The sequence below is a fragment of the Sinohyriopsis cumingii genome, chromosome 8, assembly GCF_028554795.1.
Source record: "Sinohyriopsis cumingii isolate HCF-2022 chromosome 8, ASM2855479v2, whole genome shotgun sequence".
NCBI lineage: Eukaryota > Metazoa > Mollusca > Bivalvia > Unionida > Unionidae > Sinohyriopsis > Sinohyriopsis cumingii.
The window spans coordinates 58,286,330-58,358,418 of NC_142968.1; the positions used below are offsets into that span (position 1 = coordinate 58,286,330).

Here is a 72,089-nt window from a genome sequence, read left to right on the forward strand (position 1 = left end):
TTGATGTCAGGTAAAAAAGAAAATGAGCTTGATTTTGGACAAGATCATGTCCAAAATACAATTAATATATAATATAATGATATTTAAAAGCATAAAAACATAAAGACAGTTCAAATTAATTATACATAACAGCAGATACATATTTTGCACATTTGTAGCAAGGTGGAGACAATGTATGGTTGGCCTAAGGATTTGGAGATCATAACATTAATATGTCTGCACGTAAAGAACAAAAGAAGTGTATTGAGCACGACAAATTATGACTTTGTAAAGAACTCAATCTTTGAAAATGCATGCGGTAATATCAGAAGAATATATGCACACGTTCCGACATAGTAGAAAACAGGATGGCCAGCCATAGGTAGGATTTGCAAGCGAAACGTACTACGTTTTGATGGGTGATGTTTTTCAGTAGGTGAAAAATGGTGAATTTGCCAAACTTGCTTGAGAGTTTAAGGGTTGTGTAACTGACAGCATCAATGTCTACTTTGAGGTGTGAAAGGGCACTGATCTGAAGCAAGCAAACAATTTGTCTAATGCTTGTTTATTCACTCATAAGAGTTCATGTAGTAAGGGACTGGCCAAACACAATCTATTTTGTTGATACGAAAATGGTATGTGCCATGACCAATATCAATACGCAGAATAATAAAAGGATTATTATTGAAACGAAACTAGAACGGATAATGTGTCTACTTCATCGTCAAAGCCAGCATGTTTTCTATTTTAAAAGGACCGGGCGTGAATTTCAGGGTATTGGAGAAGTTAAAAAGATAAAGAACAAAGGCACTACATTGTCAAATAGTCTAGAATCTATTTCATGTGATGATGATATTGTAATCAGGGTACATTGTGCTTCAAGTTCAAGTTTAAAGGCAGATCCTATTTAGGAGAGTTATGAGCTTTTTCCTACGAATGACTTTGTATAACTGACTGAAGACGATCTAAGTCCATGACCTGTGAACATTCTGAGAGGTAATACAGAATCATGGCTTTGTCAGAGTGAATTTTGTTTGGAGCCATTGTCTAAAAGGAGTACAACTGGATAAAAGGAAAACATATAATGTTCCAGGAACTCAAAAGAATTACTGTCCTTGTAAAAATACAACTTTCTGCCCCACAAAGTACAAGTCAAACATTTGAACCGGAATAAATAATCTGAGTCAAACTTCCTGATTTTATAAACGGCTGCATCAATTTTGAGATCTGTAAGTAGCGCACAGGAATAAGGTTTATGTATTCCAACAATGCGGCTGTACAAGCTCATGATTCCATGTAAACATTAAGATTATCGAAGACGCAATCCCAGAAGAAGAAATGTGCTTTGTAGAAAATCCACCTATACATAAGGGATTATTTGGTCAAAAAGACGTAGAAATAAGAAATAGAAAATATGACAAAAGATACAATGGAGCAATACACTTCCAACCTATATGGAAAATGGCTTAGAGTAGTTGATGCGAGAGAACAAGGGGCCTCTGAATACTATCATTCAAACGCTGGATTATTATTTCTCTGCAATATAGATGATGCCATAATTTTCAGGCTATGCTTGCAACAAATTTAAATGACAATGATATTTTACGTTAATGATGGAGGAATGGGTATGCATTAAATATAATGACTAAGGTTATCGTTTCTGGAAAGTAATGTGGACAGTGAAGAGGTTAATATATTCTTTCATCCTTTTGACATGTAACTGAGTGCCTGTCTGCAGATCATGATATCTACATAACGGAAAACCCTTTCGTGTGTCATTACTATTGCTGAATTAATGAACTGTTGCAGTTAAACCACAATTCGTTTGCTTTACTCAACATTTCTTTACTGTGCATTGTTTGAATATTGGTACCCATGACAGCTACGTGACAAAAATACTGTTCGCATCTTCAAAACAACTTCATTTACATATTGTCAAATTGTCAGGAAATGTTCAAATGTGGACATTTTGGTGTTGGTATTAAAATATGCCCCCATCCCCCGAAAACTTTATTGGCAGTCCTTCAGTATAATGCGAAAATGAGAACAATATCTAAACCAAATTGAACCTGCAAATTTATTTAATTTTTTTTTTTACTGTTACTTCAGCGAGAGCCTATAGAGCCAAACCTAATTCTTATAAAATATATTTTGTTTACCTATTAATAATTCTCTTTGTTTTTAGGAAAGGAATAAAAAATATTTCTGTTTATAATAGCATGTTGTTATGTTGGTGGTCATACTGTAGACGGTCTGTGTTTAGAGCGTTTTTGTCGTGCTGATTTTGTTTTGTTTAATCTTAGACTGTGAATGACGTTTAATAGTGACATCAATCTTGTAGTTAACATTCCAGTCCAGATGATATATTATTATTAACTTTATCCTTCTGTGTATGTAGATTCATCAGTCTTACATATGATAAAACTCCTCTAAAGCTTCACTTGTTAATATTAAACTTGCACTGTGTGTGAATCTTGGATGAGTATGATTGTGTACCATATATAAACAGATAGAGGGCTCGTCCTTCATTTATTTTATTTGACAAGAGAGAGAGAGGGGATGGTGGAGAGAGAGAGAGAGAGAGATTACTACATATACTTTCAATCCGTAACCATTTGAGATGACCCTCAGATCCCAGTACACAACAAGCTACTTGCTTTATCCACTGTTCTAAAATTATATATTAAAACTGCTATTCTTAATGTAGAACACGCTATTATGTATCAATACTATTTCATCCCATACGCCTGTAAGTACTCTTTTTTATCGGATAAATTAATGTGAAAGTATCTACAATCACTCTCAAGCCAAAAATTACTATTATTGATTTGTCACTTGATCGTATTAGTAAAGTTCTATTTTTAGATAAGGAAACCCCTATGTGCATCGAAGTTTTGCCGTTTTTAGATGCGACTTTTCAGGGTTATTATCTTCTACATTAGCTTCATTTCGATATTTCGAATCAAACAGACGATAAAAGCTAAGGTTTTTTTTACTATTTTTTTAAAAATTTATTCAGGAGAGCCTCTTTAATGTTGTGTGTATGGATTGCTTTATTGAATCTGTCACTATAGGCCTGTTCGATAAGTGTTGTTACCGCCCCTGAAAATAGGCCCCCTTGCTCTTTGATACATGGAAATTTACAATCCCTATTTCCGGTGAGTGTATTGCATCCCGTTATGGATGCATCAACTTAGCTAGTCGTTAACCTTGAGCGATACTGAGTAAATATACCAACTTTTTATTGCATGTTTACACACTTCTATTGGCATAGGTCGATCTAGAGTGATGAGGGACATATAAATCGATATCATATTTGTCATAATCGGTGGTTGTATACGATTGGCATGACTTATTTGCCTATACGGAAAACGTTTGTACATGAAGGCATTAGGCGTACGGACGGACACATGAAGACGTATTTAATAATTAATAATTATATACTGTTGAATAGCTTGGATTGTATGCTTGAAATCTATAGTATATGCATCGAAATAGGTGTCGCCATCGCAAAACGGCATATGTAGAGGCACGTGGCACGGATATGTATATAGATCGGAAAAGTCGTTAACCCTAAGCGATATTGTGTAAAAAAAATAATTACCAACTGTTTTAGTATTCATTTTCACACATTTGTATTGGCATATATTGATTTAGGCTGATGAGTTAAATATAAATTGACATTAAATTTGTCAATGCCGGTGGCTGTTTACAATTGGTATGGCCCATTTGCCTGTATGGAAAACGATTGCATGGGAAGGCATTAGGCGCACGAACAGACAAATGAATAAGTATTTAATAAGGTACATAAACATATTATATACTGGTGGATAGCTTGCATTCTGTGCTTGAAATCTATACTATTGGCATCGAAATATGTAGTACCATGGCAACAAGGCAAGGGTGGAGGCACATAGCATGGATATGTAGATCGGAAAAGTTACTTACAATAAGCGATAGTAAGCAAAAAAAGTACCAACTGGCATTTTTGCACATTAATATTGGCATAGATCGATTTAGAGTGATGAGAACCATATAAACTGATATCAAATTTGACATAATCGGTGGTTGTATACGATTGGGATGACTTATTTTCCTATACGGAAAATGTTTGTATAGTAAAGACGTCAGTCACAGGACGGACAAATGAAGACGTACTTAATAAGATGCATACACATTATCATATACTGTTGGATAGCTTTATTGATATGCTTAAAATCTAAAATATTAGCATCGAAATATGTGGCACCATGGCAACAAGGCAAGGGTAGAAGCACATAGCATGGATATGTAGATCGGTAAATTCACTAACCCTAATCGATCCTGAGTAGAAAAAATACCAACTTTTGTATTTGCATGTTTACACATTTATATTGTCACAGACCAATTTAGAGTCAAGAGAACCATATAAATTGATATCAAATTTCTTAAAAACGGTGGTTGTATACGATTGGTATGATGTATTTGCCTATACGGAAAACTTTTGAATAGGTAGGCATTAGGCGCACGGACAGATAAATGAAGACGTACTTAATAAGATACATACATATATTATACACTGTTGTATAGCTTGAATTTTATGCTTCACATCCATAGTTTTAGCGTTGAGATATGTGGCACCATACCAAAACGGCATGGGTAAATCAATGTATCAAGGATCGGTAGCGTTCGTATAGGCTTCACATCTATTTTATTAACCTGAGATACTTGCATACCATCTAAACAATTTCTCATTAGATTATTTATAAGGTATAATTTAAAGGTTCTCGTTCAAAATAATTTTGCTCAAATTACACGTCTTAAACTAGCTGTTATGGTTGTACTATTGCACTCTAGCGCATAAATAGTCCCTTTATTGATTAGGTGACACAGTACTATGTATTGAGCATTATCGTACTTCGAGATGAAAAAATTTCGCTCGAGACCACGGTGCAATCAAATCAAACGGTCGATAGTGTAAGCTTAATTTTAGAAAGAAGGAAGTGTAAGCAAATAGTGTGCAATATTGATTTTCTGTCGTACCTTAATGACAAATCATCCCTACTGCATAACGTTATCTAGTTGTCAAGGTAAGGTTTACCCTTGTGATGAAAATCGATTCCAAATTTTGAGACCCTCAAGGGAATGTATTTGCTAGGTGAGTTAATATCAGGTGATATATACAAACAAGAACGTGTTTGAAAGGGAACTTCCCTAAAAAATTCGCATTATATAGACGATTCTTTCGATTCAACCGTATATGTATCTATGGAGTTTTGATATAAATTTTATTTCCGATTCCTGATACCATATACGATTTAGTAAGAGGCTCAAAAGCAACAATAATTATGCCATTATTCACCTGTATAGTTCTTGTTTCACTTCTTGAATCGCGTCTTTCGTTTGGACAAACGGACGAATATAGTGATACCTGGATATCAGAAATAGTAGGAGACTCGAATAGTGCGGCAAGGATAGCAAGAAAATATGGATTTTATCTTCATGAACAAGTGAGTATATTTTAATATTTTCTTTCTGAACATTATCATATATTTATGTGTGGTGTTTATCTTAATTTTGTGTATAATTTAAGAGTGTACATAAGTTTATGTTTAGTGTATCCCATGGCGTTTGTGAAATCAAAAATGATATGTTGATTATATCAAGATGGGAGACAATACCAGGTGTGAGACAAAAAGTTCGTTTCCTTAGCGTTTTTTGTATTGTTAGACCATATGATTTCCTCGTATAAAATAAGGGCCATGCGTGCACAACCAGGTCAATTTTATATAGACAAACAACTTGACCGAATAGATAAAAGCCCAGATCAGTAGATACATGCACACATGCACATGTAGCTAGGTCGGAAGATAGGTAGAAATATTAGCAAACAAGTGCGAAAATAAGTCAAACGTTGGTAGGTTAACTTGTAAATAGATAGGTGGATGAAAAGATGAAACGACGTTAGTAAATCAAGAAACAAGCCAAACATCGATTTTGGCTACACAGAGCAGAGTCTCCCCAAAGGTCTTAATGAAATACCTGATACAATGTTAAAGGTGGGATCCAGTAACCGATACGATCTTTCCGAACGTCAAAATCAGCGTTGTCTTGCGCGCTCTGCGCGTGAATGGGAGATGCGAAGGTACGGACACGTGGTGCACAGTACAATTCTGGACACTTTTAACAGCCAAATCCATTTCATCAGGATTTTGTTTGCACCTCAACTCATTCAACAAGAGATATCAACCAAACGTACACAGAGATACATACTGGATTAAAGCATTTCACGACGAGCTTGGATTGATAAATTAGTGTATGAAGAATTAAGACCGAAAAATGCAAAATTATGGTGTTCACACAGGAAGATGAAATAAGTTTAAACTAAACAATATATGTTTGATTTGTAAACGACACAAGGAGGACTACATATCTGTGTATAACGTGAAATATTCATTGATTCTATTTGCCATCTTTTCAGTGATATAGGAATGTATGTATAAGAACTACAAACCTGACCCAGAACATTATTAGAATTTACTCGATTTAGCTTTTGATGCAGATCTAAAGACATCGGATGCAGAACTTGAGCTTTTGAGAGACTATATCATGTTATTGTTTTCTTAAAATGTAAGAATAAGTGGCATTAGCAGGATAACACACAAATATGTATAAGCAAATTATCAATTCCACGAAGACAATTACGGTATGATAAATATTACGGTGACTAAGAAAATGTCAAAGATATTCGATATGTACATATATCCTAACATATTTTAGGGATGATCCATTGTCCAATGTAAAACAAACATAATTTTATAACAAGTTAATGCTGATAGTTAACTTTCTTTAAACTGATTGATAATGGTCATCAAGATGTTGCTAATAACAACATTGTGGTGTGATTCGGAACTAAATTTAAAAATAAAAAGACGATTTCATTTTGAAGTAGACATGATACAGTCAAAACCGATACAAACAACATAAAGATAGTCAATGCTAAAAGAAAAACTGAAATTTGACCATTGAATTAAAAAAATAGATAAAGGCAAAAAGGCGTATCCGGATGGCATTAAAATAACTGCCGACTTAGATACAATCGAACTTTACAAAGAATTAAATGCATCTAGACATGAAACTCTTAATGAATAGCAAAATAAGATAAAGCTGTTCGATGTATTGAAATCCTAAATTACATATAAAGCATTGGATGAAACGTATCGATTCGACTATGTTCCATCCACATGTACTAAATACGTACATTTCTTGTTGTAGCGCAGTATGTAGTTCAAATAAAAAGAAATGTTTAGTTTACAATTTATATTAGTTTGTATATATAACCTAAATTTACTATCCTTGATTTTTATTTGTATTCTGGATCAGAGATAATGAATAAACGTGTTCTGTTTGTATATACTCAATTAAATAAAAGTAAAATAATATTTTGTCTGTGAATTACAAAATAGCTATAAAGAGTCACCTGATGACATAGCGTAAACACTGGACTACTTGAATAAAAAACTGAGAAAACAATATTTGGTGACGCCGTATTTAAACAAAGTTTAATAATGCTTTTAATCTATTCATTTCAATTCTTCAGGAAAATAATATCAAACTTGAAAACAATGACAACCTAATCTTAATGATTTTTGCATCCTTCTGTTCATTGCTCATGTGTTGGGAAAAAAATATACATGTTTCTTGCAAGTATTTGTTAAACAGTTGTTTCGCATTATCCGAAAAAAAACAACAGAAAGCAATGTCTACATCTCTTGCGCAAAGCAGAGCGAGCAGACTGTGCTTGAAGTGAAGTACACCGAAGGCGCGTAACAAAAGGTGCATAAGTATACATAATGTACATAATTCCCCACAAGCAGGTATGGATATCTTGTCTCATATAACCTGTTGCAGAATGAAACCTGAGAAAACATTACGGATAACAAATCCAAATATTTCTTCGGCAATTTCATGTTTAATCCCTTTTGACATTGTCTTCTTTGTAGTCGCCCGATCACATTTTGATACGCACCTTCTTATAATTTATTGGTAATGCATTGCATTTACATTCATTTTCCCGAAAATGTTTCGTATTTTCTAAATTCGGTCTTTTTTAACCTACTTTGAATATCATCATTCTAACTGAATACATTGTCAAGTAAACTAATATACCAAAACATATGTTTGATGTTTTATTTTAATGTCTACGTTAACCAGCGCCGTGTCTGTTGATCTATGATGAGTGGTATTGTGTCACTCACGTGTCGTCAGTGATAAGTCAACCTATTTTCTGGTACAATTTTTAGCAGAAGCCATGCACATTCGACATTTTCAACATTTAAGGTAATGTTATAATTTATGGAAAAAATGTAAAGTATTCGATTCCTTTATGGCAAATCCTTAATTTTCATATTGTAAAACTATTTTCGAACTGTATCTTTTCAGGTTCGAACTACTCAGGAATTTCTTTAACAACATCGTGTATGTCATCGTCCATTTTTGTGTTTACTTCTTAGCCCCAGAATATATTCAAAAGATGTCTATTACTGTCAAAATGGTTTTTTTATATTTAACATATGATTGCATGTTAATAGTTTCTGTCGCCCGTGACTACCATAAGTTCTTGCTGTTGAAATATTTTTCTTTCTGTAGGTAAATTGTAAATTGTTCGTTCAATCATGCCTTAAATTCAGCTCCTTTTTTATTTTTGATTGATTCCAGCAATTGAATGGTATCTGTTTATTCCCAATACATTCTTAATCTGTTTCAATTGGCTTAGATTGGCTTTGCAAAAGTTTACAAACTGAATTGTAAATTCAGCCGGATATAAATTCTTGTATATGAAACATCAAATGCGAAATGTATTCATTCCTCATTCAGTACTTTTTTTTAACTATCTTGACATCATGGCTTTTGATCCTTTTGGGGATATTATTTTCATTAAATGAAATCTGTAAACCTGTAGTGTTTCTATTTTTTTTAATTCCACCAATCAACACGTTGATTTTCAAATGTGCTCTTTTGTAACACAACTAGCTATTTGCCACACATTTATCCCATCCAAACTTGTCCAACTAATAAGCATTATCTTTTTCTTCTGATGTTGTTGCTTTCATGTTAAATTAATAAAACATACATATGTTACTGTCTCTGAAAAATACTTAACAAATATAAATTTTGGTATAATTTTTATGTTTGTGTTAGAAAAAGCCAAATTATCGTTCTGCATGCCAACATCCATGACCAAACCAATGTATACCATGGTACAGGGAAATATGGCATTTTTGCTTTTAAATAATATTAGTGTGTCTGGCGTGTCTGCATATCAATATTAAAGACAGCACTAGAATATTCTTTGGTCCAGGGACTTCGGGGACGGGGGTTCTTTTCTTTCAAAACAATTGTCAGGTCCAGAAATGTCCTTGAAGATGGTTACGAGATTGTAATGTACAAGAATGACTATTTGTCTTAATGTGGATTACATACATACATACATACATACATACGTACGTATATACATACATACATCTGCAGGACGTCAATGAACAGATTGGCCAAGAATATGGACTTTCAGGTATTATTACGGTTTTCGATTTTTATACCTGACGAAAGTTAATTGTGTCCTTTAAGAAAGTATTTGATTTTTAACAGCTTTTGTATGGTTCATATTTCTCAGTAATAGTTTTCTTTATCATCTTCTTTCCAGAGAAAGATTTATAAAACGTGCATACTTTCATAACAGGAATTAGCCGAGTCTGTGAATTATTGAGTACTTGATATAACATTGATAGGAAAAATAAAGAAAACTAATAAGTTGGGCTGAAGTGCTCCTAACTTATAAAAATGTGATACATTATCAAAGAGTTTAATGTCTAAATCATTAAAATCCGCAATATTTAATGTCTATAAATGTAAAGGTTTTCACTCTTATTACATCTTGACGCTGCTACTGAAATTGAGTAATAAAACATTACATTGATGTCAAGCGAGTAAATTTTCTTCACCAAACAAAAAAGCGAAAAAATAAAAAATCAATCTGGTTGATGAGAGTTTTTGGGCATTTATATTTATGTTACTAAAACTATTATATCCTAACCCTAGGTATTTGTTTCGCAACAATAATTTGAAAAATGTGATCTTACAGCAGCACCACCACGGTTTCCTTTCTTGGAAATAATAAACAGCGAGATGCAATACTATACAGTATTTATCAAGCTAAGGATATAAAGCTATAGATACAAAACGATAAAATGATAGAGAGAAACTGGATTGAATAATAAATGGACAAAGTGATACAAAGGTAATGCAACCTATGAATTAAGCTGTGTTGTGTATATACTTAAAATAATCAAATATACGGATTTGCCAGTCATAATGCAAGTGTTTTGTGTTTTTTATAGTCCATTTATACGAACAATATTCATTCATTGCGTGTTAGTTCACTTTACGAAGCCGTAGGGCACATATCATCATATTTTTTCGTTTTTTATATCACAAGGTTCTGCCAGGGGTTTTCGTTCTCAAAAGACATGGTACACGGAAGATATCCAAGTATCCGTCATTCACTAAATTATCAAAGAAAATGAGTATGGAGAGTGAGGTAAGGATTAAGAATTCTTATCAACGCAATCATAGATAGATAGATAGATAGATAGATAGATAGATAGATAGATAGATAGATAGATACATGGTCTTATAAACTTGAAAGATTTTTGTGTACCTCGTCTGCAAAATGTCGATATATTTAAACGTAACAATAGGATAAATTCATTACTCAATTTTATTTTATGTAAGTGGATTTTTAATTAGGATTTTCCAGTCAATATTTTTAAAATATTATAACTATTCTTCAAAACATAACTTCGAAAAATATCGCTCTACTTTTCTGATTGCGATAAGGTATTCACGGTTTATTAAATCATGCAAGGAAAATTGGAAGCATAGAATAAAAATGAAAACAAACAAATTTTATATGGCACAATAGTGGCCATACACCTTTGGACATAGCACCGAACTAGAAGAACACGTATAATCCTAAAATATAGCCATGCATAATATATCACTACCATAAAGAGATAATTGTTTCGCGGTTTATTTTCCTTTCTTTGTTTTGGACGATGGTAGGTGAGATCACTCCGTCAGGAAAAATGGCTGAAACGATATCCTAGGACGTTTATGGTTATGGACGCACATTGGAGTAATATGTGGTATCTGGTAAAATACTTTCCGAATTTGCTGCATTTAAATGTAGACATTAATTTACTCACCCTTTCTGTTACTACATCAGCTTTATAAACCTAGCATTACTTACATTATCTAAACGAGTAATAGCTATATACAAAATGTAACTACATAAAACTATGTTTATTTGTGATTTTATTTTATAACTATTAGCAAAAACAAAAACCTCGATCGTCTTTGTAAATTTTTAATAACCGGATATAGATTAGAGCTTAACGACATACGTGAAATGCAAAAGTTCTCATATTGATTAGCATTTTTTGTCCTGGATAACTTACTTTTGTACGTGTCTAAATATTAATGGTCGGAAGGGTGTTTAATATTTATCTAATTCTGTATGCATGCGTTTAAGACAATTTTATCTTTAGCTGGTTTCCTTTTATAAGGACAGCTCACAATCTCCGAAAATGAATGTCATCCAGGCATGGAACCTCAACTACTCGGGACAAAACGTTGTCATAGCGATTGTAGATGATGGGGTAGACACAACACATCCCGATTTAACAAATTATGTAAGTATTATCACATTGATGTTTTGCCAAGATTGGTCAAAGAAAATGGTTCGGGATCGATCACTGATGCCATCACAGCTACTTACGAACCTCTCTATCTAAGATATGACCCTGTATCGCTATATTTTTTAAACAAATATGTGAGCTCAAAGTTGATTGTTGATTCTAAGTTAAATTTTTTGTTTTATGAGTTTCATATATGCATAAACTGTTTGTGTTAGCTAAGGACAATGCTTGCACAGAAATAAACTTATTCCATAATTTTACCCATCTAGTTTTCCATCCTTTTGTGAAATACCGCCTTGTCTTGTTTAGTAATGAATTTAAAATAAACTTTAGTGTACTCTTTACATGCACATAATAACCATAACGGTATAGTGATGAATATATTTGTTTGCTTACTTTGTTTAATCGCATGGTGATACAAACATAATTAAAATCAACAACCCATAGAGAAACTGGTTATGTAGGTGAATTAATGGTTATCTGTATCAATACAATGATAAACATCTTCCAGGTTGATAGTCTAAGCTTCAACGTTGATGCCAATACTCCTGATCCGAGCCCATCAGGGACTTCAAGGTAAAAAATTTAATACTTGTATGTAGTCAGCCTATAAGATGTGAATCGCAAGTGTTAATTATAAAATCGTTTCTATTTAACAGAATCTTCTTCGGAGTTTCAGCAAGAGACATATTAATACTGTGCGTGTTTGGGAAGTAGGAACTGCGACAATCCGAATTAACAGTAGTGCTATATAGAGCAGTATAAATAGTTATTGTATCTTCGCAATAACAACTGAAATGAATTATTAGCATATATACGTGGTCGGATATAGCATACTTGCTACTATGGTCCTTATGGTGCTACTAAAGCACTGAAGAAACAAATTCAATGGGTGGGCTTGTTTGGGTTCATTCACCAACACAATGGGGAACATACTAAATGCTTTGGAAAATGGGTTTATTAACCTTAAGAAGGTTAGACATTTGTATTGCCTGTGTATTAACAGAATACCAAAGTGAATGAGTGTTTACGAACTTGCTTTCTGACCCACATGACGAATGAATTTCGTGCTTATTCCATACAAATATGTTATCTTCTATGTCTGACACACCTACTAGCCAATGAGTAAAAACAATCCTCTTGAGTAGTCTGAAACAGATTTTATGATGACAACACAAACTAATGTCACTGGAATATATATATATATATATATATATATATATATATATATATATATATATATATATATATATATATATATATATATATATATATATATATATATATATGGAGAGAGTGACAGAGAGAAAGAGAGAGAGAGAGAGTTATGTATATTTGATTTAATTTAATTGTTTGTTTGTAAGTTTTAATTTTTTTATTCCATTACATGCTACTGTAACTTTTCTTAATGGAATAATGTTCAGTTCTTACTTTTTTTAATTTGTAAAGTAAACATCTAATAATATAAACTTTGTTTCTAATGCTGACCTAGCTCCTAACATTGATTCAGAACCAGTGACGGCTTATAGTAAACAGCTTGTTTAATTTTGTTTATTCTTACTCAGAGTAAGATTCATAAAGTGGATTCTAGGTCATATCTGGACTACGTGCCAAATAACATGTATCAATTAGGTTTGTCCAGAAGATTGCCCCACATACGGGCATCTGTTTTGCGTTGTAGCTAGAATTATTATTAATATTTTGAGAAAGAATTGCCATTCTTACCATATTACTGGAGACGTTTAAATGTTTTATGTTGTGACCAGTTTCTGGGCTAATTATTTTATTGTTCTTCAAATTATTTGGATTCCAAGAGATTGTTTTTCCCTGCAAATAGTTGTGCTCTAAATTATTTCCTGGGCAAAAACAGTTATCGAAATTTATACATAATTCAAACTGGAATATTATTTTCTGTGATTCAACAACGAACTGTTGACATATCAGTACGACGATGACTAGAACATACATCATCACCTTTCATTTTGGATTTCATCGGGATTCGAACTCAGATTCATTAGGACTATTTATTACTAGGATTTTTATTTTATAATTCATGGAATATTCTTGGATTATTTTGGGATTTGATTCGTAGAACCGTAAGTTACCTTTACCTTGGTGTTCGTAGGGAAATAAGCTATTAAATTTTACAAAGCTGGTTTTCACAATTTTCATGTTACTGTTTGAAAGAACCTAAACACGTAACAATGTATATATATATATATATATATATATATATATATATATATATATATATATATATATATATATATATATATATATATATATATATATATATATATATATATATATTAAAATGCAAATATATTTATCCATAATATTTCATAAGAGTTTTATTTGCAAATATAGACACGGAAGCAACCGCAGACTGTATATGTCATTGTTAGGAACAGATCTTGTAAGACATTTAAATACTAATTGGTTCCATCCATCTATATCTTAGAAATAAAACCGAAGTCGTAGTTCCACAGTGATTTCAATATACGAGTCTTACTATTATATACTCTTGTTATCCTTCAAAATACTTACTTCTCATTAATTATCCACAACTAAGTACATTATTAGTTGCAAACATGGTTGTTTGCAAACATTGGTTGGGGTAATCTGCCATCTTGAAAGCCTAATAATAAACGAAGACTATTGTTATATCCAATAACTAATTTACCCGTTATATATTTACTAAATGTTGTTCACAGAGATTCGCATCACATTGTGTAGCATCAAAATATGAATCTAATTTTGATATTCAAATAACAATTTATAAATTTACATAAAATGACGTTTCTGTAATGTCTCAAAATATCTTCATTTCTGACAGGTTGGATTGAAAAATGTGACGCAAATATGTACCCCTGTTGATATATGAAAAATATTACAGAGGAAGGAGATGTAAATTTGAAAGCTTTTGACTGGAAAACCTTCCATACGCAATGAATTTGCCTTAAATTAACTCGAGTATTTAATTTACGCAAGTGGTGATTTTTCAAAAGTGTTCGAATATATGACTTGCAGAATATCTGGCTATGCTATATAAAGTATTTCACAAAGAATATTTTCTTTGTGTGAGAATATTTTAATGATTGTGGCTATATTTATATGTTAATATTTTGCAGTGATTATGTGTGATGATATAACCATTATAATATACAAACTAGAGTTCGGTAAAGGATATTACAAACCGATCTACAAAACCGCAGAAATGAGCAGAGAAAACAATGTTAAAACTCTATTTTAAAGTTAACTAAAACTAAAACCACAGTTGAGATATGCAAGCACTCAGGAAGGTTTGATGTTGGACATAAGCTTGCAAAGTTTGTCCGTATCCGAGTTGGCTTGATACTCAGTGATGGGTCATTTGAACTCATTTGGACTGAAACTGGTTTGATACTAATTTTGTTCCGGTTTACAATGGAAATGTACGATGATTAAAAACACCCAGCCTGTTTGTTAGCTAAAGCCTGATTTACAAAATTACGAATTACTATAACACAAATATATAATTATTCTCCTGCTGGAATCGATGACATTTTTATTGATCATCTGGATTATGGCCTCATTATTGAGATACCGCCGTATGTAGAGAAGGAGATGAAAACGGCGTTAGCTGGCTATATTAACGAATCAGATAATGCTGTGTATACTGTTATTGTGGGTCATAAAAAAATTAGCGATCTATTTGGTTGTCTGTGCTCTATAAAAGCATATATTTAATTTCCAGTTTAAATCAGATGATTGTGGGAAACGATCAAGGTTATACATGGGGCGTTACTCTGATATCAAATTTACGTCCTGGAATTGATCAACTTTACAGCACTTGGGTGAGACGGTGCTGCCGTCCGGATTCGAAGTTGATATTGTTCTGTGTGGAATTTGAAATGCCAGGCCATGTAACATAAGACGTCTATAGCATTACAGCCAGAATCGTCTTGGTGTAATATTGAGCTATAAAAACACTGAGACAATGAATAATGAAATTGATACATATTTATGCTAAGATTCTCTAGAAGGTGAAATATATACTTCTTAGGAGGTTCTGAATGTATGCTTTCTAGAAGCTTAGAAGCTCAGCCTGATTTTGCACCGTACACACCTTTATTTAGTTCGCGTTATATAGCATCACCAAATTATGTTCACCATGATCAGTACTAAACGTGTTTAACGACAACCAGTGTCGTGTTGTGAATGGGCAGTGATATTAGCGTCGCATTCCGCGAGTAATCAACAGACCATCTTCAAAATGATACACCTGGGCGAACTTAACAACGTTGACTTTCCTATATAGGATTCTTACACCATACTCAAAAAGTTTTAACATCTCCACTCCGATATCGATGTTGATATATTCACTAGGAATAAATACTTTAATACGAAACGAGTAGCCACTACGAGAAGCGCGTGGTGCAATATTGATATGTTGTTGCTAAGCGAGATGGATAGCCTAGAGCTAATTTAGCATTGTTTATGCATAGAGATATTGTCGCGTTTTCTTAACCGACACAACAACCAGCAGGGTACAACATTTATGTGTCGACGTCGCCGGTTTTTGTTTTAGCTCATGCAAGCCATAACTTTTACTGCAGTGGAATTGAAATAGTAAGAAGAAGTGGAAAATAATGATGTCAGAGACTGGTAAGAGCATTTTAAAATTATCTGCAGTGCAACGATAATTGAAAGTACCGTAAACTATTTACGCGGGATTTTAATACCTAATCATTCCCGTGAATGCACCTTATGTTTCGTCAAAACTCTGTAAGCTGAAGAACAAACCCTATGCTATTTTGATTATACAGCAGAAAAATGTGACGGATAAACTGATCCTCAGTCGTTGTACCGTTTTAAGGACTCGGTAGAAGTGTTTTAAACATAGCCCAGTATCAGAGTAAAATGCTGCTGTCATCCGGATGATTTTACCGTTCAATGATGAAACAGCTCGCGATCACTTTCATATCACTGGCGCGCATAGCTGGCCAGTTAATAATGTAAGCAGTGGTTGCGAAATCATTTTGTAGGTAACCCTGACAGTCTTCTGCCTAATAGCCTAAACAGGTATTAACACAATCGTATATTTGGTTTCCTTATTTAATGCTTGCCTGAATGACTGATACATGTAAACATTTCTAACATGAACCCGAACCTTATGTTTCGCTAACAGTACAACAAAAGCAAAGTCTTTGCCCGGGTCCAGCCGCAACAGCCATGGTTACGTCAGCAGACTGCATGTGTAAGTACGTTTAATTGCACCTGTTGAACGTTTAGAACTAAATGGCTCCGCTTCCTTATATCTACTGGCAATAACTACAAAGGTTAACGAGTACTTGGATGTATGTCCCGTACACGATCATGCGGAAACAAAAGATAGGCATGATGAACTTCGTTGAGCGTTTTCACATCAAAACATTCACTGGAAACATTTCATGGTATGGGTAGGTAAATTTGTTATAGCGTTTGTTTAGCAAGATATTATCAAGCGGATGCATGGGTGACTTCTGCTGCGCGATGTATTTTCAACAGCAGTGTCACCTTTCCAATAACCGCGCTGACTGTAGTTAATCTTATCCGTGTTGTTTATATCAATGTGCTTTACAGCCACTAAGTGGGAATCTAGCGACCAGCAAGATCAACTTTAGTCTTCCTGACTCCTTTTATAATCAAGCTGGCAAGCCTTTCTCCAATGTAGGATTAAACATGTTAAAGTCATGGATGAGATCCGTATCATCACGTTGACACGAACGGATGCTGGGGCACAAAGACAACCCAACGAGAATATTTTCCTGAGGTCGTTATAAGAATGTAGACCTGATCTCTGTTCCACAACAGTTCACACAGTTGCCTTAAAAACATTTGATTTGTATTTGCTAGCTTATGATGAAAATAAAAATCATTGTCTACCTGAGCTGTAATTATTATTTTGGCAAAAAATAAACAATGCATAACCAATATTTTCTATATTAGTGTGGATTAATATTAGGATCAATATCAGTAGAGGTAAACATATTTATTTGAGTATGGGTCTATGTCCCATGGAATAACCTTTTGTACCTGATATTTACTACATTTTCTAGTATAATTTTAGTCACAGATTTTTTCTCTTTGCAACTGTTCTAGAAATGAACATTGGACTAAGGTTACGGGTACATTCGTATATTCAAGTCTACAAACAAATCAACGCCTTCAGCGCTAGATCTTATCAATAATGATATTGATCTCAAACACGAACATCCTGGATTATATTATTGTGATTTATCAAAAGACTGTTGGCACATCTCCTCATCACAATGCACTTTAGACACATCAACACATTCAGAGTTGAAACTTTTGTGAACACCAATGGAATTTAATTAGAACGTTGATTCTGACAATACATATAACGTCGTAGACTATTTGTGATTTAATTCGCAATAATGTTTCTTTTTAAATTTACACTTTGAGAAATAAATTATTTGTTGAATTTTCCAAAAATTGTTGGTTTTTGGTTATATATTTTACCTAGTTTAAGGCCATAGAGTTATACTACTTGTAATTGTCGCGCATGATCTGTCAAATATTCATCGTAGCTCTTGTCTGAACACTCGTTGGATGAAGTTCGGAATATGATGGTATAATTGCATCACTATTGACTTGATCAGAACTTTTGGAAAGTATAGTCCGGGTGTAGACATGGCAATGTAAACGATTATAATAAGTATAATGTAAGGAAAATATGTTAAAGAAGAATATGACGATTCGTACGCCACATAGCTGCTTGCGAACATGTGGAACGTTTTCATAATTATATACACGTCCCCACAAAACGTATAAAGATATACTGAAAATACCACAGCAACCAGATCGACAGTGAACCTTTGAAAGTCATATAAATACCACTATTACCATATTTTCAGAATGGTAACAGTAATCGTTCGAAAAAAAAATAAAACAATCGAAGATGAAAGATGTACATACCAAGTGGGTATTCCGGGAATTACTCTATTTACATAAACCACTGACCCATTGTTTGATCATTATATAGAATACTAGAAGTAGGTAAAAGTAAAATGTTTGTAGAATTTATATAAGAAGTTTATAAGGAAACACTCTGGAAACGAACTCGCGTAGGTTTAACATTACGAGAACCTGAACCTGAACCCTCATGCGAATTATCATACCTGTCGAATAGGAACCACGGGCAGAATACGAAGAACAACGTGCATGGCCCTCATGCGAAGATTTACCTGTACCACCATGAGCAACACCATATGCATGCACATGGGAAGAAATGGAACAATTAGCGTCCTCACCGGCCAAACCATTTACACTCACATTGGACGAATATGTACAAGTTACAATACGTAAGGAAGAACTACCTGCACCGTCACGGGCAAAACTTACCGAAGACAAACCACATGCACCCACACGAAGAGAGCTACTAGAATGGCTACGGTATCAAGAAGAAATGGAAAACTAACGCTTGTCACCCTCAAAACCCCATCCCGTCCAAGCATCCACGCTCACACAGGAAGAATAAGCTGAAATTATAAGATACGAAGAAGAAGCGATCAGGCTGCTAGCGGATCCAAATCGTGCATATGAGCAATAACAGTAAGTCTTTCTGCACCCGCTCCGGAACAACAACCACGTGTAGCACCAAAGCATAAGAAAATAAAAGTATATTACCCACACTGGCCGATCCATCTGTGCTAACACGGGAAATGATGTGATGAAGTATAAGAAGAGTTCGACAAAACTATAAAGTTGCAACATACGTCAATGTTTAGGGCGATACAAACATATGAAGGATAAGGCCTTGGTGGACTGTGTGCCTCTCACGACCTTGCAGATCGGCCGGAAAGACGTGTTGGTTTCCGCTGGGTACAAAGCATCAGCAGTCATTAAGGAGGCAGCATCGATTAGTCAGCATTTATCACGAAAGCATTATGGACTCGGGGGCGTATCGTGCGTTGTTGCGTGAACTCAAAGAAGACATCGATGATACATATTACGACACCGATGATGAATGCTGAGACGATGTTTCGTGAAATTAATGTTGCGATTCAGAGTGTAGTTGCAAACATAGTCCCCAGCATTCAGATCTTATAAATGAAAGGTGAAATTTATGCGACGTTTCGTATACTTGCATCATTGAGTATTTATCACAGTTGGCCCAATAGTCTATCTCAGCCATTTGAGGCTTCCCCACCAATAACTCGTTTGAGTTTTCGTTGGATAAATTTATATCAGTTGGGGAGACCGGTTTATGCTTACATTTTTCTGTGAACAAAGGTGAGTATATTTACTTATGTAAGTTCACATTTAAACCACGCTTGTATATATGGTGGATTTCATGCTACATATATACTGTTCCTCCACCCCCACCCCCACTATTAACTGAGCAATACCCGTAGTTTTACTTGTAGTTATTGCTATTGTCTAGGGTTTTTTATCCATTTTTCATGTTATGACATGTTATACGTGACATAACAAACTTCTGTAGAGGCAAATTGGCCTTATTGAAACAAACAAGACCATTTTCCCCCAATCCAATACAAAATGGCAGCTAAAAATATTCATTTGAAACAAAATATTCCAGAATGTGGTGTTAAAAATGTTTTCCAAAGATCACAGCAATTCAGTAAAGCAGATACTGCACTATAAATTCATGGCCTTATTTGGACCAATTAAAATCACATAAAGTGATATTTTAACGTGTAGTAATATAACATTTATGAAACTGCACATGCTATAGGAAAACTGTACCGACTATGTGATGAATGATATTATCCACAGTGTTCATGTTTAGGCGATTCTGCTAAACTTCAGTATTATACTGTAATCTGTATCTTTTCGTACAGTCAACATTTAGCAGAATTTTTGTGTAATTTTCAAAATAGTTTAATCACTTGTATGGCACCAATGCATTTCCATCGTAATAACTGCATATCGCGTTCAATTCATAAGTTGAGTTAACCAGTTTACAGGACAAGGGTTAGGTGCCATACTTATTAGTCTTTTCAATCAAGATTCTGTAACGGCTCTAGGTCTTAACGTATATAATAGGAATGAAATGAAACAAACAATTTAATTAAAATTTAGCAAACAATTTATTTCTCTAAGCTAAAGAGTGTATATTTAAGAAACATCTACAGTACTGTAATTAAATTCCCAACAATCGTAAACGCCGTAGTCCAGGTGTAAAAGTATATGTTCTGAATGAACTACAATAGTCGTAAATTTCATGATGTGCCAAAATGATCTGATCAAGAATGTCTTTGAATGACTTGTTAATAACTCTAGAGGAGTGTTATAGTCCACAAAGTCAGTGAGCACTTTGAAATTGAAGTGAAATTATGAAACAATATTCTTCGAGAATTATATAAAAAATAAACTATAAGCTCTGATCATAGATATCAGAGACTTATATGAATCGTGGATACACAATTGTTTACCTAACCTTTAAAAATAAAAATTTCACTTGAACTGCGACGGAATAGATTTCCAATGGATATACCTAATTTTACTTTAAGTAATATTAGCCTTGAAATCCGACTGTAATAAATGTCTTGCTTTCCCCTTATAATCACGACAACAGTCCTTATACAGAAATGTTATAGTAAATCATGACAAAACCAGGTACACAACATAAATTAAACGTACATAGCAATCATCTTGATCTATACTAAGTGTTAGCTATGTCTAACATTCTTGAAAATGGTATGAAATATGGTTTATGTAAGCATGTACAGTGATCATCCTTTTACTTGCTTTCCACATTCGATTCCCTTTTAATATTTCACTCTAACCAGTCCATTTCCCCCGCTGTAATTCCATTTTAATCTCGTTTCTTTTTCATAAGGTTTGCATCTCTGCTATTGGATGTTTCAGTTTCCTTTATGAGCTGTTCTGTGTTACATTTTCCACTTTTGGGAACAATTTGTACATGCTCTAGTTATGTCGATAAATTTCAATTACTATCAAAAGAAAATTATGTGGAAGCCAGATATTCAAAATCTGCTTGCCTACATGCTATGGCAAGTGAGCGTTTTTGTATCATCTAGATGATGTAACAATTCTTCCAAATCATCTAATTACTGCTAATTGTTAGGTAATTCATTGTGATTGTAGGCTTATGCATTTGCTTAATTGAACATGGTCAATAAAGTGTCCAGGAAAGATCATATTAATCGAGTAAATTTGTTAGTCGCTTCTTTACCTTCTTTTAGTAAAAATTGAAGGAAGTTTTAATGTTCTAATGATTGCACCTACCTATATCTGCTTTCATTGCCAAAGTATGCTCTTGAATGCATTGAAGGCCTGATTATAGTCAATACCACAGTTTTCTCAAATTTTTGAGATGTGGTTGAAATCATTTCAAATGTTCGAATGTTGTTTTTTCAAGTCTTGCATGATCTTATATATGAAACAGCTCGAAAACTGCGTGCATTTTAGTTGCTCTTTTAACTTAATTATATGTTCTGTTCTGTTGCATAGCCGAGATATTTAATGTTTGCTGTTTTCCCCTCAGGTGTTTTGATAATTTCGAATTCACATTATATGAAAGATCTGATCCTCAGTTAAATTCACACTTATTATACTTTCACATAAGTAACTTTCCTTTTAAAGTTTGAAAGTTTATTGCACCCTAATACTGATATCTATGCATTGAACTTTTGACGTTTATTTTAAGGTTCTTAATATTTTCTGCTGGTTTTCAACTGTTTCATATGACGAGTACTAAAGGTTGAATCACAATGGTCTTCAAAATATTTCCACCCTTGTGTATGTAGTTTTTTATTGTATAGTATATAATAATTTTATAATCTAAGAATTCTATATGCAAAAGATTGCCAGGTAATCGACGAGATTTATCTTTACTTGTATGTTTGCTTTTTTTCTCATCTCAAATAGAGTCATGTCTGTAGACGTACAATGAATTATCCATATATTAACTTTGAAAAAACGTGAATCCATTTTCTAGTTTGAATTCAGGTGAATTGCCTCCTCATTCTAGTCACTCAAGCCCTGTTAAACATGTATACAACAAAGGCTCCTTTTCCTTGAGTAAGCTGAAAACTGTTAAAATATTTCCATCCCAACACATCCGTAACGTTTCTGTTGTAGAACTCTTTTCCTTACGAAACTGTATCCTTGCAGGCTTTCGCTCGCAACAAATGTCTTTGTAATGGTTGTTTATGTCATCTCCCTTTTCACTGATTTCATTTCTCTGTACAATCTCATATTACATGTTATTAACATTTGCCTGCCACTGGTTATGCATGCGATTTACTTATACCTTTATGGATCATTATTAAAAAAATAGTGATAAGTCGTGCATTTTCGGTAATAACGAATAACGAGGATTACATCAGTAAGGTTAGACGACAATTGAATTTTAAAAGACCTTATACAAAACTTTCTGATACTATTTCTCATGAACTAAAGCAGAACATGCCCATGCATTGATAAAATATCCCAAAGCAACTACTCAGTAAGCAATTACTTTAACATATCCCCACAAATAATAGACGAACTTCAGTTCATATTTTAAACCAAAGACATATTGCATACACTTGGCGCTCAGCATTAAGAGGTTAGTGTTAGGACTGGTAGGCCTGGTGTCAGGATAATGTGACTATGTGGGACATCATGCTACATGTCTGTGGCATGATGCCCCAGTGCTAGACATTACTATAAACTGCCACACTGCAGACATGGTATTGATATGCCTGAAAAATTGTTAAAGCTACGTTAAAAATCCAAATCACTCACACAAACTATCTTTTCGTATCATGGTAGGCCTATAATATTTGCATATATCTCATGCTGATAATATATGTAAATATATTGATAATATTCTACAACACTAAATGCTGTTTGTGCTTTATCCTTGTCGAAACAACGTCAGATTACATTTGCAAATTGAAATCGCTTCCAAAATGACAAGATTAATCTCTCCTAGTTACACATTTAAACTTACTTTTCTCTCCAATAATATGCCACATTCTGATGATATTGAAGTTTTTAAATACTACTAACAATCATGAAAGTAAACGTGGACCATCTAATACATATTGTACTCTAATATAACATTGTATTTTTTTTCAAACTGAACATATTCAGGATGAAGCTACAAAATATGTGCAGTCCATTGGTTCCTTCTTATGTACCGTTATTCATAGACAAATTGGACAATTATTGAATCCCGGTATGTGGCAAAGATTTATAAATGGCATTTGCATGATCTGGTGTCATCCATTAAAGGACATCTACCATATTCATCAATTGTTTAAATAAAGTTCACCCGCCCAAAAATTATTATATTCAATATGTCGAACACTAATGTGTCATGTTTGGCAGTAGATATCACTAATAATTAATTTAGCGATCTAACTACGAAGGTAAATAATATAAAAAAATACAAATGTTCATCATTGTTTTGAATATTTCTCTATTTATTCAAATTCATTCAAAGACGGAAGATAGTGCAGTTCCTTAGACTACACGTGTATCATATCTAAGCCTATAAACACGTTCATTTGATATCGTGATTCTGAGAGTGTTGTTTTTACGTTCATGAAATATTTGTATTACCTGTCAAAGGACTCTTAAGTGTATGCCATAGTAGCCTTTTGCCATTATTTACATTGTGTAAAACATTTCGAAAAATGTTGTTTTCTCATCAATTTGTTTTGTTTGCATTCGTCAGTAGTACAGACGAGAGTCAGACAAATTACGTAACATATTTGAATCGAGTGAACAGGATATCCGACTGCGGTGTGGTTAAGAAAGCCACTTTCTAAAAACACTCTCATGGAATCTAACTTTCGTTTTTGCTATGCAAGTGAGCCAGAAGTCCCACTTACATTATCTTGATAAATTTGCGTTCTAAACACTAGCTTGTTTCATTTAGTATATTTTTTATTCAGTGAGTAATAAAATATTCACAGATGAAATTTATTATGTTTAGATAAGATACAAATATAAACTACTACTACTTACCAACAAGTACGTCATCTCGGGCCATACATAACTACTAAATAATCTCCATCTATAGCTAATAGAGCTATGCATTTACTTAAACAGCGCATAAACCATTTAGCCTTGCCTCTTGATTGTCAGCTGAAACTGCTCGATCAAACCAGTTTTAATATACGTTTGCGAAATTTGTGGATTTGTGAGATCTGACATATTCGAGAAGACTCGTCACACGTATATTGAACGTCACAAAATGTATTCCTCAATGTGTGGTATACGACAAACCTGTTCATTTTCTCTTAATTATCAACTTTAAAAGTCGCATGATAAATTACTGGACTCGATTGGTTTGTGTTTATGAAGAACAAATGTTTTTTCGTGTGTATTCTCTCCGGTACGAATATTTTGGTGATAATACCTATGATAATACATCGTTACTAGAAGTAAAATCTATATTAGATAACATTGTGTTAAACTACATATGGAGAAAACAAAGTTTTGTGTCAGTTGAATGATTGACAAGTTTGTTAGAACAATCATTGATATATTAATACATACAAGCTTGGGCAGCTAACATCAATACATCATCTAAATGTCTTAATTATAGATTATTTAAAACTTGTTTGGATTATAGAAGCTTAATTTAGTTAAGCAATTCAAAATCATAGGTCTGCCGCTGAAACAGGTGAATGGACTAATGCTCCCTATACCGAAATATATAGCACACTCTGTCAGCCTCAAGAAAAAAGGGATCGCTATCACTATTTTCAGTCAAGTTTTTTTTTCATAATCAAATTAACAAATTTATATGTCATTTTTACACTTTCAGGATTAACGTTTGTAGATATAATTAATTAATGAAAACATGTCACGTACGAATCTTAAAAATATCTGCAGGATTTTAAATCGTATTTTCAAAATTATTAATCCCTGTTAAGCATTGTGTAATAACATAAAAACTCAATGTTCATGTTCTTTTTCTTATCTACATCAATTGTTGTAATCTTTACAAACTGAGGTTATCTAAGTCTTGTGTATTTACTATTACTTATTCTTCTACTCACATCAAATAAATAATTAAATCGAACGCTCAGACATAGATAGTTTCATCTGCATTTGCATGGTCATATTGCAATTTCCATAACGTCACAAGATCCATATCAACCACATAAATCACTTGTTTATTCTTGCAGAAACTTTTGTCAGTTTGACAGATTAATCGTCTTTCATGGTCAGGATAATAGAATATGCATGAACTTATTCGGAGCTTCTTTAATTGAGTCTCTCGTGTTTTTAATTTAAGACCGATTATTTTGTAATATTAACGGTCACTGTTCAGTGCAGTGGTTAGTAGAATATGACATAAATGTAATGACCTTACTAGTTACTAATGTTTATCTTAACACTATGAACTGCTTTCATAATTTATATATAAAGGGATAATGCTTATACAATGATAATATTTGCAACAGCAGTAATTTTGAAGAAAAGGACCGTGCATTAAGACACTTGTGAAAGTTTTTAAATATTTTTGACCTGCCCTAAAAGTCGTGCAGATTATCTGTTGAGGGGAAAATCTTATGTTTTTGAAAAGCGAGACAAATATTTGGGGATTTAACAAGAGGAGTCTACGAGATGCAGCTCGTGATAACTAAGCAGAACTTCAGATACTCATTCTTCTATAATTTTATGGACAATTATCTCATCGTATAATTTTCTCTTACATTTACATGTAATGACACTTCAAAGGGATATATATTTTAAAAAAGAGAGGCACAAAAATGTGCACATACACGACTTCATTTTAATGTAATTTTTCGCATGGAGCCTTAGCAACGTAACAATCTTAATTCTTTAGAAAGATGAATACTCGATCATTTCAATAATTATTACTATAAACGACATATTGGACTATGACTGATAGAGCCATACGTGTCCGAATGAGGGTTTGTAGTATGTAGTACTACATGATTAAGTATACCCGATATTAAAACGATGGAATGGCAGCTTATTTCTTATATTAGTGTCAATTTCGTTCCTATGTTGATGTTGTATATATAGAAATTTCAAACCATCAACTAGGTCACCAGCTAAAGTCTCCACTATTTCTTAGAAGTTATTCGCCTGTGCAAACGTTTGAATGTACATCAACGAGCGACATTGGAGAATATCATGTGTGGGATAAAGTAGTCTTTTAAAATAAATTGCATTTTTGACATATGTGATTGTAACATCAAGTCCTTTCTAACAATGGTAAAGCAACTGTTGACATTTGTCAAATGGTAGTTGCAGAGGACAGAGCGTTGTATAAATCCAAATAGTATCGAGTGACATGTCTTCTAGAGAAACAGTTTTACCACTTAAAGGTCTCCTGGCTTGCGGAATTTTGTTAACATTTATTTTTTAATATTCGTTTTATTTCCTTGCGTCAGATTAAAGCGTAAAGAGAACACTATTCTTATGTCGCACGATTTGATATTGTTGCATCTGTAAAACATATGAATGTTCCCCACGGGCGAAAAACATGGAAGCAATAATAAAAGGACAAGATCTGGTACAAATGAATTCATGTGTTCTTGTGTAGATCATAAATATTTACATAAGAAAGATTTTTGATAGTATATGCTTGTGCCTGACCTTAAAGTCACACTACTATTAGTGAGGACTTTGTAATGCAGTAACTACATTTATCTGAAAGGGCTTCTGTATTGATAATAAAATATGCTACTTTCTTAGACAAACCATTTTTACCTGTAGTCTATATTTTGACTCGTCATAGCTTTATAAAAATTAGCAAGTACATCAGCAACATGCATCACACTAAACTTACTTTTCAGTCATGGAACAGAATGTGCAGGTGTTGCAGTTGCTACGAAGAATAACATCTGTATAATTGGCGTTGCCTATAAGGCCAAACTTGCAGGTAACATATAGGTCGTGATTTGATTCCCCACTTCACTTAGAGAGAAAATATGTAACTATTGAGTAAGGGTAGGAATAAGTTTCCTGATCTTGCCTACAAATTCCATTCTTATTAGGCAAATAATTCACCTTGGTAGCACCATCACGTGCAAAACATCAAATGTATCAGAAATGATACAGTAAACATGTAAAAGTCATAAATTATATCTTTACCATGACCGATAAGTACGATAACACACACACACACACAGATATATATATATATATATATATATATATATATATATATATATATATATATATATATATATATATATATATATATATATATATATATATATAACTTCTCTATTTGTATAACTGAGAGTCCAGACGTTTAGCTCGTTTCGGCTAATTCGCCTTCATCAGTACATGATGCATGTACAGAACGGGATGGTGACGTCACGTATACGAGGTAACGCTGTAAACAGTGTATTTTAGTTTTTACTCCTAAATGGCTCCACTACCAGCCACACTCGAATTTTGGACCAATGCTTCTCGGAACCCCAGAAAGGGACCTGCATGCACGTTTGACTACATTGCTAACTTAAGCAAGTTGCAGTCGAGAGGGTTTTTTCAAGAAACTTAGCAAGTACGTTGAAATTGTATTTCCGGGCACGATCATCCCACTAAAAGTTTTGAATTTATTTACTATCATATTCGCCTTTCTGACTTTTTTGTTGCAGGTGTCTTTAATTATCAAAGACACTATAGACAAAAGACTGAAAACTAACTTTCCAGACAACATTTTCATCAACTAAATTCTTCTTTGATTTTAATGTTTTACATGACCTGACAATATAAATACTTTTGTGCTAACGTGTCTTAACAGAATACATACATACATACATACATACATACATACATACATACATACATGCGTGCGTGCGTGCGTGCGTGCGTGCATACATACAGACAGACAGACAGACAGACATACATACATACATACATACATACATACAGACATGAAATTAAAAATGGATTGAAACGGTGACAACTTTATTTTAAAAAGAAACACGTTTCAACGTCAGGGTGATCAAACAGGTCAAACACGTCCAATGTCTTATAGGACAGACAATATACCCTCAATGTGGGGAAAATAGAAACTGACCGTTGCTTCTCACGAAGGAACTGCCATCCTAACTAAATCTGCCGCATGGTCCTAAATATGCCCCAGTTAGGCTACCCATGACAATAGACTCAGAGAGAGCAGTGGGTAACTTCGAAAGGGATGATACAGATATATATATATATATATATATATATATATATATATATATATATATATATATATATATATATATATATATATATATATATATATATATATATATATATTTATATATATATGACTACAATATACTTGTTGACCTTACCTATTAAGGTTGTTTTCGCATTCGAATTACACATTTTCCAGTAAAATGGATGATGTTACATTTGTTTTCTCTGTACCAGCCATCAAGTTAATAGGAGATAAGGGAACGCTAGCAAGTACGGAAGCAAAGGCATTGACATATAATCTACAGAAGATCGACATTTACAGCAGCAGTTGGGGCGGAGCAGATAATGGTGTTGGATTGGATGTGTTAGACAGCGCAGTTGAAAAGGCATTGAAACTAGGAGTGTTCACGGTACAGTTATGTTGAAGTAATTCATTATTGCTGCTTGATTTGAGAGCAAGATTTATATGATTGATATTGACCGAAACCTTACATCATTTGGTTTCAATTAATAATATTTATATGTACAGTGCATTTGACTAAGGTTTTTAAATTGTTTTACTTTTTCTGTTGTTTTATACAACAAAAGAAACATGCACCGCCCTGCACCACCTCCGCAAAGAATAAAAACAAAACAAAAAATCAAACATTATTTGCCTTCGATATCTTTCTTTTGGAATCTTACATAGTGTGTTACCATAACCTTTTGATAACATTTTCCAGTCCTTAATTTAGTGTTCTAAATCAATTATCACCTACATCAAAACAATTAGGAAAGAATTATATATATGCTATTTATTTTTATCAAATAAAATATCATTATGCGATATAAATATATTGTATCATATTTTCTGCTTTTATGGTCTATAACCATCATATTAAACCTAAACAAGAAGACCTCAAGCACTGTAATATATCCATCAACCCTTCCAAACAAAAAGTTATATTTCATCTTTAGGGACATAGCAAGTTTAGGTATAAAATGAATGTTACCTACAAATTCATTATCAAATTTAGTCCATAGTTGTAAGGTCGTGTTTGAATTCCAAATAAACATTAGGTGGCTTTTATCAATTGTGTTTTTAGGGTCGTGGTGGAAGAGGTTCTATATATGTTTGGGCTGCTGGGAATGGCGGTGACGATGACAACTGTAATTGTGATGGTTACGTCAATAGTATATACACAATCGGAATAACCAGTGTTTCGGCGCTTGGATACTCACCAACATATGCAGAACCATGTTCTGCCATACTCACTTCCACTTATAGCGGTAGCAGTGGAACCATTCCGAAGAATGTTGTATGTAATCAAGTGAAACGTCTAACTTTTTATATGAACTGTTTCCTGAGATAGATTAATTATTCAATTAGTTTGTTAGCAAATTCATTTCAGAACTTCAGACATCATCATGCAAAAATATAAACGTTTTCTTTAATGGAATATTCAGATTTTTATATATTGGTCTTCTAATTTTGGAGGGACCAATGATGGTATGACACCTCCTATGAGCCCTTAGATTTACATGATAACTAATAACCCATGACTTACTCATACAGGTTAGTACTCCGTTTCTGAGAGATCATAACATACAGTTTATTACTACATTGTCCATAACCGAAAGTTAAAATATAGTCCTTAAGTACACGGCAAGATAAAATTATAAAGGATATTACTCCAGAAAGAAATGTATGTTCATGTTCTGTACTATGTGTATAGCATGTTCATCGGGTTCATTTTTTACTTATTTTATTCGAAGGAAATATTATCTCTAGTATTTCTGATTGACTAGTTTAGACCAATTTTATACACAAGTCTCCCTGTAGAAGAAACGAACGCGCCTCAAGTTAATCAATTAGGTACGGGTTTAACTGAAGCTTATAACGTAAAAAATTGCAATACATTCACTGCTGGCTTTATCTTTCAGTATACGACAACTAACGGTGGTGGATGTGTAGCCAACTTTTCAGGAACCTCGGCATCTACCCCAATGGCTGCAGGAATGATTGCCCTTGCTCTGGAAGCGAAGTAAATATTATTAAAAAAACAGTTATAACTACCATTTTTACTGAATAGAAATCTGGAATTTGTATATGTTACCTACCAACTATCGATTTCTCTAAACATTCTAATAAGAAGAAACACTAAGGGAATTGTATGCTAAGAAAAACACATGGTTTTCCACTACGACTTATCGTTAAGCATTTAATGGTTATATGAATAATTACACAGATACAGGGAAGGACTGTATATAGAGCGCCAAAAAAAAAGCTGTTAGTACATTGATATAAACTTGTTTCTGCGGACTTTAGGTTTCTATTAATTTCATAATATGCAGTTATTTGTGTTAAAATGTAATGTTTTCTGAATTGATTTGTTGAGCGATAGTGATGTCAATTTTATTGTTACATTCATTCAAATAAAGGGATTTTTCGCATTTCATTTAAATCACAATTCTATTTTAACGATAATCTGCTTATGAGTGATGATCGTGATTAATTTAGAAGAGTCACACATTTCTCTAACGTTTACACTCCATTTACCTTAGGTAATTCTATATTGTGCGAGTCTTGATACTATGGATATCTATACTGATGTTCTCTTTTTGCTTAGACAAACTGTTTTAACTTACAATTGGAACTGATACATATAGCCAATACTCTTAGCATGTAAATAAGAATCACTTCTCTTCTTTCTACATATATAGCTGTTATTGTGAAAGTTATATATTTTTGTTATGCATTCATTGTCCCGATATAGTTAAAACTATGAAGTTTGATTTTGGTTGTACCTTACCATTGTTGTAACAAGCCGTGATTCCCAAACTGCTAACTTTGTTATCAATGTACTATTGTTTCCCAAACTTCATTTTATTGTGTTATAATGGTGGTCTGAACAGAAAGAGAAGCATTTTCATAAATTTGTGTTATTTGACTTGACTTAGACTTGAATTTGGGTGACGTCCTTACCAGTATGCCAACATGTTCCGAAATCATCTGTTGGGAAGACGTTAGTTTGAAAAATATTACTTGTTATCATTACTGACTATAAAAGACGACATTGGTAGCAAGGGGTAGTATGTCAAGTCACCTTAAACACTCAACATTCCTTGCCAGTCAAACGCTCATTTACATAATGCACATCACATACACAGAGCAGAAATCACAATCAAGAACATAAAGGTTACAGCAGTGTGCAGAATATGGGCCGATATTTTAACATTGAGCTCTGTGGATTTGTCTTATATATTTGAGTCCACGATACATGATATCATTGGACCACTGGTACAACAAATGTAGTCAAGCCTGGGTAATTTAAAATATGACATTTTATATATATATATATATATATATATATATATATATATATATATATATATATATATATATATATATATATATATATATATATATATGGTTACAAGTAAGATAAATACGTGTCAGAAACACTACTCCGATGAGAATAAATGAGATTGTAAGAAAAATTTATATTCAACATATTCCAGTTCATGCCAGCCTAGGTACTGGATTATGTATAATTATACTTCGATTGTCCATATTTTAGCCCAAATATGACCTGGCGAGATGTCCAGCACCTTATCGTGCAAACTGCAAATTCAGATGGATTGGGAGGTCTAGCTGATTGGATCCAAAACGCAGCAGGGAGAAAAGGTCATGGCCTGTACAAGAAAATATGAAGTCCAGTTGATGTTTCTTCACAGATGATCAATTAAATTTTCTCCAAGATATGAATAACGTGACATATATAAGCCATCTTGATACCTAAGTTTTCCTGAACATATATTGCGTAATGTTTCCTGATTATTTTTCATAAAGGCGCTGTTAGACCACACACACACACACACACACACACACACACACACACACACACACACACACACACACACCTCACAACCCACAGACTCCAGTAATTCATTTCCATTCATTTTGGAGGAATTACGATTGAAGTGATGCTCAGTAAGTTTAATAGAATAAATACAAATCAAGGGTTTGCCTGTCGTACTTTGCATTTCATTGTTGTGGCATCCCTAGCCGCTGCATCACTCTACCTACATAATGCACATGGTTCTTATTATAAAACTAGGTCAAATTGGGTGTTCCTCCCGTGTGGACAACCAAATATGTTTTGATGCATATAAGCATATAGCGCTGATGAAAACCAATAACATAATTGTTGAATTAGAAATGTCATACGTTTACAATACACCTGGTTGAGTACGTACCTATAGTTCACTTAAAGACTGCTTCTGCAGTTTTTACATTTGCATGTGATTTTCACACGTTTTGAATCTTAGACAGTCAACGGACTATGGTGAAAGATAAATATCGCATTTGTATGAATAACTTTATAACATGCATGCCTGTCATAGGATCAAGCTTAAGTTTAGATTTTTTAATCTAAGTCAGTCAAAAGAGACAGACTGAACGTAAATTAAATAATATAAACTTTTTAATTCAAAAGTTGTATGATCGACAGGACAGGTCATTGATAATTTACCTCGATTCATTCACAACTTGATAACTTTTCATAGGCAAGGTACCTGCTTTTGTATCTGGAAGCATTCTCAACTCGTAAAAGTTTCACAGGCCAATTTTCTGCATTTATACCTGGGACCATGCTCAACGTGGTAACATTCCACATGCCAGATCTCTGTTTTATACATGTATCCATGCTCTACGTGATAACGTTTCACAGTCGATGTATCTGCTTCTTTATCTAGAAACATTTCTTAAGTGATAACAATTAACAGGCTATGTCTCTAGTTTATACCTAAAAGAATTCCCAGCTTATTAACTGAACGATTTAAATAATGTCAGACAGTTCGAACACTGAGCAGTACAAAGGCTGTTACCAATATGTTAATATTGATTTCTGTGGCTTTATCCACTTCAGTTGCATGATTACTGCTTTATGCAGAATATCTTATTAGTGTTTCTTTCATACTAAAACTCGCATCGTCGTAAGATGTGTGAAGTTTTAACTGTAATATGTTTGGTATTGATATTTCAAAATGTAAGTATTCATTTAGAAGTACAAAGAATTTCTCCGCCTTTGCCTATTAGTTCAATCGATGTTAATACTAATAATATACTTTGTCATGTCCAATTATCAGCAGATGGAAAATGTCGGTCAGTAAACTAAATTCTAAAAGCCGAAATGTCACCCACAGTATATGGCCATGTCCAAAACGTATAGGTGTTAGTCCAATTCAAGAGTTAGGTTAGTACCATTTCTTTTGATGCAATGAAATTAGTGAGGACAAAAGTTTTCATGAATTATTTTAGACGTGAATATTTAAGTATACAATAAACTACTACTATTACTCATGTTATTACTGCTTCTACTACTGCTACTACTACTAGTAATAATACAAGAAGCAAATAAACAACACAGGCATTAATACAAATAGTTCCCTATATCAATATTGTATCATACTTTTCAGACCTTCCCAAAACATGGGGGTTTTAATATATAGTTTTAGTCGTACATTTTGGAAATATTAACCAATGCTTATTTTAAAACTCTTCCACAGTCAGTAAGATATTTGGATTTGGCCTGATGAACGCAGAAGGCATGGTTAAGAAAGCTGCAAATTGGACATACGTTCCGCTCCAAACTAAGTGTGTTGGTCCAGTTACTCAAGTTAATGAGTAAGTAGCCATAATTATAGACTGTTTCAGGATACAAAAGATTCTGTCATTTTGCAAAATGCCTTTTAAGACAAATTCTTTAAAAAGGAAATGCTATCTCAATTGTGAGGTCCTTACAGTGAATATTCTTATTCAAAAAGTTCAGCAAGGACAAAAAGGACTTTCAAACTATCCTTCAGTAAATGAGACATTATTATGCGAACAATACAATGCATAAAATACAACAGACTGCTATATTTCAGTGTTAACTGCTTGCTAACACGGACGGTTTATGAGGATAATGTCAAATTGTGAAATCAAATTTATTTTTAATGAAATGATTTTCCTTTTTCAAAGAAAAATACAGGGACCGACGAGGGAAATAACAAGTATTGTCGAAATGGATCCATGCAAAGGAAAAGATAACTTCGTGGATTACTTGGAACACGTGCTGATTACGGTAAATCTTAAAGCGTCCAAAAGAGGTGAGGTTCAACTGACAATTATATCACCTCATGGTACGGAGAGCCAATTGCTTAGTCCAAGACCGAGAGATAGCAATACGGAGCTACAGTGGACTTTCATGACCGTCCATTTTTGGGGAGAACAAAGCACACCAGGAAAATGGACCCTAAAAATGGAAATTTTAAATAGAGGAGAGACCGGTTAGTTGAACAATAAAGCAAATGTTTAGCTACAAAATAAATTCCTACGCTGCTAACAATTAATTGTAGGTATCTGGAGATGATGTGCAATAGGTGATGCATACATTGATCAGTCTGAATCGACACATACATTAATCTGTATGATTGACACGTAAATTAATATGTCTAAACTGAAATGTAAATTAATGTTTCTTTTCTGCGAATGAGAGAGTGATATGGAAGATACGAGATTCCTAACAATGAAACGTTCTGAGATATTCTGTATGGATAAACAATGCAAATGGTTATAAAATAGATACTTTGGTGATTTTCTTAGATGTCTTTAAAATCACAACGTTTGTGTACCAGGTGGAATTACTTTCAAGTTCATCTTTTCAGCAATTATAAATAATTATTTAAATGAATATTTTTCTTCCAAATAGGATCGTTAGAATCCTGGAGTATGACACTCTTTGGTACCAAAATAGACCCCAAGCTAGGAAACCCTGGAGGTAAATCGATTCATATATTAGTAGCAGTGAATTCTTTTACATCTCTATGCGCGTATTGGGTCACGTTTTAAACTTGATAACATCTTTTTAGAGGTGATTTCTAAGATTTTGTTCCCTAAGACACAATGATAACAAATAACATTATACACGAAACACACACATACGTATATATATATATATATATATATATATATATATATATATATATATATATATATATATATATATATATATATATATATATATATATATATATATGTGTGTGTGTGTGTGTGTGTGTTTGCGTGTGTGTGTGTGTGTATGCGTGTATCATGCATGTATATGTGATTAAGCAGCCCTAGAACAAAATCAAACACTTAAAATTGAGTTAGTATGCATCTTAGATCTGAATAATCAAATTAAACAATATATTTTCATTTAGTTGCGATCAAGCGTTTTTAAGGAATTTAAGTTCTCGAGAAAAAGATGCTCAATAACTGTTTTTCCACTTTTCTTTAAAGGATCATGGGCGAACAACAAATGGGAAGACGACTCAACAGAAACCAGTCAGTCTGGAGGCCTAAACATTTATGTCATTATTGGGGTCGTCGTCGGTACGTTGGTAGTAATTGCGCTCTTGATTACATTTATTTGTTTAAGAAAGCACAACAAGACGAAAAGAAGCAAAGAAACGAATTCTATTAGACCCCAGTCAGTGCATTCAAAGAGTACACAAGTGTCCCCAGTTCCAACCTAGTGACATTTACATACACTATTGAAATTCTGATATTCAATATTCATATGTTTTTGTCATTGTATATTAATTCCCTGCCAATGTTGGCGGGGGGATGGATATAAAATCTTTGAGGTTTGTAATTATTCAATTAAGGTTTCAAATTTGTGTCACACAATGTACTTGTATTTAAGAACTTTGTGAACATGTTTCTGCTTTTTAGCGTTCGTATCTACACATTAAAGTCCATATTTTTGATAACCATTGGATGTTGTATGGAAAGAGGTTTTACGGACCCAAAATATAGTAAGACGATTACGTGTTGCGATCTTCATAGCAGCTGAACAATTATATAACTCGGCCTCTGTTCTCTGATGTCTAATTTGACAATATAATTGATTATTCGTTTAAATATGCATTACTTAGAACATGTTGGTCATACGTTTTCTATATTGTGCAGTTCTCATCAAGGAGCAGCTAAAACACACTTTCTGTACGAGATCCTGCTCGCAAAAGTTTATAAAACAATAGGTGATGGCAAACATTGACTTTAATTACAGCATGAAATATATGTGGCATTGAAAGAATCGGACGTTTTGTAACCATCTCAATATCAAGCTGCATGACATGGTGGAAGGCCTTTAAAGTGATATTTGTCTGACAACAACAAAACGAAAATTCTGAACTATATTTCACAGCGATCATATTTTATTTGAAGGGGGCTTTAACTCTCATTAGACATCAAAATATCCAGCTACTTCACCTTATTGGTCAAAGTGACTGAGAACTAAGCCACGCCCAAGAGCTGAATGGATCTGCATAACAAGATAGCTGACCCTTTAGTCATGAGTCTCTAAGAAAAAGAACTAAAGCAGATAATGACGAAATCTTACAGCGCTCTCGTGTTTAGCCGGGCTGATTGGTATTTGGATCAATAATGTTCTGCCACCAAAGTGTTGATGTCTGCGGCGAAATAAAGAAACATGACTGTCCTTCAATTAATAACTTTGTCAATTTAGTCAAGAGCAATCTCAATTGTCTACAACACTATAAGATACATAAATAACAAACTGCATTTTAGATATACTGCAAAAAATCATTCAAGATCAATACAAGTTTACTATTTTTACAACAGATTATCAACCAACATAACTGGCACGTAGTCTCCTATTTCAAACTCGCAACAATCTGTCCACGTCAAAATAAAAATCAGGTCACATAGACCTTTCATTTATTTATGACATTTTCTTTCTTTTCTTTGTGAGTGACCATCGTTTTCCATCCATAAGATAAACATGTCATGTTTTATGTGCAAGGTGCTAACTTAACAAAATAAATCAATATTTCATACATTTATAACTAGTAAGGGTATTAAGGCCACCACTAGGGATTTACTAGAACATAAATATTGTATACTTTGGTTCCTCATTCAACCCTTGATGCTCATGGGTGCAGGTGTATCTGTGATTTAGATTTTGGTTTTCTTTTTCATTATTGTATTATAGGTAGACCAACTTGATTATTTAGCACACATGTAAGACTTGTCAGTTAAAATGTTAGTATGTCTCAGATGATGCTGGAAAAGTATATTTTCTGCAGTTTTCAACGTTTGCATGTTAGGCCTAATTTATTTTTACAATCACATTTTGCGTGTGTAATTCCCTGCGTTTTATCTTTGCTTACTCATACAAAATGATCTCCACTTTCAGGTGCTCTTTTATGAAAGGATTAATATTTGTATTTTAACGAGTTTTGTATGTATACGTTTCTATATTAATTTTATGCTTTTCGGGCATCAATTTTTGAAATAAAGTTTAACATTTGTCATTGTGTGTTCTGTAATATTCTGTAGGCATCATCAGCATATTATATCTATTGATTCCTAAATTTATGAAGTCTTTGAAAAGGTTATCTTCCCCTATTATTTGTTTCGTTCAAAAACATCCCACCCAATGTATGATGGTTATCTTTAGTTACAAATCCGTTTCATTTGCAAACAGAACACATATAGTAATCAATTTACTAAAAGATTTCATGTTTAAATTCTTTTCTTAAAGACTGGATTTATAGTGATTCATTATCAGCAGAAACAATTTATTTTTGTGACGTCACACACTCTGAAGTGATTAGAGAGGAAGTTAATGCCATAAAACGCTGAGATTAAAACTGAGAATGATATTCCATTCTAAACCAACCAAAGATGACGTTACACAAATAGGTTTATCTTCAATTGCCTCACACAGAATCTCAAGCCCGAATAAAATATCTGACTTTTACTATATCTGGGGCCAATAACTACATTGCCCTGTCATTTTCAGCCGTTATAAGTAACACGGAACGCAGTGAGTATATTAAGAAAAAGCAAACTACTTGTAACGATCCGAACAGTCAATTACTTACTTGCTTACTCAGGTACTCACGCCATCAGTCGATCGTTGCATATATCCATATATCTCTCTATCCATTACTTTCTCCTAATTAAAAAGAAATTCCTTTCTCTATCAGTTACACAAACTCCATATATATATATATATATATATATATATATATATATATATATATATATATATATATATATATATACACATGCATAAATACATGCATGCATGCATGCATACATACATACATACATACATACCTACATACATACATACATTCTTATGTCACGTGTTTAGGCTCGAATAAACAGCGACACAAGAAAGCGTGAAAACAACAAGCGTTGAAATTACAATAACTTATTTCCCTGGAAAAATTCTGTAAAAATGAAAAAATATGCATTTACATTGTTATAGAATCAAATCCAAAAATAATCCAAGAATAATCCACGAATACAATTTTTGAACTCCTAATAACAAATTGTTCTTCTGATTTCAAGTTCAAATGCGAAGAATCCAAAATGGAAGACGATAACGTATGATGAAATCTGTTGTGTTGAATTCTACAGTTCCTTATAGCAACAAGAATTATCACTCCGGTTCCTAAAAGCTGAATAAATTTTTATAAAAAAGATGTCCTTGTTCAACAATTTTACATGAGCACACGTATTTTTCCAGAACAGTAACAGGATTAATCCTTTTGAATCCAAGTAATTTGAAATAACTTCAAACCAAGTAATTTAAAATAACTCCAAACAGCACAACATACAACTTCCAGTTTAACAGCCCAGGTTCTACCGAGAATAATTATCTAACAAACATAGGTTATATGTCTTCTAATCGTAAACAAGCAGGTCACGTGATCATGTTCTGGGAGCTCATATAAACTAAGTACTTCTTAAAGATCACGTCTACCCAGTGTGACCTTGGCGAGAACCAATCATTTTACTCTAAGAAATAAAAAATAAAAAAATAAACACGAAGTCCCCTGATGACGTCGACAACAACCAATCATTTTTAAAATAAGGATAGAACTTGTTTACGTGATAGCTACAAACTTTCAAACAAGGTCAGGATCCAGATCAACATCTGGAATCTATAAAACAAACATTCATGGTCAAACTATTTTCTGAAAAACTTTCATGACTAGAGAAGAAAATTACATTACAATATCATGGAATAAAAAATTAAAAAATGAAAATTGACAAACAATTAAATTGCAATAAATATATATTAAATAAGATAAAATGAAATCAGATATACATAACACTTTCCCCACAAAGAATAAGAACGAATTATGCCTGAAGCTTTCTTTTTACCACAGACAAATTATACATGAGGTTAAAATGAACTCATATTAATTACACACAGTGTACAAGAAATAATACATTGTTATACGCGGGAAAGTGCGCCTGCTATTAAATTATCTTTTCCCTTGATGAGCCTGATGTCAAGATTATATTCCTGCAATAATAAACTCTACCTTAGTAGTCTTCGATTTTAGTTTTTCATCTTGCCGATGAAAGTAAGGGGGTTGTGGTCACTAAATATTATAACTGAAGAAGGAGATGAACTTAGGTAAACTTCAACACATTGTAATGCCAATATCAAATCCGAACATTCTTTCTCGATTATTGAATAATTTCTTTGGTGCTTATTTAGTTTCTTTGAATAAAGCACACTGGATAATCAATACCATTTTCATCTTCTTGAATAAAAATTGCTCCAACCCCAACATCACTTGCATCAACAGAAAGTTTAAATGATTGACTGAAAATTGGAGCTTTAAGAACTGGCGCGCTTTAAAGTATGGCTTTCAACTTATCAAAAGCCTCCTGACCTTTTTCAATCCAAAGAAACTTGCTTTTCTTACTCAATACATTTGTCAGGGGTTCATCAATTATAGAAAAATTGGAATACTATTTTCGATAGTATCCGGCCATACCAAAATATCGTATCACTTGCTTTTTATTAACAGGAAATTCAGAGATAGCCCTGACCTTAGCATATATAGGTTTAACTTGTCCATGGCCCAAAATTTGTCCCAGTAATGCAAAACTAGCACGGAAGAACTCACTTTTAGATAAATTAATTGACAAATATGCATCTGTGAGTCTGTCAAAGAATTTCCGAATTGTTGCTAAATGTACTCTCCAGGTGTCATTGTAGATGATGACATTATCGATGTAAGTATCGCAAATGTCTAGACCAGAAGTAATCATATTCATGAGACGTTGAAATTTATTTGGCGACCCTTTGATCCCCAACGGCATTAATTTATATTGGTAAAGTCCATCTGGAGTCACGAATGCCGAAAATTCCTTTGCTAATTCCGTTAACGGAATCTGCCAAAATCCTTTCAGAAGGTCAAATTTTGTGACTTGTCATTCCGATCTTATCAATGCAATCAACGATTATTGATAATAGGAATGAATCTGTTTTGTCACACTATTCACTATAATCAGTACACATAAGGAAAGTTTTATCTGGTTTTGGAACAAATACGTATGGTGAATTCCAGTCACTTTTACTGGGCTCTATATAATCATTCTCCAGCAAATATTGAATTTCTTTTTTCAAGTATTCCTGTTTGAGAGAGTTCATTATGTACGTTGTTTGTCCATGTATGAACATTTGGAAAAGTGTTCATATTCAAATAATAACTGTTAAAGTTCATTTCTTTCTTGTTCTTGCAAATGTGAAGGTTTCTGGTCCTGATCTTTCATAATTTCTGAATTCCGAAGATTTGTCACTCCAATGTCAGGAAAAATCCGATGATATTCCTTCACTTAAATCTTCATTGAGTGGGACAGGTACAACTAAATCAATTGCATATTTATCCTGGCTATCTCTTTCAAATATAATCATTTAGCATGTTAATGGGACAGAGGTGTTTTTGCTTACGCCTCCCAGGAGTATTTATAATGTAATTTAAATCTTTCTTTCCTGTGAACTGTGTAGGGACCATAATACTTGGCCTGAAGAGAATTTTGTGGTATTGGCAAGAGAGAAAGGACTCTATATCCAGGCTAAAACTTCCTTTGCTTCGAGTTTTTATCATATCTTGACTTCATTTTGGATTGAGCAGAATGCAATCTGGCCTTGCTTCCTCACAAGACTTTGACAACCTATATTTAAAATTAGAAATATAATCAAGAAGATTACATTCAGAATCTTCATTAGAAAGAAGTTCATCTTTCAATAATATCGATGGTCCACGCACAGTGTTTCCAAAATCCAGTTCAAAGGGACTGAAACCTAAACATTCTTGAACTGATTCCCTAACAGCAAACAATAGAAAATAAATGCATTCATACCAATCTTTACCCGTATCAAAACAATATGACGAATCATATTGTTTTAAAGTCTGATGGAATCTTTCTAATACCCCTTGGCTCTCAGGGAGATAGGCAGAAGATTTGAATTGTTTAATGCCTAATTCGTACATAACTTGCTGGTAAATTCCAGACATGAAATTTGAGCCATGATCAGACTGTACGGACTTGGGAAGGCCAAATTGAGTGAAAAAATAGCCTGTATCAAATCTTTTACTTTTGTTTTAGATTTTATATTCCTCAAGGGAATTGCCTCTGGAAACCTTGTTGATGCATACATAATGGTCAACAGGTATTGGTTACCTGACTTGGTCTTAAGTAAGGGACCAACACAGTCTACCATAATTCTATTAAATGGTTCGTCAAAGGCAGGAATAGGTTGTAGATGAGCCTTGGGGAATTTTCTGATTCGGTTTTCCTACCATTTGACAGGTATGACAAGCTCTACAGTATTTAACAACATCACTTTTGATTATTGGCCAATAGAAGTGAGTTAAGATCTTGTGATAAGTTTATTTGATCCCTAAATGACGAGCTAATGGAGTTTCATGGGCCAAACTATTTCTTGTCTGTAAGGTGCTGAAATTACCATTTCATAGTTCACTGACCATTCGTCATGAGCAGGTACCTCAAGAGGTCTCCATTTTCTCATAAGAATTCAATTTGTAATGAAATAACAGACAGGAACTTCAGTAGCATCAGTTTCACTAATGGCCTTCTGAAACAAACAGGAGATCTCAGGATCTTTTTCCTGTTCAACAACAAGTGATTGTCATTTATCATCCTGATTAGAATAAAGAGGACGAGTTGTTAAAAGAGGCTCACTGTGATCAATACCTTCTGACTGATCCAAACAAGGAGTGAAAGTGACCTCAACAAAGGCCTGACCAATACAGATGTCAGATAAAGGAATAATTTCCTCATCTACTTCATTCTCAAGAGCTTTCTTTGTCATAACTCTGGTAACTGCACTAGCTGGTAATAAATCAGGGAATTCTTTTCAATTGGATCAACATTCTAATCCAAGCAAGACTTGTCAGTTACATGTGGATTAACCACAACCTTGTCTCCAGCTAGGTCGTTGTCTAGTAATAAATTAATGCCCTCAACGGGTAAAACAGAGACTGTTTCGAGTTTTACAGGTCCTGAGACTAAGTAATGATGACAAATATGCACAGTGGAGAGGAACATTAACAAAGCCGCACTCTATTCCGTGAATAAGAACACTCTCATTAGAAGAAGATTTCTCTCAGAAAAAGGCAAAGTACCTGACAATAACAGACTCTGAGAAGCTCCTGTGTCCCTTAAAATTTTAATAGGGATAGGATTGGCTGAATCACCCAAGAGTGATATAGAACGTTTCGATATGAATGGTTCATAATTCTCCATAATCAATTCATACTGGCGTTTATTAAACCCAACCAATGTATTGCTTTCAATACATGACCGTGATCTTGACCTCTTATAAATAAGAGCATTTGGAATAGGCCTCTCTTGATTCTGAAGCCCATTTTTCAATTTATAGCAATCAAAAATAAGGTGTCCTTTTTCTTGGAATAGGAACACGTAGGGAGAGACAAGGATCTTGAATCAAGCTCCTATGAAGTTTCTTTTTTAGAAGTTTGAGTTTTAGAAGGGCTTGCATTAGGCTGAAATACTATTCTGCTAGATGACTTTTGAGTGGAAGCCTTATTTACAAAAGTAACTTTAAGAGTTAAAGAATCCTCATCAGCAGCATTTTCCAATGTTTCAGTCTGATGCTCGTCAACGTAAGACTTAATGTCACTATGGACAAAGTTTTTGAAATCTTCAAGTAATACAAGTTGTTTGAGACTTTCATAATCTCTTTCAACTTTCTTGGCTAAACACCATTTATCAACTAACTGCTCTTTTTCTCCAGCAAATTCGACATGAGTTTATCCATCTTCTTTTCAATAGTTTCTGAATTTTTGTCGATAAGCTTCAGGGACTAACTCATAACCCCTTATAATGCATGTTTAACTACATCATAGTTACCACTTTGGTGAACTGACTGTGAATTGTAACTATCACTAGCCTTGCCAGTGAGTGCACATTGTAATAATGCTCCTTTGGTCATTTCAAATTTTCAGCAACTTTTTCAAAACGAGTAAAATACTTGTCTACTTCTTGTTCTCTGAAAGGAGGCACTAATCTAATATTCTTTGCAAGGTCAAAATTTAATTTGGATTTGAAGTATGAATGTGCTTTTCACTTGCCAATTCCATTTCTTTCATTCTACATTGCTATTTTCCCTCTTTCTCTTTTTCTTATCTAATTGCATTTGTTTTTCTTGTAACTGCATTTGACTTTCTTTCTCTTTTTCCTGCTGTAAATGCATTTGTTTTTCTTTCTCTCTTTCCTGTCTCTGTCTCCTTTTCCTGAAATTGTAACTTTATTTGTTCTTTTTGTGATAATAATTGTTCTTTTGCTTTCTCAAATTTCATTTGTTCTTTTTCTTTCTCCAACTGTAACTGCATTTGCATTTGTTTTTTCTCTTTCTTCTTTCTGAAGCTCCAGCTTCCTCAACTCCAATTCCATCTTGTATTTTAATTATAATTCCTTCATTTTTGTGTCAGACTGATACCGACTTACTGATTGAAACCAAAGCACTTTTATCAAAAACATTCTTTTCTACCAAATGCTGAACCAAAATATTTCTTATTTCCTGTTTCGTTAAGAAGCCTTTACTTCAGAAAGATTGTATTTTCTGGCAAATTGAATCAAATCATCATTTCTGAAAAGATCTAATTGTTTCTGTGTGGGATTTCAAAGAAAGAATTCCACTTTTGATGATATTTTAGAAAAAAAATTGCCGATTTCACTAAGATTTGAAAAAGTCGGGAATTCATATTTCAAAATACAAAGTTTATGAAATATTCAATCCAAAATTTAAATTTATCTTTAGGACGAGCTCCCTATTCTTTATGTCACGTGTTGACGCTCGAATATGCAGTAAAACAAGAAAGAGTGAAAACAACAAGCTCTGAAAAGTACAATAATTTACTTCCCTGGAAAAATTCTTTACAATTAAAAAATATCAACTTACGGTTTTATAGAATATTGTAAGAAATAAAAAATAAAGAAATGTGTTCACATCTTAAACACGAAGTCCCATCATGACCTTGAAAACGGCCATTCATTTTAAAAGAAAGAGATAACATGTTTACGTGATTGCTGTAAACTTTGAAATTAGGTCAAGATCAGTCCAACACCTGGTGTTTATAAAACAGTCAACGAAAAACTATTTTCTGAAAATCGTATAATCTCTAGAGAATAAATTTACATTACAATAGTATGTAATAAAAAATTACAAAATTTAGAACAGACAAAGAAAGTGAAAAAATATATAATTAAATCACAATATACATAACAACATACATGCATAATATATATTTGTTGTTGTTGTTGTTGTGGAGTTTAACGCCATTTTTCAGCACACGATAGGCTATACATGGCGGCCGGTATTATTGGTGGAGGAAGAACCCGGGAAGACCCGAAAAGAACCACCGACCCACGAGAAGCTACTGGCAAGCTTTCTCAATACCCACATTGGCTGAATCCGAGACTCGAACCGGCGCAGACAGAGGTGAGATGGCAGTGATCCGTAACGGAGAGCGCTTTAGACCACTCGGCCACTCGGGGCCCCCATAATATATATATATATATATATATATATATATATATATATATATATATATATATATATATATATATATATATATATATATATATATATATATATATATATATATATATATATATATATATATATATTGCCTAGTTACTAATAAAAGTCGTTTGCAAAATTATTCCCACGGAATGTTAGTGATTATTATATTTCTTAATCTTTGACCGTGTCGATAAGAGGTATTGTCTCTCACATATAGTGACATACATATGTGCATTTGTAGAATGGCAGATGGCTATTATCGAAAAGAGATAAAAATGTAATTAAATCTAAAATTTTAGTATATTATCTATGCTTATTTTTCAGAATATTTGACGTTTCCAAATGCTACAATATCTTACACAAATACATATATGCTGTTCTCAGTAGAATGAAAGATGACCATAGAAATAAACTAAGAAAAATAACGTTAACGTTACTGGATCGCTCGCAACAAAATCAGATTAGATCGTAAATCATTGTATCTTCCTCAAATTTAACTACATCTTTTTAGAACTATATTTCTTCTTAAAACTAATAACACCCTGATATGATGGTTCTTATTCCATTTAGCTTTTAGGTGCCAGACATGCACGGTTTACCAGATAAATTTGCCAATATTTTTCACTATGAAATATACTTTCTAGAAAATTGTGAACCGATTGTTAGATTCTGAAAATACATTGATGGCAAGGGAAGTTCCATGGTTATTTCCAGAGTCCTTTAGAAGTAATGGTAATAGTTCTCGGTTTATACTATTCAAAAAATGCTTCATTATTGTTTGCTTGTGCATATGAAAACATTGACCATAATCAAGTGGGTTTCGAAACTAATGTCAGAAGAAATTTCCTGGACTTGCCATTTGCACTTGTCATCTGAACCACTAGTATCGATGAATATGGGTTCTATTTAAAAACAAAATATATTGTTACTCTGTACTAATTTTGAGTATTCTAACAGGACGTCTACTTCGTTCTATTTCTAAAAAAAAGAAATAATTTCTGTATTTGAAACTTTGCTCTCGAATATGTTTTTTTGCTTCCATCCATCCAGCCATACATGCATGCAAAGTTAATTGCTATTTACTAAAGTAAAACAAAGTTTGATGACTGTTGAAGATGTAATAGAATAAAGTTTAAATTATACAATGTGAAAGGAAAGGATATTATTAAACAAATTCAATTTAAGGTTATGCTGACATTTTGCCTGCCTATTTGGCCGTGCTGATAGTATAGTAAAGGTTTAATCTCGACAATAAGGGTGTACGATCAGTATATAATCATGTGCGATAATTAATAAAATCGTAACGAAGAATGTTTTGAAACAAAAAGAATGATCTAACCACCCCATTGAATAGTCAAAACAAATATTTTTCCTCTCGAATAATATCTAAGTACAACATAAACACCTATGTAGACTTACAACTGCAGCACAAGATATGAAGATGACACCTAAATCGTAATGAATATTATTGCTCAGTTCCCTCCTTAAATATACATTATATTGCGACTGAATTTCACAATATACCCCGCGTGACGAATTTTATAATTATTCTAATAAACACTCCGTATTATTTTTATTTTATTTCTGTAAGACATCGCTATTGTATTACTAACCACTTTTCAATAAGTTGAAAGGAAACCAAAATGACACTCAGTGGTTTATTTATGCACGTTTGTGACATGCATATTTTGACATTATTGATTATTTACCACATTACGTGTTCATTTCTAACTCCAAGAACATAGGAATGTCTACACTCTGTGTGATCCTTGAAAGCAAAACATTAATCTACTTTGCTGTCGCTGCATCTCGGGGACAATTTCAGACGTTTACTGCTGTATGTTTACTTGCAAGCAGAATGAATATTAGCGGATTATTTTCGAAATATTACAATACTTCCGTTTTAACGATTTTATTTCGCGGATTTTCCTTCATTGGTTTTGTATGTCGCATGTAAAACCGATATAGAATTGTACGCATAAATTGCTCTTTAAAAATTTCATGTTTGTTTTGACTGAAGACTGATACCTGATAAACAAAAATAATAGACTCGGGAAATTAAATATTACTATATATTTAAAGACTATAAGATAATGAAACGCAATAGAGGGGGCGATATGGCGTAATACGGGAATTAACAGTAGCTAGTGTTCACTCTCTGGCAATTCTCAAATAAATTTGTCTGCGGTTAAACCGGAATTTAACTTTGTGGAACCATTGTTATGATTTATAGGATAAGGAAGAAATTTAATGTAATAATGTTCATAGAATAAACATTTGATGGTCTCTCTGGTAACAAGATATGACCACGTATGTTAAAATATCAATATGTTTAACATTATGGGACTATCTAGGGTCACAATGGACAATCCTCTGTTGTAAGATGTCAATAGATCTAACAGTATGGATCTGTATGCACACACGTGAATTCATGATAGAAATTGCATAGCTTAAACTAAGCATTGAAGGATCAACATCAGGTCATGTCCTATCCTTTACTCCGACATTTGCTATCCAGAATACTATATTTGTAATCCTTAGATTTCTTTTGGAGAGATCAATACCTGTTTGTCATGTACTATAAATTACCCCCCAAAATGAACCATACAATAAACCCTTTTGGGTGTATAAAACCAAGGTACCTACTAAATATATAGGGTAGTATGCAAGCAATCGGTTATAAGAAAAAAGAATTTAGATCATTTTTAAACTAACCTAACTTCCCTTACCACATCCCATAACTTCCATATCGTCCCCATGCAAAACAAAACCTGTAAAAAACCTACAATCCCCTTCAGAACACAACTATGACAAGATATCGTTTTATAATCCATATAACCCTACCAGTTATGAATAAAGAGAGAAAATACGGGTAGAGGTATGTACATTATATACGCAAACATACTTATAAACTATCACACAGGGAGTTAAGATGAAAAGAGTAGACGTGCTGACAACCATACATATCCATCTATTTTGCTATCCAGTTTTAACTTCTTCACTGACATGGTTTCTGCTATTTTTCAGTTTTGGAATTTCTTTCTGGAACAGGGTCTTCTGCTTTTATTTCTGAAACCTCCTTATCAGTGGATTCATTTCTTTGGCACTCGGTAGATCAATTTTAATTTCTTTAAATTGATAACAGGAATTTTAATCTGTCTTTGCTTTTCCCTGTCATATTGTGATATGTAAAGCAGAGAAATAGCCTGAAGTAGGTTGTCAGTGTACTTCAGAAGCCTGTAAATCTTTGACCACAAGAGGTGATCGATAGCGGCTTCTCCATCACATAATTAATCTTAATAAGTATATCCCCTAGGTAGAAGGCTGCACAGAGAGAGAGAGAGAGACACAGTATATCGCCCCTAGGTAAAGGCTGCACAGAGAGAGAGAGAGAACACACACACACACACACACACTCACATATATATATAATATATATATAATATATATATATATATATATATATTATATATACACATATATAAATATATACATCACATACATACATACATACTGTTCTTATATAATATACACATAAATGCAATAAACTGACAAAACTTGTATCTAACTAGGGTGAGTGCTTTGACTCTTAATGAGTCTTTTTCAAAGGCAAATACAAAACAGACAATTATTATTATAAAAATATTTTCAAGCGTCCACAACACGTTGAAACAAACTAGTTGAAGCATAATAAATTTACAGGTTTATTATCTGTAGAAACAGCCATGTAACGTTTTGAAAACACAACAGTTTTTTGTGTTTTATTTGTTTGTTCTATGTTTTGTATTTGCCTTTGAAAAAGACTCATTAAGAGTCGAAAGCTCTCATGTTAATTAGATACTAGTTTTGCGCTGTTAGTTGACAGTTTCATCCATTTATCTTAATAAATCCATGATACACGTGATCCATTGCTGGATCCAGTGCATTTGAAATGTCTGATATTCGTCACATGATTGTATTCTTCGCATATATATACATACATATACACATATACACACACACATACATACACATATACAAACAAACACACATATATATGTGTATTTATGTATGTGTATATGTATGTATGATGTATGTACATATATATATATATATATATATATATATATATATATATATATATATATATATATATATATATATACACATACATACATACATATATACATACATATATGTATATACATATATATATATGTGTGTGTGTGTGTATGTGCGTGTATCTATATATCAATGCTAATTTTCACATACGAACAACCCCAAGAGTTACTAACAATACATTTATAAGGATGCTTATATGTACACAGTAATATTTAAAGAGTTCGGATCTCAAGTCGCAGCACAGAAAACGTTTGTCTTCATTACGGACTTAGTGGAGTCAATTTAGTGTAATTTAAACAACAGTGTTAATCTAAAGATCAAGATCGTTTGAAAGTACAACTCACTCATGACAGTTTGAGAGCTCCTGTCTGAAACGGGTTTGGTACAGCTACAGAATTAGCTGCAGAATTAACCTCTTCCAAAAGCCCGGGCAAAATTCAACACATCCAACAATCGAATGACGTGATTGACCTGACAATAGAACAGATCCTCTTCACATGAACTGGCTTCACGGCCAAGGTGTGGCGGAAAATACAAACAAATTGTATCATTGCGTATACTTCCCAGTACCAAAAAGGTATCCTCTAGACTAATAAAATTAAGCTGTCTCAAACTAGTTTAGAGAAAAAAGATACAACACAATCAAAACGTTTATGGGTGAGCATTAGACAATGAGATAAAGCCAGACAATAAGGTGAAGCAGAGCTTCACTTATATCAAGCAGAAATTTCCAAAGATACCGCATGTGGATTGCCTTAAATGTAAGATCTTCAAGACTTGCAGACCCCTCGTTGTACGTCTAATTATACCATAAAACCGTTTGTGGAGATCTCATATTTTGAGACCTTAAATTTCCGGATGGAATATAAATCCACATTTATCATCACCGAAATCACTTCGATAATATTACTACTAACACAGGATTTAGTATATACTTCTATTACAGTCAGCAATGTGATCAAGGATTTAGCAGTCAGCAGCACCATAATTATTATGGAAAATGATCTCGCGGCTGTTTATCCTCCAGACCTTACATTCTTGAAGGACAAAGAAAGATTTGAGTGTCTACTTGAAATCAAACATTTGTCAGTCCGGCATCTTACAAGTGACATCGCTCGAAACAGTTTCAGCAGCAACAGAAGTGTTTGCGAATTATTATCTGTGTGCTCTAACTGTGAAACGCATGTTTGGACATATAACAAAACGTTTCAGGTTTGTGCAGGAATGTATCTAAATTGATGATAAAATGTTTGTTATAAGAAGCATAATCTTCGTCTATATAATCTTGACGACTCTAACAGTTCAATAACGTTTCTACTGTTCACTTTCCTTACAATATTCCTTAACTTTAACCACAAGAAAAGTCCTCAAGATCTGTTTTTGACGTGCATATATATGCATATAATGTTTGAACGCACAAAATACGGTAAGTAATCAACTGCTAATTACTGCCGAACCATTGAAGATATTCAGTATTATGCCTGGTTGTTTGGTAAATTCGTCTTGGTATAACTATTCAAAAGTGATATTAACACAGACTTTACGATAAATAGGGAGTTTTGTGTGTAGTTACTGACGATACTGGCACTGTCGCCGAAATACACAGCATAAGCTCATATTCCATAGAATAACAATTTACCTTTAAAACCGTACCAAGAATGCCTAAATCTAACACTTGTATCACCACCAATAGGAGATGGGGAAAAATGCTCTAAAAATAAACTGGGACTACATTCGAACCGAAACTAATAATTGTGATCCGATTCAGCCCTCTTTGCTGGTACCAGGATGCATTAGTATATTATATTCATTTGTTGGCGAGCCAGTAGAAAACCAATATGGTATAACGGTACCAATTGCGCAAGTCCAGGTGGGCGGAGCTTAAGGTGTATGGAACATTGTATTCAGAATTAAAGAACAACACTAGCTGTGATTGGTGCATTATGTAAGAGTTGTACTTTCTGTTTGGCTTAACAAAATGTTGAACCTCTTGGCAACATGTGAGTTTGTGTTAATTTCTATCTAGATCATATTTTGTATTTTTTATGATTTTTTTAAAATATGGTACACATGGCTGAAAATGTGCTTGTTGTGACTAGATAACTCTTATCCCTGTCTAGTTCCAGTAGAGTTATCTCTCTTAAATGCAATGGAGTACCTGGTTATGTCATTGTCAAATTGACAATCTAGCATTGTTCTATATGACAGTGTGTGACATGCATGCCCAAGTAGGACAGAAAGTATATTTATTTCACAAAACATTAGCATTGAGGTATATGGAAAAACAATTGGTACCGTGATACCTAAAGGAAAGAATAGCCTCACAGTGTATCCATAGAAACGCATACATGTGGGCGGCATTTATGAACTATACTAGTTTGATGTAGGAAAACAAATGTGTGCTGAACAGTTTTGGCCAAATATTGAAAGTTCTTTAAGAATAAAATGTATGAAATCTTCAGAAAATAGCACAAGTTGGCTTTGGATGGGGACTTTTGATAACTATAGCTATGATAGATATAGGCTTGTGTTACCTGATGCCTTTATGTATGTGCTGTTATCTCCTAGATTGGAATGCATGCAACAAAATAAGTTATGTAAACACAATATAATTGATTTTGGCCAAATATTGGCTATTTTACCTGCAAAAGATGAAAAATCATGTGTACAAAAACAGCTATCTTGTTCTTGTAAGGCATGCCATAAACCAGGATAGAGAACACTCTAAGTACACTTGTAGATAGATCACTTGTACCATGTGGGATGTTCTGGCATGAGTAATTTTTAGGTAATTTATTAAGGATATGGTATTTCTTCCCACTTTGATTTGAATTGTCCTGCTCTAATTGTCCTTTTTTTTACACTTTCCTGCTTTGAAATTGTTCATGTAGTTAGTTCAGTTCTCTTGCATTCCCTTTTGTTGAAGTAGCAGTGAATACCAACAAACAAGAACAGTTTCCTTAAGTCAGCATTTGCCATTGGCACTTGTATAAGCCCAATTATAATCTACTATTGACTTTCAATTAATTCTATTTCTTTGTGTCAAGCTGCTCTTGTGGAATTTCCATGTTTGGTCCAACATTACAGAATGATAACCATTTTCGTCACACAGTGCGTATTCATTCCATTCAAATCCACACTGTTCTTGAAACTTTGCATCTCATCGCAAGAATCCAAATTGGCATAAGATGATATCTGCATGGTTATGGAAGGCTGCACTCTACATGCTGGCATTGTAGAAAATATGAACTATGTGATATGAAAGAGCTGCGTCATCTTAGAAATTAAAATTACATGACTCCTGAGGTCTCCACTAAATATAGGAGTCTAAATGTTAGGTTCTCACTTTATCAGTAATGTGTTTTGAGATAATTTAATTGCAATGAAGTTAATACAGGTTGTTGATGAACTCATCTATATTACATGGATACTGTATTAGAGGTTACCACACCTTATGTATATCATTCAGTTATCTCCCTTACACCAGTCATAACATTTTAAGGAAATAAAATCTCACATTTTCAGTAACTGGTTATGAAAATAAAAAGAAGATTTGTGAAGTATTATATTAGCCCTCTATCTTGATGCAAATGTAGGTAGAAGCAATTTAATAATTTCTCACAGTAAAGTTTACAAGTTTGAAAACTGATAAGGTATCTTCTGTTTGGATCTGAGATAAGTTTCTCTCTATCTTATGCCAATTATTATTAAATTCTTATGTAGAAGAAATATACTTTATATGTATCTATATTATCTAAATTATTCACCCTTTCATATTAGATGGAAATGAACACAACTTCACTTGAAATTGGGTACCTGTAAGGGATGTTATAGCACAGTTGCCATTGGGCTGTCCTTGGACCTGTTGGGCCCTGCCCCATATATTTGTCCAAGGTAAGGTCATCAAACTTTCACTTCTCATTTTCAGCATTGCTGATTTTGCCTCCTTTAATTCCTTTGTCATAAGCTACCTCTCCCTTTTAGATAAACACTTTCCTCCTGTTTTTAACTCCATTTGATGTGCTATGCTTAGTGTTTATATTTGGCATTTTTCTGTATTTTATTCCCCTAAGTTCACCCCCCCCAATCCAACATAACCACTTAGAGGCTGTGATTTACTATATTTGGTGACTGATTGGCTTATTGAAACAATTTTGTTCACATTACAAAGGAGGAAAGCTTACTATTTGTGTTACAAAGAGGATGGGTAGGTGGACCTTTGTGTGAGGACTGGTGGTTAGTGACTTCTTGTATCTGCAGATAGTGTAATGTGGTCAAAGCTTATACTTTATAATAAGATTGGGTCATGTCCACCTGTCTCTGATGTTAAGTTCTGCACCTACCAAACAAATATAAATTCCTTTCTTTTAGGTGAATTGTACATTTTGAAATAGGACAGGTACATACTATTTGGTACATTGACCTTTGACCTAGTTATTACATAATATGACATAATGTGATTTATCCCATATCACCTATGCGAAGTTCAATAAGTGCTGATAGGAATAAGATACAAGTCATAGTTGAAAGAATTCATTTTATTTCAAAAGATGATTTTGATGGTGAAGCAAAAGTATGAAAACAATAGTTCAAACAGCTCAATGACATTTCTATACACATTCATATAAGACATAGGCTAGTACCTCATCAAATTGTTTTTCACAAGTGAGACTAAGTATATTTGTTACTTATACAGTCCCAAACTATTTCACAGATTATTGGAAAAATTAAGGTTTGCTATAGGTATAACGGTACCAATTGCGCAAGTCCAGGTGGGCGGAGCTTAAGGTGTATGGAACATTGTATTCAGAATTAAAGAACAACACTAGCTGTGATTGGTGCATTATGTAAGAGTTGTACTTTCTGTTTGGCTTAAAAAAATGTTGAACCTCTTGGCAACATGTGAGTTTGTGTTAATTTCTATCTAGATCATATTTTGTATTTTTTATGATTTTTTTAAAATATGGTACACATGGCTGAAAATGTGCTTGTTGTGACTAGATAACTCTTATCCCTGTCTAGTTCCAGTAGAGTTATCTCTCTTAAATGCAATGGAGTACCTGGTTATGTCATTGTCAAATTGACAATCTAGCATTGTTCTATATGACAGTGTGTGACATGCATGCCCAAGTAGGACAGAAAGTATATTTATTTCACAAAACATTAGCATTGAGGTATATGGAAAAACAATTGGTACCGTGATACCATATATGTCCTTGGAAGGCGCATGAGCTCCACAAGGAAGCGCCAAACAAGTTCGAAGGCAATGATTTGAAGACCTGAAGTTTGGATTATTTAAATGTAACTAGATCCCGGTTATATAAATCGCTGACATAACAATTTTGTTCATGTAAATATATTATTTGCCTACATTAAGATTTCTCGTTTGGCCATTGTGCATGGGAACGTAGCATACAGAAAATGTGTGCCACGAAACCGCATATATCAACTATTTTTATTTGTTTAGCAAAAGGACAGGTGCCACAATTTTTCCAGTTATAAAATATATAAGAATGGAATATCCTCTGCATGATTTGAATATGCTGAACTCAAATAATTCCACTGAATGCTTTAAAGCACTTGTACCGTGAACCATTGTTAATATTGTTATTTTGATACTTATTTAAATTGCCGTTAGGACCCTGGATTCTGAATGCCCGGAAGGGAGGGTTTGCAGCAGCTCGGGATGACGTTAGTACCCACAGACTCGCCCACTTACCTAGACGAGACTGGGCTAGGTATTTCTGCCAGCCAGCCTGCGTGAATCTACCAATGCAGCTAATCCCTTACATTCATCCATGCGCTCAGCATCGAGAACCAGTCAACGTAGTGCGCAGCCTCTAGCAATAGGAATGCCTTGTTTCTACGCCCACGGTACGTGGGGCTCCTAGCACCGGAGAGAATAATCAACAACGACATCAAATACACTATGTTCATGAGAAGGATACCGTGCTATTGGAAGCAGTATCATCTCTCCAAGCAGTAGTAATAAAAATGCAAACCCAGTTAAATATGACCAGCCATACGGGATATCCTTGTACTGAGAAACAGTCGCATACGCTCGGAACAGCGATGTCGACCACGGAAACCAGGTCTAGTATTGATTCGGCTATCGCCGAATTTTCTGACCATGGCGTACATATCTCTCCCCTTCCGGATTTCGACCCCGTCAGCTCACAACTGCGGAAGGAAATTAGTGCAGGTAAATAGGTTATTTTATCTTTACTTCTAATACCACATGAATTTGAAGATCAAACATCCATTCAGTCCGGTCAGTGAGGCATGAAGTCGGTGGGAAAGCTTTCTGGCCAAATTTTAAATATTACACAAGTCTGTGACCATAGGCTTTCAAAGCACTTGACTATTAGCGAGTTCATACTGGCGTTTAGTCGGTACAAGTCGATTATGTGCAATGCCTTCCCTTCCAGAACTCAGGAATGGGATCTATATATATAAAAATAGAGTTGATAAACATGCATGCCCTAACAAAAGGAAACCCAGTGTAAGCGATCCACGGCCCACTTTATAGAAACCTTACACAAGGTCCTCTCTACTTTCAAGAGATTTGTGGGTTGGCGGTTTGTACCTTCTTTCAAGGTGTCCGCTTAATTTGGTTCTCGTTATATAGAAGTTGACCACCCTCGATGTTATTGCCCGGTTCGAGTCAATATAAATATAAGTGGTGAAACTTATAGGTGGAATAGATAGAGATCTGAGCAGAGATATAGAACAGACCAACACGAGTCCCCGTACATGTAAACAACAATTTAATCAATTACATAAAAACAACGGTGAGAATTCATTACATCAGGAATATACTCTGCTTCTAGGAATAAAACTTTCACCGAATTACAAAACACAAATATATTTAAATAAAGTAGCCGATCTGTTTTACTGATATACTTAGTTCATCATAGGATCGGGTGAACAATCAAAGAATTGTCTCTGCTATGGTTTTCATAACGGCACTTTCTCATCAGGCTACTTCTTTATTCGAGTGTAAAAACTTAGTATCAGCGATATCGTAACCTGATCTGGTTGACGTATTACTTGAGTACGAGCTCTCCAAAAACTACCTCACAGGCCCCTTTGAAAGTCCACCATTTCCTGTATTCCGGATTAGCTGGACGTAGTACAAAGCAAATATTCGTGCAAGTACAGACTTATAGTAGATCTGTCGGCACCTCACAGTTCATTCGAGCATGAAAGTATCAATGCCTTAATCAGCGAAGATGATTTTTCTCTCTCGTTCGTAAAAATAGATAATGCTATTCACATTCTGGCGCATTTAGGAATGGGTACTAATATGTGCAAGACGGATATTTCCGATGCATTCAAGCTAATTCCCATACTCCCAAGATTGTGGCCTCTATATGGTGTCAAGTGGAGGAATAAATATTATTTCTACACCAAGTTAGTGTTTGGTAGTAAACGTAGTCCTAAGATTTTCGATACACTGTCAAGAGCGACTGCGTGTATAGCTCAACATAATTAAGGTATATCACATTTCTTGCATTTATTGGATGACATTTTGTCCATTGATGAGCCTAGTTTTCCAGCTGAAAGAACAATGACATTAATCACTTTGATTTTCAATAGGTTATCTATTCCAGTTGCCCCCTACAAGACTTTAGGTCCGTCACCAGTCATGGAATATTTGAGTATAATTCGAGATTCAGAACAAATGGAATCCAGATTGCCACAATATAACCTGAGCAGATTAGCTGCACTGCTAAAAACTTTCCAGCAAAGGAAATCCTGCACGAAGAGGGAATTGCTGAGTCTGTTGGGCCATTTACACTATGCCTGTCGAGTAATCGCCCCTGGTCGGTCTTTCACGTCATATCTAATATCCTTGTCAACAACCATCACCGAATTGAATCATCATGTAAAAATAAATAGCGAATGTAAACTGGATCTAAAGTTGTGGAGTGACTTTATGGCTCAATAGAATGAAATTTCTTTTTTCTATGACTCTAACGTTACTATTACTACAGATTTTGAACTCTTTACTGATACAGCATCGACTCAGGGATTTTGCTGTTTTTTCCAAGGCAGATGGTTCTAAGGCTCGTGGCCGGACAATTTGGATGTATTACACACAGACAAGTTGTCTATGGCCCTACTAGAAATTTACCCCATTGTAGTTGCTGCCCATACATGGTGCCATATGTGGCAGAGAAACCAAATTTTGTTCCATTGTGACAATACAAATTTTGTTCCATTGTGACAATATCAGACAGTTGAGATAACTATAAAACGTCGATCCAAGTTTCCCATGATAATGAAATTGCTCGGGCGTTTAACTTGGATATCAGCTCAGTATTCTTGTGAAGTTCTAGCTGAATATATCCCAGGGGAGGATAACCTCATTGCAGATGCTTTCTCTCGTTTTCAGATGGAAAAATTATGGCATCTGGATCAAACTGCAGAAAAAACTCCTCACCTATGTCCAGTCTTAGAGGAATTTGTACTCTTCTAAACGAAACTGTGGACCTGTTACTACAATCAGCACATAGCCCAGGGAAGCAATCGGTCTATGCATCGGGGTGGAAGGCCTTCGGTCATTTTTTTGGTCAGGTTGGGTCGCTGAGATCATAGGTGTGACCAAACTTCAGTACCAACTGATGAAGATGACTTTGTTGATTTTGTGGCATATTGGTTCAAGAGTATTCGTATTCGATATGCATTTATCAAGCTGTACTTGTAAGGTGTGAAGTATTTCTGTGTAAAACGGGCCATACATCACCCTCTTAATGGCCCATCGTATTTGTGCTGTCCAAGGTTGCAAATGGTGTTGTGGGGTGTGAACAAATCGCAGAGTAATGTCCCTAACTCTGTGTTACCTATCACCTTCGATATTTTTGCACGCATGTGTACTTTGCTTCAGAAAGGTTTCTTCTTAAATCCATGGGTGGATGGTATGCTGCTTGCTGCGTCTTCATTAGCTTTTCTTGCCTTCTTACGTTGTGGCAAATTTACGGTGACGTCAACTATGGATGTGGAGTATTTGCATATCAGTGACTTTATTATTGCTGGAGATAATTCGAATGAGACTTTAATGTTTAGAGCATCAAAGTCCGATCATTACGTTCAGACTTTTTGCAGTGCATAATTGTACTTACCCATTAAGGGCTATGCACGATTAGGCCTTCTGACCCGCTACTTACTACAGATAGTATGAATCCACTTTCTAGATCTGTGTTTTTGGAGAAGTTACGTCAGCTCCTGCACTTACTAGGCTATCCACAACGCAAATTCAATGGGCAGTCCTTTCGGATAGGAGTTGCCACTACAGCAGCAAATGCTGGGATCGAGGACCACCTTGTTAAAACACTAGGCCGTTGGACTTCTGATTCTTATTTACGTTATCTCAGGACCTCGAATGATGCCATTCTGTATGCACAGCAGGCCATGTGTGGCTCTACCCGTTCATAGATGAAGTACCGCCGTATGAGCAGTTTCATCTACGCATTTTGCTTGGATAAAGTGCATCTGTGTGTTCTAATGTGGGTTAGTTAGTGTGTGTTAGTATATTCTTTCGGATGTGATCATTCAGATTATTTACACTGAGTTATTTCCGAGGAAGGAGTAAGCAGATTATGCGTATTGTGCTAAGTGTTTCATTGCGCTTTCGAAATCTTCAGCTTTTTTATGGAGTGTGATCATCAGATTCAGTCGTCCGGTGAGGTGTATTTCGCACCGCTGTTGTGTTCACAATGGGTTCTGTGAAACAGGACCATCGGATTCATTGGTATCGGGCGGCGTTTTTAGCACCGTGTTTACAAAATGTTGTTTGGTGTATCTATTAGGTTTCTAGTTCAATCAGTTTACTTACTGTGCACTGCAAATTTGTTGTGTGCATCTGACTTAATTATTGAACTATATGAACTGTATGCAAGGTTGCGGAGTAGATTTTGTGGCTGTTTGTGAAAAACTTTACTTTATTCATCGACCCCAAACGGGAAACAAGCCGTGATCATTGCAGTGCTGAACGTACATGTTTATAGTTTGTCTTAGTTTCGTAATATATGATGTTCTTACTTTACAGATTCTTGCATCATAGTATTGCTTACAACTAACAATCTAGATATACTGTGATTTTTGTTTTGGTATCACCACAATATTGTATGAAGGCATGGATCCCTGAACAGCAATACCTTGACACTGGTTCTTACAGTATTATCCATTCTGATGATTAACAGTTACACATTTCTTAAAATGTCAATGAATTATTTTTCATACACCTAATTGCTTATATTGATTGTTATTTTCATGCTTATCTTAACAGAACTGTAGGTGCTTCTTGTCCATATATATATATATATATATATATATATATATATATATATATATATATATATCCGTTCATTGGGTCTCTCCGCAGCATACAACTGCATAATACTGAAGTCCCATTCTCGGCATTAAGCGTCATTTGGGTATTTTGTCCCCAATCCACTCGACTTACAGACATAACAAGTTGTGGCGACTCTGCCGCAATACAGCGGCAATTCTGCATAACAGTTATGTCAGTCAGTCAAACTGGCGAGTCCGCCTCAAACATCGGCATTTCTGCCTTGACATCAGTCATACTGGCGATTCTGCCTCATGGATAAGGTATGTTGGCCATTCGGCCCTGACATCAGTCATACTGGCGATTCCGTCTCATAGGTACTGCATGCTCCTATACCATCTTACCACAAATAACTTCATGCAGCGGAGGGCGAGACCCAAGGAATGCCAAAGATGTATATTTATGTACTGCTTTATAATGCTAAATAGTTGCTAATTAAAGAGTTTGAAATTCTCTATTAGTTTTATTTATGCTCTAATGTATCATATATGCAGATCACCTATCAGTCAGTCCAGCTAGCGGTTCATGAGTGTTGATTGAATGTGCGATTTCAGTTCTGGCCCACCTGTCCACCATTATATCTATCTTAGATTGTGCAAATGAACGTTTTCAAGACCATTTAAACGAGCCTGTTCCAAAATTATGATCAGTGCTTAAATATATATGAAACCAGTACGCTTTTGTAACCGAATTACGTCACAATGAGAGCTACGCATGTTGACAAATAAATTCGTACTACCCTATAGTGTGACGCTTAGACCCGACGTGCTCTTTCCTTGGCCTGGTTTAGTACCTTTCCACCATTATAAAAACCCATGGGAATCGACAAGTCCTATCATTTAGCAATCATATACACTGACAGGAAGAATGGACTTGTACTTGTCAAGAGGAATATAATTTCAAAATCAATTATAACATTGATAGGTTCAAGAATAGTTACATAAAATACTTTGTGGAGGAATATATTTTAAGTTCCTATATAGATATATCTTAGGTGCATTTCTGTGCATGTGTTCGCATGTTCGCAAGATAGACACAAAGGGTCTGTAACAGAATTATAACCTTATGGAATGCTGGTCCGAGTGAAAACACCACAATGAGAGTAAATGGACGTTTATGAAATGGAATAAAAATATTTACGACAATACGTACATAAGTCAAAACCCCACCCACTAGACATGATATAAGATAACCAAACGGAATATGTTAAGTGTGTGATTGTGTTTTTAACGTAGCTTTAACACTTTTTCAGTCATATCGCTACGATGTCTGCAGTGTGACAGTTTATAGTGATGTCTAGCACTGGGGCATCATGCCGCAGACATGTAGTATGATGTCCCACCCATTCACATTATCCTGACACCAGGCCGACCAGTCCTAACACTAATCTCTTAACGCTGAGTGCCTAGCGAGACAGCTGTTAGTACCATTTTTGTAAGCCTTTGGTATGTCTCGGTATTTATCCCTTACTCTGTGGCTGTAGGGAGTTAGTTGTAAGATGATTGACACTCCTTGACAAGACCCAAGCGATCGCTGTGTCGCATAAGACAATATGTCTTTTATATATGCAACAACGAAAATGTACTCGACCGGTAGTAATGTACCTGTGCACATCATGCTATATGGACATCTCGCGCTCGCGACCTACGACGAGATGCATGTATTGACTAGTCACCATTAAAAAAATTACCAAAACAAATTTGAACTAGCCTAGGTAACAGTGTATGCGTCTAAGAAACTAATTACTCAAATTGTCCTAAGGAACTACCCAATTATTTTCTTGCCTCATTCCGTGACAGGAGCAGTGAGCGGGATCTATTACAATAGTTTGTTAAATGTGTACAAGTTTTGAAAATAACTTTTATGTGGGGGCGCATCGGGAGTTTAGTATTTATGCCTCTAGATAACCTACCCTCTTTAAATAAATTGTTATTATTACCCTTTCCTCTCATGGTTTCAAATTGAACTTTCATTATTGATGGAACAAATTCTCTACTATAACTGATGTACCCTTCCCAAATTTATTTTATACTTCAGTAAAGGTCGGCATGATATGTATAAAAGAAAGAATCAAATAATAAAATTAAATTACTGGCTGAATAAAGATACAACCAAATCATTATATAAGATGAGAGAGAGAGAGAGAGAGAGAGAGAGAAACACAACATATATGTATGGATTACATTAGTGCAGCGATATTGAAAAATATTTCCGATTTTGTCGCTAGATAACAATACATGCAAGATTCTACTAATTACCGCTTTTCCCCTAAAAAAAATTCAATTTTCATTAAGTAACCTTAATTTGTATACTACACTCGTTAGAATAATATCTGATTCATTAATATACTCTGCATATATCTAATTTTATAGTTTTCCGAATCTTGCTCTGATGTGAGAAATAAGGCCAAAAATGTTTGTGTTTCCTTTTGCACTCATATTGTTACACTCACATGGGTATTTGCTTGACCGAGCGGTTGTCTAACCCTGGCGCGATTCTCGCTAGAAGTCATAAGTTTACCCCGACTTTCCAAAGACTTCCATTCAACTTCAGTTGTAAATTAGAAAGCCCGACGCGTCCATTCTATATCTAAATTTTCCTCTAATTAATGCAAGACCACAGACAAAACAAACTTCCAAATATCTATCAACCGCACATCTGTATGTTTTATCTTCATCATGTTTCCGTACCGCCAACCGTTCACGCCTTAGAAAATATATGAGTATCCCCTAACAATGGGAACTATTTTAACTCCGCCACCTTAGGCCATTCAATGTATGCTTTCCAGGCACATTTCGCCAATATAACTGCACCATATTAGCCCACATGACGACATAAACGGTATCTGCCAAGTCCCTTCTTATTTATTCCCTTGTGTCATTTACCGGTTTCCTACCGTAAATACTGCCCTTGCAGTCACACCACCAATGTGTACCACTAGATTTTAATATGGACTATCTTACTACATTCATTCGGTTTTGGCCGGAATTCACTACTAGTGAACCATGACATCATGGAAACACATTAGCACTTCATGACGCTTGCTCCTAATAACTGGCTCATTATTTCGGGCTACGAATATTTCCCTGGCGCCGAATTCTAATAATCACACAAGTAATCACACAAATCTAAGAATTCCTCAAAACGGGGCGCTATAACCAAATGCGCATACTCTAAATTTATTACAATATCTTATAATGACTATATATACATAGATAAAAGCCCCTCTGGTGGCCTAGTGGTAGAGACTCTGCCTCGGATACGGAAGGTCGCGGATTCGAACCCTGGCTGAGTAATACCAAAGACTTTTGAAAATAGCACCAACTGCTGCCTACATGTCTGCGGCATGATGCCCCAGTACTAAACATCACATTAAACTGTTACAAAGTAGACATCGTAGCGATATGACTAAAAAAATTTTAAAGCTACGTTAAATACGTTAAAGATTTAAATCACACACACACACACACACACACACACATATATATATATATATATATATATATATATATATATATATATATATATATATATATATATATATATATATATTCTATGCGCTTCAAATACTGGCAAAACTGGCTCAATTAGACGCACAAATCAATTTTTAGATTTTGAAAAAGAATATTTATATTTAAACACCATATAAATATGTGTGTGTGTGTGCTTGCCACTGACTCCACTCTTTATACAGTCTTGACCTGAACCCTCCATGAATATTTTATCTCTAGGAGATAGAGTCCACCTACGAAGGCAGTCTTGATGAATTTCGTGCAGACGAAACAGCAAAATAAAGGGCGCCTTAGGGGATGCCGGGTATGAAATACACGCAAATGTTAATAATTGTATCAATAGTTTGTACTCATGGAAACCTTACTTAGAGGATTTAGATTTCAACGCATCTTAAGCTGTTTCGAAATAAAGCTCCTTTCTAACGTCGGAAAAGGTTTAAAGAAAATGTACCCAGCCGATTTCGAGAAACTCGCGACTAAGTAAAGGAAGTCGAGCAGATCTCATGCCGTAAGACTATATACATGTGGCCCATTTCGTCCACTCTTTATATCCCCTTGAAGTAAACCCTCCATGGATATTTGATCTCTAGGAGATAGAGGCCACCCACGAAGGAAGTCCTGACGAATTTCGTGAGACGAAACAGCAAAATAAGGGGCGCCTTTGAGGGTACTGGGTATGCAAACTACGCAAATATTAATAAACCATATCATTAGTTTGCACTCATGGAAACCTTACTTGTAGTATACAGATTTCAACGCCTCTTGTATTGTTTCAAAACAAGGCGTAAAGAAAATTCGTCCAACCGATTACGAAAAACTCGCGACGAAGGAAAGGAAGTCGAGCAGATCACATGCCGTAAGATTATATATGTGTGTGTGTGTGTGTGTGTGTGTGTGTGTGTGTGTGTGGTTGCCATTGAGTCCACTATTTATACAGTTCTGACATGAACCCTAAATGGATATTTTATCTCTAGAAGATAGCGTTCACCTTCGAAGGAAGTCCTGACGAATTTCGTGGAGACGAAACAGCAAAATAAAGGGTGCCTTGGGGATAACTGGGTATGAAATAAATGCAGATATTAATAAACTGTATCAATGGTTTGTACTCATGGAAACTATACTTAGAGGACGTTAATTTCAACATATCTTATACTGTTTCTAAAGAAAGCTTAGACCAGGATTTCGAGCAGATTACATGCCCGTATTTTCGTCTATCTGATTTCCAGAAAATCGCTACTAAGAAATGGAAGTTGAGCAGTCCATATGCCGTACAATTAAATACTTGTGGACCATTGCGTCCAGTCTTTATAAAAGTCATTACATGAACCCTCCATGGATATTTTATTTCTAGGAGATGGAGTTCACCTACGAAAGATGTCTTAACGATTCTTGTGTAGACAAGACAGCAAAATAAGGGGCGCCATTGGATGTATCGGATAAGAAAAGCACGCAAATGTTAATAAACTGTATCAATAGTTTGTACTCATGGAAACCTTACTTAGAGGACGTAGATTTCAACACATCTTATACTGTTTCTAAACAAGGCCCCTTTCTAACAGCACACATATTATATAGAAACTTCGTTCAGCCGATTTCGAGAAACTCGCGCCCAAGGAAAGGATGTCGAGTATATCGCATGCCGTAAGATTATAAATGTGTGGGCCATTGCATCCACTCTTTATAAGGTCTTGAATGACCCCTCTATGGATATTTTATCTCTGGGAAATAAAGATCACCTACGGAGGTATTCCTGACGAAATTCGTCCAGACGAAACAGCAAAATATAGGGGCGCCTTAGTGGGTACCGGGTATGAAAAACGCGCAAATGTAATTAACTATATCAATAGTTTGTACTGATGCAAACTTTACTTAGAAGACTTAGATTTCAAAGCCTCCTTTATCTTTTCGACATAAGTCCATTTTCTAACAGCCAAAATCGTTTGAAGAAAATTCGTCCAGCTGATTTTGAAAAACTCGTGACTAAGAAAAGTAAGTCCAGCAGATTACATGCCCTAAGATTATACACATGTCTGCCATTGCATCCACTCTTTATACAGTGTTGGCATGAACCCTCCATGGATATTCTGTCTCAACGAGATAAAGTCCACCTACGAAGGAAGTCGTGAGAAATGTCGTGGAGAAGAGACAGCAAAATAAAGGGCATCTTAGGGGATACCAGGTAAGACAAACATGCAAATGTTAATAACATATATCAATATTTTGTACTCATGGAAACCTTGTTTAGAAGATATAGATTTCAATGCCTCTTGTATTGTTTCGACATAAGGTTCCTTTCTAACAGCAGAGAAAATTTAAGGAACAGTCGTTCCGCCGATCTTGTGAAACTCGCGTCCAAGGAAACGAAGTCAAGCAGATTCTATGCCGTATGATTTTATATATATATACATATATATATATATATATATATATATATATATATATATATATATATATATATATATATGCCATTGCTTCCATTCTTTACACAGTCTTGGCATGAACCTTCCATGGATATTTTATCCCTAGGAGATAGAGTCTATCAATGAAGTAAGTCATAACGAATCTCGTGCAGACGAAACAGCAAAATAAGGGGCGCCTTTAGGGCAACCGGATACGAAAACACGAAATTATTAATAACCTGTCTCAATAGTTTGTACTCATGGAATCATTACTTAGAGGATTTAGAGTTCAACGCCTCTTATACTTTTTTCTAAACAAGGCCCCTTTCTAACAGCAGAAAACGTGTATAGAAAATTCGTTTAGCCGATTTTGAGAAACTCGCGCCTAAGGAAAGAATGTCGAGCTTATCACATGCCGTAAGATTACATACATGTGGGCCATTGCGTCCAATCTTTATAAACATTTGACATGACTCCTCCAAGAATATTTTATCTCTGATAGATAGAGACCACCTACGGAGGAAGTCATGACGAATAAAGGGTGCCTAAGTGAGTAATGGGTATGAAAACGCGCAAATGTTGTAAACTGTATCAATAGTTTGTACTCATGGAAACGTTACTTAGAGGAAATAGATTTCAACGCCTCTTATACGGTTTAAACACAAGTCTATTTCCTAAAAGCAGAAAATGTTTGAAGAAAATTCGCCTAGCCAATTTTGAGAAACTCGCGACTAAGTAATGTAAGTCGAGCAGATTACATGCCCTGAGATTATTCATATCTTTACCATTGCGTCCACTCTTTATACAGTCTTGGCATGAACCCTCCATGGATATTTTATCCCTAGGAGATATAGTCCACCTACGAAGGAAGTCGTGACTAATTTTATGATGACTAAACATTACATTAAGGGGCATCTTAGGGGGTACCGGGTAAGAAAAACACTCAAATGTTAATAACCTGTATGAATATTTTTTGCTCATGGAAACCTTATTTAGAGTCTATAGATTTCAGCGCCTCATATTATTTCAACAAAAGGCCATTTTCTAACAGCTAAAATGTTTAAAGTAAATTCGTCCAGCCGATTTCGAGAAACTCGCGACTAAGTAAAGGAAGTCGAGCAGATAACGTGCCCTAAGAATATACATATTTGCCATTGCGTCCACTCTTCATACAGTCTTAACATTATCCCTCCAAGGATGTTTTGTCTCTAGAAGTGCATCTACGAAGAAAGTTGTGACGAATTTCGTGAAGACGAAACAGGAAAATAATGGGCGCCTTATTGGGTAGTGGATATGAAAAAAGCGCAAAGCAAATGTAGTAACTGTATCAATAGTTTGTACTCATGGAAACCTTACTTAGAGGACTTAGATTTCAACCCCTCTTATACCGTTTCGACATATGTCCATTTGCTAACAGCAGAAAATGTTTGAAGAAAATTCGTCAGGCCGATTTCGTTAAACTCGTGACTAAGTAAAGGAAATCGATAATATCACATTACGTAAGATTATATTCACGTAGGCCATTGCGTCCTCTCCTTATCCAGTCTTGACATGAACCCCACATGGATATTTTATCTCTAGAAGATAGAGTCCACCTATGAAGGAAGACCTGACGAATTGCGTTGAGATGAAACAGCAAAATAAAGGGAGCCTTAAGGGGTACCGGGAAGGAAAACACAAATGTTAATAAACTATATCAATAGTTTGAACTCATGGAAACCTAACTTAGAGGATAAAGATTTCGACACCAATTATACTGTTTCTAAACAAGGCCCCTTTCTAACAGCAGATAGGTGTGTAGAAAATTCGTTTAGCCGATCTCAAGAAGCTCGCGCCTACGGAAAGGAAGTCGAGCAGATCACATGTCATAAGATTATATACATATAGGCAATTGCGTCCACTCTTTGTACAGTCTTGACATAAACCCTCCGTTAATATTTTATCTCTAGGAGAGAGGGTTCACATACGAAGGAAATCCTGACGAATTTCGTGGAGACGAAACAGCAAAATAAAGGGCGCCTTGGGGATAACCGGGTAAGAAAAACATGCAAATGTTTATAATCTGTATCAATAGTTTGTACGTATGGAAACCTTACTTAGAAGATTTTGATTTCAACGCCTCTTATACTGTTTCAAAATAAGTATATACTTTATAACAGAAATTATTTTTAAAGAAAACTCGTGTAGCCGATTTCGAGAAACTTGCGACTAAGACAAGGATTTCGAGTAGGTTACATGCCCTAAGATTATATATAATTTTCCCATTGCGTCCACTCATTGTACAGTCTTGACATGAATCCTCCATGGATATTTTGCTTCTAAGATATAGAGTCCACCTATAAAGGAAGTAGCAAAGAATTTCATGGAGAGGAGACAGCAAAATGAGGGGCACCCTAGAGGAAACCAGGTATGAAAAACACGCAAATATTATTAAACTTTATCAATAGTTTGTGCCTATGGAAACCTAACTTAGAGAATTTGGATTTCAATACCTCTTTTACTATTTCGAAATAATGCTCCTTTCTAACAGCATGGAAAGTTTAAAGAAACTTCGTCCAGCCAATTACGTGAAATTCGTGTCTAATGAAAGGAAGTCGAGCAGATAACATGCCGTAAGATTATATATATATATATATATATATATATATATATATATATATATATATATATATATATATATATGCCATTGCTTCTACTCTTTATACAGTCTTGACATAACATGCCGTAAGATTATATATATATATATATATATATATATATATATATATATATATATATATGCCATTGCTTCTACTCTTTATACAGTCTTGACATGAACTCTCCATGGATATTTTATCTCTAGGAGACAGAGTCCACCTACTAGGTAAGTCCTGACGACTTTCGTGGAGACGTAACAGCAAAATAAGGGGCGTTTTACCTGATACTGCGTATGAAAAACACACAAATCTTAATAAGCTGTATCAATAGCTTTTACTCATGGAAACCTTACTTAGACGATATAGATTTCATCGCCTCTGATAGTGTTTCGAAATTAGGATCCTTTCTAACAACAGAAAAGTTTTAAATAAAATTTGTCCAGCTGATTTTGAGAAACTCGCGACTAAGGAAAGGAAGTCGAGCAGATCACATGCCGTAAGATTATATACATGTGGGCCATTGCCTCCACTCTTTATACAGTCTTCGCATGAACGCTCTTATACTACTTCTAAACAATTTCCCTTTCTAACTGCACAAAAGGTGTATAGAAAAATCGTTCAGCCGATTTCGAGAAACTCGCGCATAGGGAAAGGATGTCGAGCAGATCACATTCCGTAAGATTATATGCACGTGGGCCATTGCATTATCTCTTTATACGGTCTTGACGTGAACCATCCATGGATATTTTATCCCTAAGAGATAGTGTCCACCTACGAAGGACGTCCTAAAGAATTTCATGGAGACGAAACAGCAAATATGAGGGCGTATTAGGTAGTTCCGGGTATGAATATCATGCAAATACAAATAAGCTGTATCAATACTGTGTACTCGTAGAAACCTTACTTAGACGATTAGGATTTCAACGCTTCTTATACTGGTTCGAAAAAAGGCCCCTTTCTAACAACTGAAAGTGTGTGAAGAACATTCCTCCAGCCGATTTCGAGTAACTCGCCACTAAGGAAAGGAAGTCGAGCATATCACATGCCGGAAAATTATATATATGTGGGCCGATGCATCCACTCTTTATAAACTCTTGACATGAGCCCTCCATGGATATTTGATCTCTCGGAGATAGAAACCACCTACGAAGGAAGTCCTGGCGAATTTCGTTTAGACGAGACAGCAAAATAAGGGCTCCATAGGGTGTGCCGGGTATGAAAAACACGCAAATTTTGCTATACTGTATGAATAATTTGTACTCAGGGAAACCTTACTTAAATTATTTATATTTAAACGCCTCTTATAAAGTTTAAAAATAAGGCAGCATTCTAACAGCAGAAAAAGTGTGAAGAAAATTCGTCCAGCGGAATTTAAGAAACACGTGTCTACGAAAAGAAAGTCGAGCATATTACATGCCGTAAGATTATATACATGTGGGCCATTGCGTCCACTCTTTATAAACTCCTGACATGATCCCTTCATGAATATTTTATCTCTGATGATAGAATCCACCTAGAGACGAAGTCCTGACGAATTTTCTGGAGATGAAACGGCAAATAAATTAAGGGGCGCCTTAGGGGGTACCGGGAATGAAAAACACGCAAATGTTAATAAACTGTATCAATAATTTGTACTCATGGTAATCTTACCTAGATGGCCTAGATTCCAATGCCTCTTATACCGTTTCGAAATGAGGCTGGTTGCTAACAGCAGAAAATTCGTCCAGCCAATTTTGAGAAACTCGCGACTAAGGAAAGGAAGACGAACAGATCACATGCCGTACGATTATATACATGTGGGCCATTGCGCCTACCCTATACAGTCTTAACATGTACACTCCATTGATATTTATCTCTAGGAGATAGATTCCACCTAGGCTGGAACACCTGACTACTTTCCTGCAGACGAAACAGTAAAATATAAGGCGCCTTATGGGATACCAAATGTGAAAAAACGCACATGTTAATACACTGTATCAATAGTATGTACTCTTGGAAACTGTACTTAGAGAATACATATTTCAACGCGTCTTATACTGTTTCGGAACAAGGCCCCTTTCTAACAGCAGAACTAGTTTGAATAAATTCGTCCAGCCGATTTCGAGAAACTCGTGACTAAGGAAATGAAGTCAATCAGATCACATTACGAAAGATTATATACGTGTGGGTCATTGCGTCCACTCCTTATACAGGTCTCGACATGAGCCCTCCATGGATATATTTTCTCTAGGAGATAGAGTCCGCCTACGATGGATATCCTGACGAAATTCAGGCAGACGAAACAGCAAAAAATTGGGTCGCCCTGGGGGGTACCAGGAATAAAAATTAGGCAAATTTTAATTAACTGTATCAATAGTTTGTTTTCATGGAAACCTTACTTAGAGGATATTGATTTCGTCGCCTCTTATACCATTTCGAAGCAAGTCACCATTACTAACAGCAGAAAAGTTCAAAGAAAACTCGTCCAGCCGATTTCGAGAAAGTCGCGACTAAGGAAAGGAAGTCGAGCAGATCACATACGATTATATATATATGTAGGCCATTGCCTCCACACTTTTTCAGGCTTGGCATGAACCCTTCATGGTTATTTTATCTCTAGTCCCACTATGAAGGATGTCCTGACGAATTTGGTTGAGAAAAAACAACAAAATTAGGGGCGCTTTACGGGGTACCGGATACGACAAACACGCAAATGATAATAAACTGTATCAATAGTCTGTACTCGTGGACAACTTACGTAGAGAATTTAGATTTCAATACCTCTTATACTGTTTCAAAATGAGGCCCCTTTCTAACAGAAGAAAAGTTTAAAGAAAATGCGTTCATCCGTTTTCTAGAAACTCGCGACTAAGGAAAGGAAGTCGAGCAGATCACATGCCGTAAGATTATATACATGTGGCCATTACAATGTACCTTACTTCTGCAAATTGCACAATAATGATCATTTTCGAACATACCCTATACATTGTCTGCCGCATACGCATGTGTATATGGTATTCCCTTAGCTACAAATATTTTTACAAAGAAACATATAGGAAAAACTATTACAATGGTTACTTAGAAATTAGATTATTAACCAGAAGTAAACGTCTACTTCAAAACTAGACAGTATAATCAAATATATCCGTTGAACACTAATTTATTTAAAGATTCCACCATCGAACTGGTAGAACCATGTTCGAATTCCGGGTTGGTATTTTTCTTTACATTACTAACCTTTGAGAATGTCTCATATTGGATTGTTACAATATGGATCGGATTTCATTTGCGTGTGTGTATGATTGGGTATACCTTTTAAAGATACCTTTA

The 72,089-nt window shown here is 34.6% G+C and overlaps 1 protein-coding gene across 1 annotated transcript; it reads left to right on the top strand.

The window, feature by feature from the left end:
- The first annotated feature begins 5,100 nt into the window (after positions 1-5,100).
- Positions 5,101-38,204, top strand: LOC149793604 (furin-1-like). Its single transcript, XM_089967566.1, has 14 exons — positions 5,101-5,468; positions 10,454-10,555; positions 11,080-11,169; positions 11,583-11,708; positions 12,226-12,290; positions 27,518-27,603; positions 29,097-29,272; positions 29,948-30,160; positions 30,786-30,886; positions 32,423-32,529; positions 34,413-34,530; positions 34,867-35,174; positions 35,597-35,665; positions 36,166-38,204. Exons 1-14 carry the CDS (start codon positions 5,307-5,309, stop codon positions 36,399-36,401), a joined length of 1,959 nt encoding a protein of 652 aa, XP_089823692.1. The 5' UTR covers positions 5,101-5,306; the 3' UTR covers positions 36,402-38,204.
- The last annotated feature ends 33,885 nt before the right edge of the window (positions 38,205-72,089 follow it).

Excerpts from the sequence above, each read along its gene's own strand:
- LOC149793604 (XM_089967566.1), top strand. The coding sequence starts at position 5,307 with ATGCCATTATTCACCTGTATAGTTCTTGTTTCACTTCTTGAATCGCGT. Across the intron at positions 5,469-10,453 it reads GATTTTATCTTCATGAACAA|GTTCTGCCAGGGGTTTTCGT; the intron begins GTGAGTATATTT and ends TTATATCACAAG. Across the intron at positions 30,887-32,422 it reads GCCCTTGCTCTGGAAGCGAA|CCCAAATATGACCTGGCGAG; the intron begins GTAAATATTATT and ends TCCATATTTTAG.